The sequence below is a fragment of the Copadichromis virginalis genome, linkage group LG3 (assembly GCF_057382275.1).
Source record: "Copadichromis virginalis isolate Kocher_CV1m ecotype Utaka linkage group LG3, C_Virginalis_male_GT1.1, whole genome shotgun sequence".
In the NCBI taxonomy this organism is placed as follows: domain Eukaryota; kingdom Metazoa; phylum Chordata; class Actinopteri; order Cichliformes; family Cichlidae; genus Copadichromis; species Copadichromis virginalis.
In genome coordinates, this window is record NC_140620.1 from 16,891,113 (window position 1) to 16,963,201 (window position 72,089).

The 72,089-nt window shown below is 41.0% G+C and overlaps 2 protein-coding genes and 1 long non-coding RNA gene across 3 annotated transcripts; 1 reads left to right on the plus strand and 2 right to left on the minus strand.

Moving 5' to 3' along the window:
- Window positions 1-16,727: 16,727 nt before the first annotated feature.
- Window positions 16,728-18,829, minus strand: LOC146713094 (uncharacterized). The gene is made up of 3 exons (XR_014919136.1): window positions 18,667-18,829; window positions 18,447-18,518; window positions 16,728-16,789 (listed from the first exon to the last, which is right to left on the minus strand). It is a non-coding gene; the product is annotated as an uncharacterized LOC146713094 (long non-coding RNA).
- A 16,719-nt stretch (window positions 18,830-35,548) lies between these two features.
- On the minus strand, window positions 35,549-43,654 carry LOC146713095 (roundabout homolog 2-like). Its single transcript, XM_085452444.1, has 7 exons — window positions 43,567-43,654; window positions 41,804-42,166; window positions 41,150-41,503; window positions 38,721-39,086; window positions 37,221-37,586; window positions 36,501-36,860; window positions 35,549-36,290 (listed from the first exon to the last, which is right to left on the minus strand). The coding sequence occupies exons 1-7, from the start codon at window positions 43,634-43,636 to the stop codon at window positions 36,181-36,183; spliced, it is 1,989 nt and encodes a 662-aa protein (XP_085308570.1). The 5' UTR covers window positions 43,637-43,654; the 3' UTR covers window positions 35,549-36,180.
- A 22,421-nt stretch (window positions 43,655-66,075) lies between these two features.
- LOC146713096 (uncharacterized) lies at window positions 66,076-69,574 on the plus strand. The gene has a single exon (XM_085452276.1). The coding sequence runs from the start codon at window positions 67,116-67,118 to the stop codon at window positions 69,321-69,323; it is 2,208 nt and encodes a 735-aa protein (XP_085308402.1). The 5' UTR covers window positions 66,076-67,115; the 3' UTR covers window positions 69,324-69,574.
- The last annotated feature ends 2,515 nt before the right edge of the window (window positions 69,575-72,089 follow it).

Sequence of the window (72,089 nt, forward strand, 5' to 3'; positions counted from 1 at the left end):
GGTGGTATCGCTGTCATCGCCGTCATCCAGGCGTAGCTCCTGGAGCAAGTGGTGAAACTCACCAAACTGCTCACACCTCTGGAGGACCTGATGGACCCAGGTACGGTGAGGGCGTCCTTTACGCCGCTGCTCTGCTCTCCACAGTAGATAGAGAAGGGAGACTCTCTCTTCAAATGCTAGCTCGACAGCTGCCATCTTGCAAAGATACCGTCTGGCACAACTTCCTCCCACATTCCTCTCACATTTCCGGTTCACGCGTGTCAAAATATGCAATTTTGAGGCGCGATGGATTTTTCTTGGACACGCGTTGAGGTGCGAATGTGCATGCATCAAATTAGGGGCGTTTGGTACGCCGCGTCTATCGCGTTCGGTGTGAACACATCGTAACACGATTAACAATTAACCCACCTGGAGTGCAGACACAGTCAAAATCTCAGTCAGGGAGTTTCTGCGAATAACGACGTTAATCATGATACCCGCGTTAACTCCGTATTAAAGTGATTAGCACTGCCCTATTTTTTTTTAGGGGGGGAATAGTTCGTCCATGTTTGGATTTCTGTGTTGTAAATGCATAAATCAGTCTGCGCATGCATGAATATATTGCCCATCGTCGATTATTGGACTGAAGATTGTTGGTTGGAAAATTTTTACATATTGCCCAACCCTAACACAGACTGAAATAAACATACTGAAAACCAGGTCTGTCGTCAAGAATGTCCTCTCTTTATCAACAGTCGGAATTCGTTCAAGTCTCTTTTTGGCAAAATACCAGCAACAGGGAGAGTTAGCCCACCATGCAGAAAGACTTTTTCAGTATATAGAAGCATTATAACCAAGGGCGTTGTCAGGGTTCCTGGGTCGTTGACCCAGTGATTTCAGTTTGTTCATGTTCAGTTTAGTTCGCCACATTAATGTTCTCACTTCCTGTCTTTTCCCCGTGTCAGCTTGTCCCCCGTGTCATTAGTCAGATTATGTTCAGCCCTGTACTCGCCTGTTTCCAATCACTGTCATCATTCAACCTGTGTATTTAGTTCCTCTGTTTCACCAGTTCTTTGTCGTGTCATTGATGTACATGTGATGATGTCGTTCCTGTCGTGTGTTCAGTTCAGTTCAGTCAGCCAGCCATTCAGTCGTCCAGCCAGCCAGCCATTTTCTACCTCTGTTCTGTTCATCCACTCCTTATAATAAACCTTCACCAGTCTTCACCTACCTGCGAGTCCTGCGTTTGGGTTCCTTCCTCCTCGCCTCCACACAACGCCTGACAGGCGTAGATTTGGTTTTGGCATTGGTAGGGACGGATGATTCAACCAACAAACCCTGCCCTGTTTCTTTTTTCCCCCTTTTTGTCTTTGCTTCTTGATAAAAAAGGAGAAATATACTTGCCTACATATGCTATTCTACATGCTTTTAAACCATTTAAAATTACAATTCATAGTTTTATATGTGAACTATATAATGTTAAATTTAACTAAGTATTTTAGACTTTAGTTTAAAACCAGCTCATAACCATAACCAGCTCATGTCTGCCTCTTGGCAGACATGAGCTGAAACACAGGAATCAAACCAGGGACGCTGCTGTTATGGAGCTGAACTGGAACCATTCAGACACTGAGGCCCTCTGAACACATTTTAATTACAGCTGTGCAGAGACACACTGATGACTGACTGGAACACTATGATTCACATTTTACATTAACACCATCCTCACACATGGTTTATATTTGGCCACTAGAGGGAGATGTTTATACATGTGTATTGACAATTTTATGTTTAACTGTACATAAAGATTGACTTAATGAAAAGATTTTGCCAGGATGTTGTTGAAACAGTCTGTGAAAATCTTGAGTTTCAGAAGCTTCTAGATTAGGCTGTAATACTTCTAATATAAACATCCATCGATCCATTTTCTTCCGCTTACCTGGGGCCGGGTCGACGGGTGGAGATATAATCTCTCAAGCGTGTCCTGGGTCTGGCCCGGGGCCTCCTCCCGTGGGACTGGCCCGGAACACCTCACCCAGAAGGCATCCTTGTCAGATGCCCGAACCACCTACACTGGCTCCTTTCGATGTGGAGGAGCAGCGGCTCTGCTCTGAGCCCCTTCCAAATGGCCAAACTTTTCACCCTATCTCTAAGAGAGAGGCCAGTCACCCTTCGGAGGAAGCCCGACCGCAATCTTGTTCTGTCGGTCACTACCCACAGCTCGTGACCATAGGTAAGGGTAGGGACATAGATTGACCGGAAAACTGAGAGCTTTGCTTTCACACTAAGCTCTCTGCGCCAGGTCTGTCCAGCGTTCTCCCCCGCTACCTGATCCAACTCACCACCAGGTGGTGACCAGTTGACAAGTCATCCCCTCTCTTTACCTGAGTGTCCAAAACATATGACCTTAGGTCTGGTGATACGATTACAAAATCGATCATCGACCTGTGGCCTAGAGTGTCCTGGTGCCATGGGCACTTATGGACACTCTTATGTTCGAATATGGTGTTCTTTATAGCCAAACTGTGGTTTGCACAGAGGTCCAATAACAAAACGCTGCTCGGGTTCAGATCTGGGAGGCCGTTCCTCCCAGTCACAGAAACCCCAACATACAGCAGCAATCCGAGGGGATACCAAAATACCCACCCCAGCCCGTTGCCTCTCACCAGGGACAACTCCAGACTGAGACAAAGTCCAGCCCCTCTCCAGGAGGCTGGTTCCAGAGCCCAAGCCATGCATTGAGGTGAGCCCAATTATATCTAGCCAGTACCTCTCAACCTTACTCACTAACTCAGGCTCTTTCCCCACCAGAGAGGTGACATTCCATGTCCCATTTGCCAGTCTTGGTAGCCGGGGATCAGTCCGCCAAGACCTCTGCTCCTGGCTGCCGCCTGGCTCACAATGCACCCGACCCCTACAGTGCCTCCTGCAGGTGGTGGGCCTGCAGAAAGATGGGCTCATGTCCCTTTTTCGGGCTGTGCCCGGCCTGTCCCCATTGACTAAGGCCCGGCCACCAGACGCTCACCCTCAAGCACCCTACCCTGGGCCTGGCTCCAGGGTGGGGCCCGGTAACCCTATCCCGGGAAGGGTAAACTATTCCCTCGATAGTCTTATCATAGGAGTCTTCTGAATTGCTCTTTGTCTGGTTCCTCACCCAGGACTAATTTGCCATTGGAGACCTTACCAGGGGGCAAAGCCCCCAGATAACATAGCCCCTGGGATCCCTGGGACACACAAACCCCTTCCCCACATGAATAATTTTTAATTAAGAAAAATGAAATTAAAAATTAAAAACTAATAATGATAAAATAGCACATATCTTGCTGTTATTTCATGATACCCTTCTATTCATTCCACTTAATCTTTCTTTAGCATGAATGTAAAATGTAACCTAAACCTATACATAGGTTACATTGGTTTTATAGTCTAACTAGTGGATCTCAAAATGTTTAACTTTTGTTATAAAGCAGTAGCTCTGCTGTAACCTGTTTTACCAAAAGGTTGCAGCACACTTCAAAATAGGATTTGTGACCGTTTCAAACTTGTCTGAGCTCCGTGCTGGTTCAGGAGATCCACTCTGGGTCACATGTTCATGAGTTTGTTACTTATCAATAAACACTAAGCTCTCTCTGTCTATATTTTATTATGCTCAAGCACAACTCAAAATAGTTTATAAACGTCCAACCTAACATGTAAAGATTACTTTAGTTTATATCAATTACAATCAATATATTTAAAAAATGTGGAGATGCAAGGATTCATATCTTTGAAGCTGCTACCAGAGTTCTGTTTTGTTTCTCTCATCTGCCTAAAATTAAGAGAAAAAAATACAATTAACAATACACAGTACAATGAGAGTTTATCAGCTAATTTCTTAGTGACACAGAAAAATTATGACATTTATTTCCTCAGTCACATACTCTTAGTACTAACTAGTGATGGTTACCGGTATCAGGTTGCCATAAACAGTAGTAACCAGACCGAAAAGCAGTGCACATTTCGGTGCTTTATTTCTGTGCTTTTTTTTTCCTGAGATGCCATACACTTTGGATTCTAGCCAATCATTTTACCTTTGCAAGGATAGTAGGCGGGCCGAGGTATGTACATTCTTTTAGAGTAGATCTACAGATTAAAAATGCCCAAGGCAAAGTGTTCAAAAGTCTGGCTGTACTTCACAGCAAAAGATGCAAACTCAGCAGCCTGCAACAAGTGCTTTAAGCTAATACTGCGATACTGTGCAAAGGAGGTAACACCTCGAATCTGATGACAAACCTGGCGACACATAGCATTTTTTAAAAGCTGACAAATGCATCGTATTTGATAGCTTGCTGCGAGACCTCACATTAATCCTACAACTGTTCATAACTTGCATAGTTCACATTTCTGTATAACTGTATATCTCATATTTCTGTATAGTTTTTATTTGATATTCTGTATAGTTTTTCATATTTATATCCTGTTCATAGCCTGTACATACTTGTAGTTATAGCATATTCATAACATACTTCATACCGTGTACATTATAACATACCATAATAGACCCATTTCTGTAATATACTTACACATCTATATTATTGCTAATATATATTGTAATATATCTATATCACTAAAGCACTTCTGGATGGATGCACACTGCATTTCGTTGCCCTGTACCTGTGACATGTGCAATGACAATAAAGTTGAATTCTATTCTATTCTATTCTTTAAGCACCGGTTCGAGCACTGTTTAAGCACCGGCACTATTTCAAAAGTACCGTTTTGGCAATGATATTGGATATAACCTAAACGATACCCATCCCTCGTACTAACCTCATCTTTTTAGGTTACATTCACAGAATTTTGCTGCCATTCCAGTTACATGCTTATGCTTTCTTTTCTCCAGTGAAAGGCGTGTATTTGTTAGCCACAACTACATTGGGAGAAGCCCAATTTTCCATATGACACTTTGGTGAAACCCACAGAATCACATGGAGAAAACAAAATGGAAAAAAAGTTTTATTAATCTCACAGAGAAACTAGGTTTAAAACTCTGCTAAAAATACATCTTATTTGAAGTGGCTAAATAATTGGAAAAAGAAGATATAGAATGCATAATACATATAATTCTTTGTAACATGTGGATCTCCTTTGGTCTGATGTGCTGGGGGGACCAGTTAAAGACCAGCAGCTGGACGTCAGTGGTTGGACTGTTAGACTACTACTGCTGGACTGGTAGTACAGAGTAGACGACGTCTGGCTCTAGTTCAATGTCTGAACACAAACACACACACAGTTCAAACAACAGAAAACATGATTACACACTTTGTAGTTCAGTCAAGATCTCCAATCGCCACCTCACTGCATCATCCACAGTCCCAGTTCAGACTTTACAGGGAACCAGCTGCTTTATAAAAGATTAAAATGTGCAAAGAACAAACCTGAAACGAACAGATCTGTAGCAATTAGCTTATGAAAAGCATTAAATGACATTAAAAAGCCATATAGTCACTGTTTCCACATTTTCAATCATTTTCATTGATTGTCCAAAATACTGTGTTGTCATCTATTGATTCAAAAATCAAGAAAATGGCAAATTAGGTCAGATAGAGGGCCGTTATTGTCTCAGGAAGTGCAGGGGATTAGTAACAAGGATGTGAGGGCAACTATGAAGGATCAAGTTTATATAAAGAGCTGGTAACTATGTGAAAGTACATCTTATCACCATGTTACAGAGAAATGCTACAGTAATAGAAGCATTGTACAGTAACTAGTGTAACAAATTCATTTCTTTGGGAGTCATTACTTAACTCAAAACAATTAATGTTAATGTTTAATTTGAGCATTCACCAGAAGAACAGGTATTGACTTTAACAACAAAAAAATAAATTAAAAAAATAATGGATTGCATTTATATAGCGCTTTTCAAGGCACCCAAAGCGCATTACAATACCACTATTCATTCACTCTCACATTTACACACTGGTGGAGGAAGGCTACAGTTGTAGCCACAGCTGCCCTGTGGCGACCTTCCGGTTATAGATGCGCTTCCCAACCCACTGAGCCACAGTCGCCCCTAAGAACTTTACTTATTTATTTATTTTTTACCTCAACAAATTCGTATTTATTAAAAAATTATTATTACTTTTTAGCTACATTTTAATAAAAACCTGAGAGCTTTCAGTTTCACTTGCATAGTGCAAGATATTTCTTAACGCATATTTATAATGCTTACTTCTGTGATTGAAAAACTTTAAAGGAATTGTTTGAAATAGCAGGAAAAAAGACTGAAAATAGTCTGGAAACAAGCAGCTCACTCGGCTGTGTTAAAAATAAGGAGGCGCTGTACCTCTGGTCCTCTTTGGTGTGGCTTTTGTCCTCACTGATGAGTAGATTACAGTTGAATCACTCACTGCACAAACAAACAAAAATGATTGCATGTACAATGATGACAGTATTGTTTTATTATTACACTATAGCTGTAACAGTACGGTTTTATTTTGGGTTATGCAGAAATTAAAATTATACACAGATGTGGGTTTTCACAGTTGTTGTTTTTTTCCACTTCTTACCACCTCTGCTGAAAAACATCTTACCAGACAGAAGTGGTGAGAATAGGAGGCAGATGACCACAAAGCTGCCGTTTTCTTTTAATACAGACTGAGATGCTTCACCACAGAGCACAAAGCAAACGTGTTCTCACAACATGAACACGTCTGTTAGCCAAACCAGGACACACTGTGGTGAGATGTCTGATCAGTCTCAGACTACAGTTAACTGGTGTCAACAAAAAGAAGTTGCTTCAGTGGTTTCACAGAAAGAAGTCAAAAGTAAATATTATATATACACACACACACACACACACACACATATATCAGGGTGTCTGTTTCCAGTAAGGTTCCCTATGATAGTTCCCCCCATGCTAACCGAACCTACCTGAGGTATGAACAAGAGACAGATAACAGAAGCCATACCAGCTTGGGCGTCACCCGCATTACCAAGAGCTGTGTCAGGTGTTGAGAAACCAGGACACACTGATGAGAGGTTGGCTACTGTAATAGGAAGGCACAGGACAAGGGATGAGAAGAGGCCTCTGTTCAATGCTACAACATAAGTAACTCGAGTGGAAGGTGTAACATAAAGAGCATGTGGGAAATGTGGACTCTTGGATACCCAACATCTACACTAATGGTAAAACAGCTAGCGTCTCACAGTATTACTGTGGTACTGTTTTAAATCGGCTGTTTTTCACTATTTGATGTGTTGTTGCTCTACATGATGTTGTCTGTGACATTATTCTCTGAATCTTTGTTTTAATCTTTTAGATTAAATTTAAATTTTTAGAAAAAAATGTAATGTGAGAAAAATTTCCCATATTTATATATTCTAACCATTGTGTATTTAAGACATGTAGTGATAATAAATGCTTCGGTTAAAGCACATATTTAATATCTCACCTTCGGGTTTCTTGTGAACATATCGTCTCACCAGCAGAACCAGTAACACCAGTAGAACCAGAACACAGACTGATCGAACAGATGACAACACAGAGAGAACAGTAGGAGAGGTGGTGTGTTCCCCTAAAATAAAGCAAACACAGTCATTAAGTTGTCGTCACATTGTGAATGTTGAAAGCTGCAGAAACACAGACAGGTGAGTGTGTCACCTGTGACAGTGATCCAGCTGGATGGAGACTCTCCATGACCGCTGATGTCACACTTGTAGAGGCCTTCATCAGACCTGGAAACATGCTGGATGGTCATGTGACCTGTAGGCTGCTTCCTGATGAGGGAGCCATCTTTATAGAAAGCAGCTGTGAGGTTGGAGGGAGTGGTCTTTGTTTTACAGAGCAGAGTGACGTCATCTCCCTCCATCACAGGGAGGACAGGACTCTGCAGGATCACTGATCCACCTCAACACAGAGACAAACTACAGCATTTCATCCATTTACACACAGCTTCATCAACACTAACTCCACACACTCAGCTTACCAGTGACTGTCAGGTTAACCATGTTACTGATGGGACCCTCTCTGGACTCACACCAGTAAACTCCACTGTCATATGGGAATACAACAATGTTACAGGTAGGAGCAGCTGATGTTCCCCACCCATCTCCACACTGAGTCCTCTGTTGTTTGCTTGTGTTTCTCCTCAGAGTCCATCCAGCAGAGCTGTCGTCCTCCTCACAGGTCAGATACACAGATCGATCTTCAAAGAACTGAGAGCTGCTGGGACTCACAGTCAGACGAGCTATGAGGGTTAAATTTAAAAACTGATGATTACTTATACTTTTGTGAGAACAATGGCATAATTATTCCCTCACTGCACTGTGCAATAACCCAAACTGTGTATACAAAACACTTTTTATTTGTACATTTAGTTTTTGTTTACACCAGATTGCATATTTGTACAATTTATATAATTTCTTCAGTTGATACTGTTCATCTGTATACAGTGATGCAGAACTGTGCATCCCCCTCCCCCTACATGTTTACACTGAATAGGAGATGCTCAATATCTGATTGTACATAGTGACAATAAAGGCATTCTGTTCTATTCTATTTCATCAGTTTCAGATGTGAGCTCCACTGTGAATATATGAACCCAATCAGGTCATATCAGTGAGCATTTCTCAGGTTTAAACTGTGACAGAAGAAGGTTACGGACCTTGGTTTGTTGTGCAGCTCAGCAGTGAGATCAGAACTAAAGAGAAATGACACTCAGGTTGATTTGAGGTGAACATAAAGAACAACAAACAAACTCGTCTCTCTGTGATATATCTGCTCATTTTTAAATTAACGCTCGTAAAAAGAGAAAGGACAATGTTTAAAGTTGAACAAACAAAAAAAGGAACATCTGGTAGGAGAACATCCATCTTCTCTACTAAATTTGGATCTTTGGGTCTACAGAGCCCAACTGTCGCTCGCTTACCATGACATTGGACCAGTAACATCTGAAATGTTACTGGTCCAATGCAGGGTTAACACATAAAACAAATCCATGATTACCCTGAAATGTTAAGTGAACATGTTTTAACATTTTACATCAAATTTAAAATCTGACACAGAGATTCTACTTACAGAGCAGACACAGCACAGATGTTTCCTTCATCGTCCTTCTCACTCATTTGAGCTTTTTTTCATTTCTCTCACTGACACCAAGTAAAGCCCGCCCTCTTCCTCTGAGCACCAGGTTTTCTATTGGTTCAAGACATAGTGAGTGGTCAGTGTGTGTGTGTGTGTGTGTAGCCAGCACAGTCCCAAACTGCTGTACAATAAATACATTAAGAACTATAGCATAAAAGGAACCATTAAAAAATAAAACAAATAATACATACAAATTAAAACAGCCCTGTATTTAAAAAAAAACAAGATATTACAACACAGAATCAGCAAAAATTACAAAAATAAAAATAAACTAAAACCAACATCTCATACGTTGTCAAAGGCCAAGGTAAAGAGATTGGTTTTCAGAAGTGATTTAAAAACAGGCAGAGAAGAGGCCTGTCTAATCTCTAAAGGGAAATCATTCCACAGCTTTGGAGCAGCTACAGCAAAAGCACAATCGCCTCTAAGTTTACGCTCAGTCTTGGGTACATTCAGGAAAAGCTGATCAGCTGACCTGAGATACCCGGTGTATAAGGCTGCAAATAAAATAATTTTAAAATGAATCCTAAAAGAAATGGGTAGCCAGTGAAGTGAAGCTAAAACACGGAAAATGTGTTCAAACTTTCGAGTTCCATTTAAAAGACGAGCTGCAGCATTTTGCACCCTCTGTAGATGAGTACCTGTTACGGCCCTAGCAGGGCCTCCTCCTGAAGGTGCCTGTGTGGGCGTGTCCCACCACCTCTTCTACCTGAGGTGCCACCTTTCCCTTTTGTGCAGCTGACTCTCATCAGTAATTAAAAGTATTTAAGCCCAGGGAAAGGTGAGCTCTGGGCCAGATTGCCATTAGTGTGTTTGCAGCTAGTGAGCTGTGTGTTTGTAGCTAGTGAGCTGCTCTCTTTTTGACTTACTTTTTACTTTATTGACCAATGCTTGAGTTTTGTTTGTTTTCCTTAAATGGTGATAGCGGCTTGTCCGTCTCTTTTAGTTGAGCTACTTTAATAAAAGTCTTTAATTTAACCCTTTTGCCTCCTTGACTCCTTTTTCTGACCCGGACACTTTTTGTTACTTCCCTCTCACTGCCTGGACCCTTTTAGGGGAACGTAACAGTACCGTATTTTTTGGATCATAAGGTCACCAGCGTGTAAAGCGCAAAAAACAAAAAAGTGAGATAAGTCAAATTTTACTCAACTAATTCTTCTTGCTTCCTCCACTTCTGTACCATTGATCCATTAATGTTGAATTCTCTCGCAGCTGCTCTCTTCCCATGTTGCTGCAGTATATTAATGACTAACCTTTTATTGTGGATGGATTATCTCAGTTGTTCTCCTGACTGAAGTTTGGTCCGTTTACAGCATCCTGTAATTACCGATGCGCTTCCCAAGTTCACCCTGCCATTTAAGACCTGAACCACTCCAGTCCTGTTCCCCTAATGCCCACCCAATTTTCCAAATGAGAGAGTAAAATGGCATGATCCATTGTATCAAACGCAGCTGAAACACAGGAATCAAACCAGGGACGCTGCTGTTATGGAGCTGAACTGGAACCATTCAGACACTGAGGCCCTCTGAACACATTTTAATTACAGCTGTGCAGAGACACACTGATGACTGACTGGAACACTATGATTCACATTTTACATTAACACCATCCTCACACATGTTTATATATGGCCACTAGAGGGAGATGTTGGACTTTAAACACTAACATGCTCAGCATGTTCTGCTCCTAATATAATGGTAGAGTTTTAAATAATTTTGAATAAAGATGAATAAGACCGTGCCTGTTCTTCCTGATCATGCTTTAATTCCTTGAATGTAAAATGAAGAACAGTAATTCCAGAACACAGTGAACAATGCATCTATTATATATTGTACATATATTTATTAGTTTCAGATTTAGCCATTCTTGTATTTTGCTTGTTTACGTTATTGTACTTTGCACAACTCTGTTGCTTGTGAAGCTCGAACACAAGAATTTCACTCACATGTACTGTACCAATGTACCTGCACATGTGATGTGACAATAAAAGTGATTTGATTTGATTTTGATTTGACATCCTTTGCTTAAAACCCTGAAACATCACTTGACTATCGGAGTTAGACAAAGCTAGTTAAACTTCATCAATGTCAGTCTGCTCAATAGGAAAGTATTGTTTGTCATTTTCACCTGTTTTGGAACAAAAGAAAGTGCTGCAATCACAAGACAACCTCCAAGGGCCAATGGTTTATTACCATACTTTAAGAATGTAGTGTAGTTTTTCTTCTTATAAGTCCTCTTGTCATCAGATATCTTCATGAGATGAGTACCTGCAGTCCACCAAGGTTTTTCAGGTAGTCCAACTGTAACGGAGGCGGAAGGCTGGTTTTACTTCCACAGTGATTTTGTGCGAAGGAAGGAAACCTTCCTCCAAACGGATTGAGCAGTGGAGCCGCCAAGGGAAAGCACACATTAAAAACTGTATGATTAAAATATAATTTATTATATTTAAATAGTTAAAAATGCAAAATGAATTAACACAACCTTGGCCAAGGGGTAGCACAATAAAAGTCAATAAAACACAATATTAAAAGTCCAGTGGCCTGCGCCACAACCTAAAAGTCCCAGGGAGCTAAGAAATCCAGCAAGTGGTATAACCAAAGGAACCAGCGGAGTCCTCGCCTCCCTCTCGCACTCACGTCCTGGTATGCTGAAGAAGGAGAGGAAGCGGCAGTCACTATTCTTTCCAGACAGGTTTACTTCATAAAAAAGGGATAAGTCAGAGACTTACCCCGGGTGGGCAGAGCTCTCAACTCCGCCCGCCGCTTCTTTAAAACTGGAAATCGGCACAGCCGTCTAGTAGCCTCCGCTGGTGCTGTCTCCGCTCTCTGCGCTGGTACTGTCGCTCTCTGCGTGCTGGTGCCTCTGCGCGCTGGTCCTCCTGCTGGTGCTCTCCGCGCTGGTCGTGCATCGTCCTTCCCTAACGCCCAGCTCCACCAGCCCCTTCGGCTTGCGGGTGCCGCCGCCTGGCACCACTTACGCCTGCCCGTCTCTCAAGCCTCTCGGTCAAGCTCCAGCCTTTGGTCTGCCAGGCCCTCTTATTGGCCTCTCTGGGATCTCTCGCAGGTGTGATCAGTTTATTATCAGGTAGGGGCGGAGTCTTTCCAGGACAAGTCACCAAATAAATACCATTAAAACATGCAGTAAAACTCATAAAAATAAACCAGTGTACAATATTAAAATGTTAAAAAGATAAAACGCAGCAAAACATGCATAGTAGAAAAACTTAGATAACTTGTCCCTTTCCACCCCGTGACACAACTTCTCCAGAAAGGCACATCCACATGTGCTATCATCCTTTTGCTGTATTTGCTAGTACAGCCTCAGGAATGTGGAGGAGATACACCTTGCTGGTGACCTCATCAACATCTTGAATGTTGTTTTTCCAGGTTTGCTAGTAGTTTCTGTTTCTGTCTCTTTTCTACTGGAGGACACAGCTGTGTTCCCTGTAATCTTTAGAAATCATAGGCTGCATTTAAAGCAGCTGAAAAAGCATCTCATAAATAGTCTATGACCTTGTTTAAATGACCTGTGAGTGTTCTGCTTCTGTTCTTGGAGGTCAAATCAACATGTACAGTGTTAAATATACATGGACCTATTAAAATCTAAAATGTATATACTCTTTCATTTCTAACATGCTGCCAGATTTGAACTATCAAAGATGTACACATAATTCAACATTCACTTGAAGTGCTGCTTTTTATAAAAGCTTCAAACAGGTGCAGATTTCTCAGAAGAAGTGTGTTCAGGTTGTGGTGCAAGCATGGGGCTCAGCCTCCTCATGCCTTCTCCTTTTGAGTTAGACACCAGGACCTGCTTAGTTTTCTGTGCTGGAGACATGAGCTGAAAAACTGCACAATAACACAGTGGAAATAAATACTGAGGACTGTTGATCTTGGACTGCTGTGTGCATCAGGTCCATTGTCACAAAGGTGTGTTCACCATCTCCAGACCTACAAGTCAAGCTAAGTATCGGCAGAGGTCTCTGTACTAGGGTTCAGATCTGCACATCTGAAGATAAATGTGCCATTCTGACACTGACAACATGAAAAAGCATGCTTTCAGTATGGAGATAAAGATGTGTCAAAAAGGTTGATGATGATCAACAAGCAAAGATTGTTCCACTGTTTTTCACACTATGACTTGAATGCAGCTGAAATTTGTGGATCTGTGTGAAAGTGCAACGTTAAATTTGTCTCAAAACATCACGTGGGCCTGCAACGTGATCTCTGTGTATCAGGCAATTTACCACATGTATTTATGGTTTTGTGACCTTTATATTATTACAAATTTGTAATATATATTTGTATATATTTTCCACCCTGAGCTGTTTGCTGAGTACATACAGTTTTCCTGATTATTGTTTTTATTTTAAAATTATTGGGCCACTGCTATGTTTGATTTATTTGAAAATGGGCTGTTTTATTATTTGATTAATTTTCCACAAGCTCTAAACTCAAATAGACAAAATGATTTTCATTTCAAAGTCGGCCTGCACATGCCAGTGTAGTTTTTTTCTCCTCTTCAAAGCATTCATAAAAAGTACAGACAGGTTTTCTTCTTATTAAGACATCTTATTATTCTTGTATTAAACATATGTATAGGAGCCGATTAAGCTCACTGGGACGAGCAGGTTACTGTATGAGAGCACCTGGCCCGGGTTTGAATACGACTTGTGGCCTTTTGCCATGTCTTTCCCTCTCTCTCTCTCTCTCTCTCTCTCTCTCTCTCTCTCTCTCTCTCTCTCTCTCTCTCTCTCTCTCTCTCTTTTTCTCTCTCCCTCCACTTTCCACTTTCCTCACAACAAGAAGGTCCTTGGTTAAATCCATTCATCTCTGGCAACAGATTAAAAGCGTTCTATGTGGTCTGAAAGGACCATGATAATCCAAATGTTTGTAAGAATCTTAAGTGGTTTCTTTTGAGGTTATCAGTAAAAGTCAGAGTTCAGAGATGAATGATGGAACTACAACCCATCTGTCTGGAGAGCTTGTGGATGCATCTTCATTAGAAGAGAAAGAATAGTATGCAGGTCAAACTGGATAACTGCATTTAAAGTCTGACTGGAACAAACCTGTCAGATTTGGCCACTAGAGGGAGGTGTTTTAGTTTAGAAGCAGATAAGCAGGTCATCACTGATGCTTCCACAGTTTATTCCAGAGCACAAGGAACACATCTAACATGTGCAGTGAACAGTAGGACCACAACATTTTTTTCAAAACAACATTGTAAAAATGACTTTTACTTTGAAACCATCCATCCATTCGCTTCCGCTTCTGCTTTTCAGGGTCGCGGGAGGCGCTGGAGCCTATCCCAGCTGTCATAGGGCGAGAGGCAGGGTACACCCCGGACAGGTCGCCAGTCTGTCGCAGGGCCAACACACAGGAACAGACAACCATTCACACTCACATTCACTTGCACATTCACACCTAGTGAATTTGGATTATCCAATTAACCTATCCCCACAAGCTGCATGTCTTTGGACGGTGGGAGGAAGCCGGAGTACCCGGAGGGAACCCACGCAGACACGGGGAGAACATGCAAACTCCACACAGAAAGACCCCGGCCTGATGGTGGAATTGAACTCAGGACCTTCTTGCTGTGCGGCAGCAGTGCTAACCACCGTGCCACCGTGCTACTTTGAAACCCTACTTTGAAAAAGGCCTAGGCACATACGGACCAGAGCTGTGATGAAATTCCCTGAGAGGAAATTCCCAGACTGTTGTTATGAATTGGGATTATATAAGAAGTGACTGAAGCACGCGTGGTTAGCTGGAAATCTATCCATCCATCCCCTTCGGCTTATCAAGGTCATGCATGAACTGGAGGCTATCGTAGCTCCCACAGTGCGAGAGAGGTGGGGTACACTCAGGATATGTTCCCACTCTGCCAACACAGCAATAAAGATAACCGTTTACACTTAAATTCACACCTATTGAATCATCAATTATGGTAATCGCACTAACTGCATGTCTTTGGACTGTTGGAGGAAGTCGGAGTACCCGGACAGAACCCACACAGAAATGGTTAGAACACACAAACTCTACACACAGAGACCCTGGCAAGATGGTGGCTTTAAGCTGGGACTGTTTGTTTTGGGGTTTTATTACTAATTCTTTGTTTTATGCATTAAAAAAAAAAAGATTGGTGTATCAATTCTGGAAAACCAAACCACTACATATTTTTCCCATCTGATACTTTGTTACTGTGATACTTTCACCAAAGTCAGACTAAAAGTGCATTTATTAATGATGCAAACAAACTAAACCACTACCAGCATTACAAAAGTGACCTTATTGTAAGCATAAAACATATTAGCATACTTTTATTATCATTGCTGAATTTAGATACCTATATCAATTAAGATTATCTGATTTTTGAAGTATGTGAGTCTAAATAAGCCAAAGAAACACATAAAATACACAGAAAGTCTTTTGAACATGTGGATGTCCTTTGGTCTGAGGTGCTGGGGGACCAGTTAGAGACCAGCAGCTGGATGTCAGTGGTTGGACTGGTGGACTACTTCAGTGAAGAGTAGACGACGTCTGGCTCTGGTTTAAAGTCTGAACACAAACACACACAGTTCAAACAACAGGAAACATGATTACAAACTTTGTAGTTCAATAAAGACCTCGAATCTCCACCTCTCTGCATCACACACAGTCCCAGTTCAGACTTTACTGGGAACCAGTTCAGACACAAATCAGAGCACTGTGAAATTAGCAAGTCAAACAGGAACCCGAAGAGCTGAAATTAACTCATACATGTATACCTAGGGTCAGTTTGAAATCACAAACAAAAATAAACCCGTCATGTACTGGACTGTGGGAGAGAACCTGCACATCCACAGGGAGAACATGTAAACTGCAGACATTAAGGCCTGAGCCTGGATTTGAACTCAGGACGTTTTTGCTGTTAGGAAACAGTGCTAACCATCACAAAACTGTGCAACCCTGAGCACAATCATTGTTAGCTTATAGTAGAAACGGGACCTGGCGGCCCTCAGAATCTCCTCTTTCTGCTGTGCAAAATGCCCCTTAAAAGCTGATGAGGCATTGTCATCACCCCAGCTGGCATGCTGACGGACAGCATGGACACCTGCATTGATGAATATGACAACTTGAGATCTAGGGGGCAGAGTTTCAAAATGATACCAAGCTCATCTACTAAAAATCTCCGACAAGTTCAAATCTCAGTATCATTGACCTCAAGGTCAGAAGTCAAGTTTTCTGAAAATCTGTAAATGCAATAAATTGAGCTCAATGTGACAAAGGATAATGAAAGTGATACCACAGGTGTGTCTATCAGGAGGCTGATTTTTGTTTGTAGTCATCCATTTAGAATTACAGAATCACTTGAATTACATGTTATGTGACATAAAACTCTTAAGTATTGTTCCAAGAGAAGGGGGGAGGCTCTTTTATCACTGATCTAATGTTTAGCTGTCCATGTCTTATTTAACAGGAACAGGTTTGTGTGCTTGTTCAGAGATAAGAAGTGTGAGTGTGATATCCTTCACAAATCTGAGATCTGAAATTGAGTCATGATGTGGTTGTGTTAGCTTAGGTTAGGAGGATGTCTGGAAACAGAGTAGCCTTTATTCAAAGTTAAAAGTCAAGAGCAGTTGTACCTGGGCCTTCTTTGTTCAGATGGTTTCTGGTTGGTAAGTTTTCACTGCTGAATGGACTGCAGCTGGATGTAAAATAAAACACATTTAAATGACTGCAGGTACAACAGCTACAGCATTGTGATATTATCACACTAGAGCAAAAAGTTTACTATTACTTGTAGTATTATCATATTTTTTGTAAAGTTGCATCATGAAAAGTTTAACTGACAACTCTTTATAAAGATTAAAACCTTTGTAAAGTTTCCATTTTTTTAACAGCTCTGCTGAGAAACACAGACCACCACAAAGAACTGGGGAGTGTTTCTGAGAATAACAAGGTAGACAACCACAAACACACCTTCTTCTTCCATTGCAGACCGACGCTCTTTACCACAGAGCAAAGAGCAAAAATCTGCTCACAGCACGACCACTTTAAGTGCATTGAGGCAACTGTTTTTCTGATTTGGTGCTACATAAATAAATCTGAAATGAACTGAATTATGATTGGCCAAATAACAATGCACTGCAGTGAGAAGCAGCTTAAGACTATATTTAACTAGAATCAATATCAATATGAATGGATCTGTTTTACATATTAGTGTGTCAAAGACACTAGCAAAATATTAATGTTGTTAAGGTGACACTCAGAATGCAAATATATATACTGATGTAGATATGATTTAAAATGCTATTGTCATTCCTTTCTGTGTTTAAAATGAGCAGCTCTGTGTTGAAACAGCTGCAGCTGAAGTGTTTCTTTCTATCAGAAACAGGATGCTGGACGACTGCAGAGCTGTTAGCCTCAGTTAACCACAGACCACAAACACACAGTCCAGCTCACAGTGAGCAACTCAGTAAGTACAGTGTGAAACACACATGGTAACATTCGTCTAAGTTAGCCAATGTTTAATCAAAGGACACCGATTATAATAAAGGTGTGAACTTAATTGTTATGATTTCAGGCTTTTGATCAAAAATAGTTTTACTGTTACAATAATCTGCATTTCTACACTTCTGATCATCCCTCACTGCTTCATAATGTCCTCAAAATTCATCATATCACCAAAGTCATAAACAACCTTCATGGACTAAATCTAATTCTACCTCCAGTCAAACACTCAGCAGCAGTCTTATATTGACTCTGAGCAGAAATGTGAAGTTATTTTATAACCTCTGCCTAAATGAAAGTGAAACAACAAGGGCAGATGCAGAATCACCAGACACCATCTGATAAAACTTGATTCAATGGTTTGATGACTTTGTCATTGAAAATAAATAAGTAAACCACACAAGTTATACTTCTACTCTTTATGTGTGAGCTGGTCTTCTAGTAAGGATTTTCTAATAAGTCTTAGATTAGAACAATAAACAGACTGAGCAGAAACTTGCAGAGGTGAAAAGAACAAGTGCAAAAAGCTGCTGTTCCTCTAATATTCACTTTCCTAAAATAATTTATTACCCACACAGTAATCCAGGAAGTTACCATAAGTATATTGAACTCCATCCTTACTATGAAAAAAAGAAGCTGAAACTTTCTGATGTTCATATACTTTGTGTTTAAGCTGCTGATGTGCTCTTTCGGAGCGTTGCAACCATCATGTTTGTTACTACAACTTTCAAGCAAAGTATGCCTTAAATATTTATGAATGTCCTCACATTATAAAACACACCACACATCTACTCCCAAAACACACACAGACACAAAACACTAAAAACCGAGTGAAGGAAACACAGTGATACCTCTACTTTGTATTTTGACAGCACGGTACATGACACGTGTGATGATGTCATCTTCTCCAGCTTGTTGATCTGCTGAAATTTTCCAAAATGAAAAATATTTCAAATTAAATATCTAAACAGAGATTACATTTAATCAAGTTGTTACTGTGATCATAATGAATGTGAACTTTATTCTACTAAACAAACTCAGACATGAAAGATCAGGAAGTCTGAGTCTCACCTTCAGGTTTCCTGTGAACACATCGTCTCACCAGCAGAACCAGTAACACCAGTAGAACCACAACACAGACTGATACAACAAATGAAAACACAGAGAGAACAGGAGGAGAGAGTGATGGAGGAAAAATGATGGAGGTGGAACCAGGAGGACAGGTGGATGTAGGTGGAGGTGTGGATGTAAGTGGAGGTGTGGTGGTGTGTTCCCCTAAAATAAAGCAAACACAGTCACTAAGTTGTCGTCACATTGTGAATGTTGAAAGCTGCAGAAACACAGACAGGTGAGTGTGTCACCTGTGACAGTGATCCAGCTGGATGGAGACTCTCCATGACCGCTGATGTCACACTTGTAGAGGCCTTCATCAGACCTGGAAACATGCTGGATGGTCATGTGACCTGTAGGCTGCTTCCTGATGAGGGAGCCATCTTTATAGAAAGCAGCTGGGAGGTTGGAGGGAGTGGTCTTTGTTTCACAGAGCAGAGTGACGTCATCTCCCTCCATCACAGGGAGGACAGGACTCTGCAGGATCACTGATCCACCTCAACACAGAGACAAACTACAGCATTTCATCCATTTACACACAGCTTCATCAACACTAACTCCACACACTCAGCTTACCAGTGACTGTCAGGTTAACCATGTTACTGATGGGGCCCTCTCTGGACTCACACCAGTAAACTCCACTGTCCATTTGATATGTGTTACTGATCTTACAGGAAGAACCAGCAGGTTTTCCCCACCCATCTCCACACTGAGTCCTCTGTTCTTTGCTTGTGTTTCTCCTCAGAGTCCATCCAGCAGAGCTGTCGTCCTCCTCACAGCTCAGAGACAAAAAGTCTCCTTTAAAGAACTGAGAGCTGCTGGGACTCACAGTCAGACGAGCTGTGAGGGTTAAAATGAAAAACTGATGATCTGTTAGACTTTACATTGTGAAACATGAACCCAATCAGGTCATATCAGTGAGCATTTCTCAGGTTTAAACTGTGACAGAAGAAGGTTACTGACCTTGGTTTGTTGTGCAGCTCAGCAGTGAGATCAGAACTAAAGAGAAATGACACTCAGGTTGATTTGAGGTGAACATAAAGAACAACTCCACACAAACAGCAAAGCTATATGTGGAAGGAAATGACTCCTCCAGTTTCATATTCAAAAAAAAATTACTGCGCTAGCTTACGTTGTTGCAGTTCTACAGGGATTTAAAAATAGTTACGCAAAATGGAGTGTGCTTCCTCCCACTGGTTTTAAAGGGTCAAACACAATTTATAAATCATTTCATTTTATTTTTATTAACATATCTCACCACATCCAAACTTTTCTGGCACACGCCATACCACATTTGCATCGGAATATCATGCGGTGGACAGCAGGAAAAAAGCATTTCAAGAGCTACTTTGCAAAGTGCAAGCTAATCAGCAGCAACTCCATGTTTGGACCCAACAAGGTGACTGGAATTTGCCTAGCTTTGCTAGTGCTTAATATAAAGCCATTCACAGATGGGGGTATGCCAAAACATTCTTGAACTTGAACCGCTTTGTGCTCAGATGCGTGGCGTGCAGCTTGGTGAGCTGGTCACTCGGGTGGTATAGCTTTTATTTATTTATAGTATTTCATGAACATGACTGAACATCTGAAACAGCTCAGTGTGAGGACTTATCAAAGTGTCTGAAATGTAACATTCCAACTTCCCCCTTAGTGTGTTTGTTGGGCAGCTTAGATAATGTCACTTCAGATAAGAATATAGCCCATATGGTTTTCACTGCCCTATGCATAGCCAAGAAAACAGTCCTCATGAACCGGAAAAATAAAAATAATCTTAATTCTAACCAATATAGAAATTATCTATTAGATTACATTAGTCTTGATACAGCCTCTGCCACATCAGATCTTTGATCAGCTCCATCACCTAGTGGGGGGGGGGGGGGGGGGGGGGGTTCATAGTTTGGTCCCACCTTCGCTGTTGTGATTGGTGTGGGGGTAGGGTCAGGCTTGGGGCGTCGGGGGATTCCCCAGGAGCATCTTCCTTGTGGGGCTCAACCTGGGTAGCGGTCAAGGCCTATTAGTGGCTCTGCTGGCTCTTAGGTGACGGTGCAGGGTGCAGTGCATTGAACCACCTGCATTGAACCACCTGGGGGGCTCTTCAACTGGTGGGGAGGTTGTCACATCTTGCAGGAGCTTTCCTGTCTTCAGGAACTCACTCTGCAGGAGGGGGAGATACAGGAGAGGCGGAGGAAGATCTCAGCCTGGGCATCTATTGTCTTGTGTAGTCTGGAAGATGAGTGGATGATGGAGTGGGTGCAGTTTTCTCTGTGGTGGGGTCGGGTGGACTGTCCCGGGCTCTTTGGGGCCGGGCGGCGCTGCTGTTCTGGGCCCCGGTCCGGATGGGCCTGGGCCCCCTTTCCCTGGCGGGTTGCGGAGTATGGGGGTGCCTACTGGGGTCAGCGGGGGAGCTGGCCCCAGGGAGAGGTCACTTGCCCCTCCCTTCCTTCACTCCCCATCTCCAGCTGCCTCCCTCTTCCCGCTCCACCACAATCACCCACACATGCAGGGCCTTGGGGTAAAGGTGTGTCACCAGGGTGCAGAGGAGGCTACCCCCCCCTCTGTCCCCTTTTGGCTGCCTGTGCCTCAGTATTATCTCACAACTTAGACATTCACATTACTCACACTCTCATAACCAGTGTTGGTCAAGTTACTTGAAAAAAGTAATCAGTAACTAATTACTGATTACTTCCCCAAAAAAAGTAATCCCGTTACTTTACTGATTACTTATTTTCAAAAGTAATTAATTACTTAGTTACTTAGTTACTTTTTAAAAACACGATTTACAACCTGAAGAGGTGATAAAGCGATAGATCTCTCAGCCCAATTCTACTTTTTCTACATAATCCATCATACAAAATGTAATCAAATGGAAAAGTCTCTTTTTTTTAACTTGTTTTATCAGTTTTAATCTTTTAACTTTATACATCAAGCAAAAATTTAATTATATGCAACATTCTCTGACTGGAAGAAATTTGTTTAATATTTAAACCTATTTTCTGCACATTCCAGCACATAAAATAAAATATTTTTTGTGTTTACACTCACTCTTTCAAATAGATGCAAGTGAAACACAGCAGAAAATAAATAAAGTCAAAGACTCAGCGGTCCTTTTGCTCTATTTTCACCTGTAAAGCAGGAGCAGGGTAGGCGGAGGTTTACCCTGGTGCAGGTGTGCCGCAGCAGTCAGTGGAAGGATACGGCAGTTTCTCTGTGAATTTCCCATTACGTCGTTGGGCACTCGGAGCTTGTTTGGAAATTTAGGGGTTTTTTTCGGTGTAAAAAGAAGTTTTCTTCCCACGCACAACGGACACTTATGTTTTTGTCACTTTTTATGGAATCAAACTCAAAGTAAGGTCAGTACTTCCAAGCTTTAAACGCTGCACGCTCATACTCTCTCCAGTACTCGATATATGATCCACTGTTGATCTGCACACATCTGTTGTCACAAACGTCGCACGTTCTCGCAAAAAATGTGATTGTGTGTACATATAACATAAACAGATTTTTAGACAGGAAACTGTTGTTGAAGTACAGAGAGAGAGAGCTGTGCATGAAGTGTGATTTTATTGTGGTGGAAGCAAAACCGTAAAAGGGTTTTACGGTTTTGCTTCCACCACAATAAAATCACAGAGGGAATTCATGACGATGTTTATGTGCGAAGTTTGGATCTTCTTTTGCTGCTGGTTAGGTCAATATTGTTTGGAGAGAGATAAAACTAACAGCTTTAACTCTAACAATAACAGTCACAAGCAATGTTCCCTCTAATTTTTTATGTGTCTGAGCAAACACACAAACTCCCTGAGCGATCCCTTGGACCACTGTGAGCAACATTAGACGTGTGCACTGTGGTCACGCCAGCATTGAATCCATCCAAGTTACATGGTTTATTAAAATGACAACATTTACATGTATGTTAGACTACTTTTAATTAACTGCTTTAGCTCACTTACAATGAAAAATTTAAAAAAATCTTGTTCATGACCTGTGTTGTATGTTAACACTATTGGAAGTAAAAATATTGATGCCACACAAATTATTTGTGCCACTCCAAAAAATAATTTCTGTCCACTATGAGATGAAGGAGAACAACAGCCTGATACCTGCAGGCCTGACAACAGGAGATGTATCACTCCTGTAACACCTGTAACATTCAGCAGTCGCCTCATTGTTCTGACACACACAACAAAACTATTGACTACACTACACACTAACTACACAAGATTTGCGCTAAACGTCTCAAATCTCTCACATCTCAAAACATCGCCGTCACTCCTAAAACTTCCTTCCATTTCTTAACAACTAAATGACACGTTGCTATATAATTTTTGATTGGTCGACATGGTACATTTTTTGACCAATAGGAAAGGGTGGAGTTTTTTTTGTTTTTGTTTTTGCTTAAAGGCGGAGAGTGTTTTGAGCATTTTGGTCATATTTGGCAATGCTTCATCTCTAAAGGTCACAAATCTTTCACATCTCAAAACACCGCCCTCACTCCTAAAACTTTCCTCCTCCCTAAACAACTGTTGATTGGTCGACATGGTACATTTTTGGTACGTTTTGGTTTTGTTTTTGCTCACAGGCTTTCGAGCGTTTTCCTTATAAAATGCCTTTTTTACCGTTTCTTCCCGCAGTAAATATAAACAACGACAGTATTCAGGAAGAAAACCAAACATTGCATATTTTTATCATAACTCTGGTTTTACGTGGCCTATCAACACAATTTAAAAACTGGTATAAAGTCCACACTTTTTCCGTCATTTGTTCCGTCTGTCCTGCTCAGATCTCCAATGGTTGTACACGTTGGCTTCACTCCACATCAGCCACGTCGCTTTGCTAGCTAAAACACTGGTGTCGGCACATAAGGACGCTGTCATAGCCTGTCAACGATGTTGATTAGCTGCGTATATACGAATGTGAATCGATCATTGGCTGGACTATGGGATAAGGTGGCATCGTTCTAATCCCATACGGGAGCAGCCAGTCACTTCCTGACTAACACTGCAAAACAGAATTGTTAAAGTTTTCATTTTATTTTCAATTCAGGTTAGAACTTTTTTTGCCAGCACGTGCAGCTTAGAGCTTAGAGAAAACTGCTCAAAGAAGTCCTGCCATTAATTAATTCTTCAATCTTAAATATGATCAACCTATCTCTAATAATCGGATATGTACCACAGGCCTTCAAGCTGGCTGTAGTAAAACCTTTACTCAGACCCAGCAGTCTTAGCTAATTATAGGCCAATCTCCAACCTTCCTTTCATATCAAAAATCCTTGAAAGAGTAGTTGTCAAACAGCTAACAGATCATCTGCAGAGGAATGGTTTATTTGAAGAGTTTCAGTCAGGTTTCAGAGCTCATCACAGCACAGAAACAGCTTTAGTGAAGGTTACAAATGATCTTCTTATGGCCTCTGACAGTGGACTCATCTCTGTGCTTGTCCTGCTAGACCTTAGTGCAGCATTCGATACTGTTGACCATAATATCCTATTAGAGCGATTAGAACATGCTGTAGGTATTACAGGTACTGCGCTGCAGTGGTTTGTATCATATCTATCTAATAGACTCCAATTTGTACATGTAAATGGAGAGTCCTCTTCACACACTAAGGTCAGTTATGGAGTTCCACAGGGTTCGGTGCTAGGACCAATTCTGTTTACACTATACATGCTTCCCTCAGGCAGCATCATTAGAAGACTAACTTTCTGCTTCTTAATTCAGATAAAACTGAGGTTATTGTACTCGGCCCTGAAAATCTTAGAAATATGGTATCTAACCAGATTCTTACTCTGGATGGCATTACCTTGGCCTCCAGTAACGCTGTGAGGAACCTTGGAGTCATTTTTGACCAGGACATGTCCTTCAGCGCACATATTAAACAAATATGTAAGACTGCTTTCTTCCATTTGTGAAACATCTCTAAAATTAGAAATATCCTGTCTCAGAGTGACGCTGAAAAACTAGTTCATGCATTTATTACTCCGAAGCTGGACTACTGCAATTCATTATTATCAGGATGTCCAAAAAACTCACTGAAAAGCCTTCAGCTAATCCAAAACGCTGCAGCAAGAGTACTGACAGGGACTAGAAAGGGAGAGCATATTTCTCCTGTTTTGGCTTCCCTTCATTGGCTTCCTGTTAAATCCAGAATTGAATTCAAAATCCTGCTCCTCACATACAAGGTCTTAAATAATCAGGCCCCATCTTATCTTAATGACCTTGTAGTACCATATCACCCTATTAGAGCACTTCGCTCTCGCTCTGCAGGCCTACTTGTTGTTCCTAGAGTATTTAAAAGTAGAATGGGAGGCAGAGCCTTCAGTTTTCAGGCCCCTCTTCTGTGGAACCAGCTGCCAGTTTGGATTCAGGAGACAGACACTATCTCTACTTTCAAGATTAGGCTTAAAACTTTCCTTTTTGCTAAAGCATATAGTTAGGGCTGGACCAGGTGTGTCATGATCCTTCATGCTTAGGTTTGTCACTTAGTTTTTCCAGTCTAGGTTTTTTCAGTCATTCGTCTTTTCTCACTGCCTGTTCGGTCGCTCCACTTCTGTAAATAAAACATCACTCTCATCACCAGTCCACTGCCTGCATTTTGGGTCCTTTTTCTCCTACACCACACGGCTCACCCCACCAGCCGTGACAAGGTGACCCTGAATCCTCCCTTAGTTATGCTGCAATAGACGTAGGCTGCCAGGGATTCCCATGATGCATTGAGTTTTTCCTTTCCAGTCACCTTTCTCATTCGTTCTCATTCATATGTGTTAATAGGCATCTCTGCATTGAATCATATCTGTTATTAATCTCTGTCTCTCTTCCACAGCATGTCTTTATCATGTTTTCAGGGCGCTCTGTAGTTTTATTAGATTGAACTTCTGCTTTTAATACGGTTGACCATAACATTCTCCTTACAAGGGTAGAACATGTTGTTATGCTTAACCCTTGTGTGTTGTTCGTATTTTTGTTACTCAGCCAGTGTTCATGGGTCTGGTGGACCCGCTAGAGTTTTGGCTTTCCAAATGAACACTATCAAACAATTTTATGTTAAATTATTCAACAGGTGTTTACTTCATCCCAATTACAAGCCATATGAACAGCAAACATGGTTAATTTTTTCCCTTTACCTTTGTTAGATCACATTTATGAATTAATGTGCTTCTCGTTTTTTTTTTTTTTATAAAATGTTATATAAAAAAATAAATCAGTTATAATCAAGTGGAGTGAGTGGAAAGACACAACACATTTACACGTGAAGCAATATGTTTCACAACTAAACGGGATCAGCTGCTCATCAATAGTGACATTAGGCCCAAGGTTATAAAACAGGTGGAGGTGGTGCACACACTTATCCCACACTGTCCTGATGGCAGCTAACTTGTCTCAGTGCCGTTGAGCTGGTCTGTCGTCTCGGTTATCAAAACGGATAATCCTGGAAATTTTGTGGAAGTTTTCCAGAGACATTGATGCACGGAAAGGTTCTTGCCGGTTTCTGCATCCCACAGGGATTCTGTGGATTCCCCTTTGGACCTGAAAACTCCTGCAAGATGAATTTGGTCCATCTCCTTCCACCTCTCTCCAAAAACACACCATTCTTCTAGATTACTGCAATCCAGAATAATTTTCTGGATGGAATCTGGGATGAAAAACTCAAATGAAGACTTGATATCCTGCACATGAGTAACTGTCAGCCATGTTGGCCCTGGCTTATCACAGTAACAGCTCTGCAGGGTAGCTCATTTCTTGGGCAAGAAGACCATTCAATTTCACCAGTTATTGACATCCATATTTCTTCACTTGCTGTCTGGTGGGCTTGTTCTGGTCCTGGAACTGGCTGCAGATGGGGTACTCGTCTTCGTTTTGTTACTAAATGGTGCTCAACCTCATCCTCTTCTTCAAAGTCACTGTCAGACTCTGAATTTTCAGAAATGTGAAATATTCTGAAACCTCTTTGTCAACATCATCATCCGAAGCCCCTCCCTCTTACAAAATCAATTGGATGGCCCTCGCAGCAGATAATCTTTTGCCATCTTTGCCAGTGTGGTTCTGATCAAGTCTTATTTATAGTATTATGCCCCTAATTTGCAAGTGGGACAGGGTATCAGAAAATAAAATTTGGATCCCTCAAAAAAGAGGGTAAAATGTGTGGGAATGTAAGTAATGTAAGTTAGCAAGGACAGGGATTGTCCCTGTCCTTGCTAACTTACACTGGCTTCCCATCAAATATCATATTGATTTTAAAATCCTCTTGCTCACTGTTAAACATTTAAATAACTTAAAACTTCAAATAACCCTAGCTACTTGATCTCCTTGACCTGTATAACCCAAAGTTCCTCCAGCCAACTGCTCTTAATGCAACCAAGGTCTGGTTTAAAAGCCTTTGCTATTGCCGCTCCTAGACTCTGGAATAATCTCCTAGTTGATATCCGTACATCGGAATCTGTTTGAATTTGTTTCCCATTCTGCCCGCATTGCTGTACTATTGTGAAGCATTTTGATGTATGCTAGTCTTTTAAAATATGCTATAGAAATAAACTTTGATTGATTGACATGTACTTTATCTTTAAACCTACTGTATGGCTCTCATGGAATTACATTTTTAAAATATGGCGTTCACGGCTCTCTCAGCCAAAAAAGGTACCCGACCCCTGTCTTAGAGTGATCATAATGATTACAGTCATATGCACTGAATACACTGTGATTATATCGAAAATATCCACTACTTATAATGACACAGCAAGGTCATGTGTCCACTGTTCAGCTGTGTTGATATAATGAGTGAATGATTTGATCTTTTCACTGCCTGCTGTGTTTCCTCGACTCCTGAGCAAAGATAAAGAGTCAGTTCAGACCTGCAGTTGGTCCTCGTGGTGTTTGAACTTGAATTCAGCCTGATTTGTTTTTCATGTCTTCTCCTCCATCATCAGTTATCAGGAGAGCAGACAGTCAAAGTACAAGAATTCAAACAAACACAGAGATTCTACTTACAGAGCAGACACAGCACAGATGTTTCCTTCATCGTCCTTCTCACTCATTTGAGCTTTTTTTCATTTCTGTCACTGACACCAAGTAAAGCCCGCCCTCTTCCTCTGAGCACCAGCTTTCTATTGGTTCAAAGACAAAGGTGGGATACTACTTTTCATCGTGTAAATATTATTATTTTATGTATGTTATTAACAGATTAATTTTAAGATGTAACTTGTCTGTGAAGGTTCAGGGGGTCCTTTTGTCCCTCTGTGGGGGGGCACTCCCACTAGGTTTAAATCTGGGACTCCAGGTTCTCCATTCTCGTATTCTCAAAATGAGGAGAATGAGCAGTCTTTTTAGCCCAACGAATCAGCAGCCTTGGAATAAACGATTTTAGATTTGATGTTCTTAATAGGTTTTGAAGAGTGTTTACGTTTTTGGTATTAACCATCTCAGGAGGAACATGAAAAAAGAAATCATTTTCACTCCCCACCAGGAGTTGCTCGGTGAAGGAAGAGTGTCGGTGGCATGAGTGCTGCATTCTCTGGGAGAGGGAATTGAGCTGTGCCTCCAGTGTGCAGAACAACAGCACCGAAGCTGAGGTGTGAATGCCTGCAGACACCTTGAACAAGGTTTTGATACCGAAAAAGCTTTATTTATTTATTCAAAATAATTATTATTATTTGTTAACTGACGAGTTTCAGGTGTTTTTTTTTTTTACCACAGAATGCAGGTTATGTTACAGCAAATTTATGACTCTTACTTTCCATTGTTTTTCGAAGTGCATTATTTGAATTATTTAAAATGACAGAAAAACCTTCCCTTTCTGAGAGATGTCCAGTTTGATATCCTGAACTTTTCTAAGCAGCTTACCACCTCTGCTGAAAAACATCTGATTAGAAAGGACCAGTGGGTGTTTCTGAGAAAATAGAAGTCAGACGACCACAAAGGTGCCATCTTCTTTTAATACAGACTGAGACGCTTCACCACAGAGCACAAAGCAAACTTTTTCTCACAACATGAACACTTCTGTTAGCCAAACCAGGACACACTGTGGTGAGAGGTCTCATCACAGTAAAACTACAGTTAACTAGTGTCAACAACAGGAAGTTGTTTTTGTGGTTTCAGAAGTGAAAGTAATGCATTGTATCATAGTAGATTAAGCCTGGTCAGTTTTTCTCCTTAGACACCTTGTACTGACAATGAAGTCTTCATGTGAACAACTTGTTTACATTTTAAATCCTAATCAACTCTGTTGAGAGATTTAATGCTCAGTTATGGCACTGCCAAATGTCACAACACAAGGTCCAAAGTGCTCCAGAGGCGGAAACTACACCATTAGTTATGGCCAAATGTGTTAAAAAACCACATTTGAAATAAAACAAACAATTTGGGATATTTTATTCTTTCTAAAACACATATGTGTTTCTCAACATCATTCTGGCACAGTAGTCAATATAAAATGAATACATTTAAAAAATAAATAAATAACTAAATAAATAAGTAATGACTTGAGTATTTTAAATAACGGTGTCACGGTACTGGGTCATGAACCCAGTGCCTTTGGTTTCTTATTGAACTAATAGTTCCAACTATTGTCTTGTAATCAGAAGGTTGCCGGTTCGAGCTTCGGCTTGGACAGTCTCGGTCGTTGTGTCCTTGGGCAAGACACTTCACCCGTTGCCTACTGGTGGTGGTCAGAGGGCCTGGTGGCGCCAGTGTCCGGCAGCCTCGCCTCTGTCAGTGCGCCCCAGGGTGGCTGTGGCTACAATGTAGCTGCCATCACCAGTGTGTGGATGGGTGGATGACTGGATGTGTAAAGTGCTTTGAGGTCCATAGGGACCAAGTAAAGCGCTATACAAATACGGTAAATGGCCATTTACCATATTTTATCATATGATTACCATATGATTCTTTTGCTTATATTACATTCTTAGTCCTTGGATTATGGTTTCTGTGTCATATAATCTCTGCTTCATGTTCCCATGTTCCACGTTTTAGTGCCTATAGTCGGGGGTCATGGTGTTTGTCTCAGTTTCCTGTTTTACGTTGGTAATTCCAATTCCCATGTTTCCGTTGTCAGTGTTGTTTCCCCGTGTGCCATCATGCCTGAATTGTCCCTGCTGTGTTTCCCTCCTGTCTTGCATTCTCTAATTACGACAGTATGTATTTAAGCCCTGTGTTTTTGCCCTTTGTTGCGTCCTTCATGTTAGCTGTTTGTTCATCCCTCATCCTTTGTCGTCCTTAGTTATGACATGGCACGCCATGTATTCCTAGTTTAGGTCCCTCCTAGTTTGAGTTTTGGTGTTGTTTATAGTACTCATGTGTTGTGTTTTACATTTTACATTAACACCATCCTTCCTCATGGTTTATTTGTATGGCCACTAGAGGGAGATGTTGGACGTGAAATACTAACAGTGATACAAGCAGATCATCAGTGATGCTTCCACAGCTTGTCATAAATAAAATTATCATGCTAAGCACGTTCTGTAGGAATCATTATGGCTGCAATTTACTCAAGTCTGAATTAAGATAACTGAGATCCTAAAATAATTCAGAGAAAACCCCCCAAATTAAATGACCCCTAGCAAGCACAATAGAAAGAACACTCGAGCAGAACCAGCTTGATGCTTTCTGGTGGGGGTAGCTGTAGCTCAGAAGGAAGAGCAGGCCATCCAGTAACTTAAAGATTGTTGGTTTCATTTCTTTCCTCTCCAGTCTGCAAATCAAAGTATCCTTGGGCAAGATATTGAACCCTGAGTTGCTCCCAAAGTCTTCATTGGAGTCTGAATGTTATGTAGAAAGCTCTTAGATCAAGAAGAAAGTGTTTGGGTTGTGAAACATGTTGTATAGAGTGCTATAAGTAGAAAAGCAATGAAGTAAAATAGTTAAACTCCCCTTTTGAAAGTGTACTTATGGAGTCATGAACCTGCAGTCCATTCAGGCTGCAGATTCTCCAGGATGGCACATCTCCAAGTAAAGTGGGACCTTTGAACGTGGACCTTTCGAAAAGTGTGAAGTATCCTGTTATTTCAGCTGACAACTTAAAACTCAGTCTGACAGATGTTTTGCTGTCAGATTTTTGATCAAAGACTTGCACACAACCATAACAGTCACTTAAATTGCTGCTTTTTTAAAAACCTGCAAACTGTTGTTGAGGTGCTTGATGCCAGTTACCTTTCACTATATTCATGAAAATAAGTAATAAATAAATATAAATAAATTATTTATTATAAATAATAAATAATAATGAAAATAAATAATTAACCATCGTTTTTCTAACATTTATTAATATGAGATTTCAATGTTAATTCAGCGTTCATAACTCTCTCAATCAGAACTCCATCAATGGACAGTTACTTCATCCTCCTTTACATGATTTTTCAAAAATCATAAATTTAGTTTTTTGTCAAGTTGAAAGATAATTTGTTTACATCTTCAAAGATAATTTGTTTACATCCGTCATATGCATCATGCAAGGAAATCTAAACCAGATACAGGGGATTCTGCATACTTCTCATCCTTCACCAGACTTTTGACTTTTTGATATATAGATGACTTCTATGTTCAAAAAGTGGCATGCAGGAGAGGAAAACTAAGTCATTTCCAAGGGCTTCAAACGCACTACGCTATTTATTTAGTCTTCTGTACTTTCTTGTCATTAAGTTGGAAGCTTATTAAGATTATGGTTTTCTGACCAATGTTATTTTCTAAAAGCAGGCGTGTTTACTAGAAACTACTAGCATTAAAAATAATATTGGTTCCTTATCGTGGTTATTTACTAGCAGAATGAGATTCTGGATTCTGATCAACTTCTTTATCTATTTCCTTGGCTGTTTATAATTGTTTTACAACAACTTACACTTGATGAGTTCTGAGAGATTTCAGTCTGCAGGAGGTTCGTTTGAAATCTTACCTGATTAATCTTTATGTTTTCCCTAGATCACAAAACCAACAAAATAGCATTAAAAGCAACAAGATTACCAAAAACCGATGCACTTGTTAGCAATCCAGCACATCTTCTACTTATTCTATCCTCCTTCCTTCCACCTTCATCTTTGTTGTCTCCTCCTGTCTGACCTGCAGGTGAGAAACAGGTGTGAGGTGTCAGCTGTCAGGTAGGTGATGAGTGAAGAACAGAACAGAATCCGTTTCCTCTTCAAACTGCTGTCAGACATTATCTACTGCACTCTGATCACATCACTCAGACCAGCTGCTTTCTACAAAGTCTCATCAACAACATCTTTAGAAACAAACATCAACAACCAGGAAGCAGCTTCACCTCTGATCACACACTCAACTCTACTCACTCACCTGGAGGACCAACAATCAAACTCTTCTCTGTAGTACTTTGTTTTCAACCAAACACGAGTTTTTGTGTTTGGTTGAAAATGTGAGTTTTCATTCTTTCCAACAGATTTTTTCCTCAGTAAACATTCAAACAAGTGAAAACTGGGAAATGTGAGGTAAAGAATGATCACTCCATTTCACATAGAGGCAGTGAGCCTCATCTTGCTCCCAACTTCTAACATATGGATGTTCGATCGCTTTGCATCACATCAGTTTAATGTTGTAATCTTATTTTTAACCCAACCCGTCATCTTTTAACAAACCTAACCAAGAACTTTTGGTGCGCCAATCAAATCAAATGGGGAGAGAACAGACTGGTGACTTTTCCAGGATGTACCTGCATTTTGCCCAATAGTAGCTGGGATAGATTCCAGCCTCCTCATGACGCTGAACTGGATAAGCGGAAGAAGATGGATAAATTGATAATCATTGAGTCACAAGCAGCATGTAATGTGGTCAACATGACCAAACCAAATATCTGGTGTCAGACAGACTGGGCCGAGTGTTTCAGAAACTGCTGATCTACTGGGATTTACCCACACAATCAGAGAATCATCTGAAAAAAGAGAAAATATCCAGCGAGCGGCAGTTCTGGGGTGAAAATGCCTTGTTGATAGCAGATGACAAAGGAGAATAGCCAGACTGCTTTGAGCTGATAGAAAGGCAAAAGTAGCTCAAACAGCCATTCGTTATAACCGAAGTATGCAGAAGAGCATCCCTGAACGCTGAATATTTAAACAGATGGGCTACAGGTGCCGCTCCCGTAACAAGAAACTGGGGCTCACTAAAATGTGTTAATAGAAAGTTGCCTTGTATCAACAGTTCAGTTGGTGGTGACGTTGTGGAGGGTATTTCCTTGGCACATTTTGGTCCCTCTTGTGCCAACTGAGCATCATTTAAAGCCAAAGTCCATCCTCTGAAGACTGCTTCCAGCAGGACAACATACTTCACTGTATTCCACAGGCACCAGATCTCAATCTACCTTTAGGATTTGTTGGAATGGAAGATTCACATTATGGATGTGCACCAACTGTTTGTTGCTATATGTCAATATGGACCAATATGGATCTCTCAGGAAGGTTTCCAGCTCCTTGTTGAATCTATGCCTTGGAGGATTAAGGCAGTTCTGAAGGTAAAACCAAAAGTGGTTTTGATGTGAGTCAAACTATCACAGTCGTATGTTCCATTATCATTAATCGTCACATTGTTCAGAATCAAAGACACGTCTCCATCCTTCATCTGTCCTGCAGATCTACCCAGTTCTTAAAAGATGGATGCTTTTTGGCTGGAACACATTGAATGTCCCAGTACAAAAGAACATAATCTGACTCCAGATCAGCTCTGCTCCTCTCCACAGCTATGATGATCTCATTTGGAGCTCAATATGTCAGAGTGATGTTGTGCCCAGACGCAGCTGTTTGTATTATTATTATTATTGCAGCCCATTGCAAACATAGTACAATATATTCAGGGAAAAAATAAAAAAAAATAAAAAGCAGGACCAGTAAAAATTGACTGGTGCTCAGAAAGCAGAAACAGGCCTCAGTAAGCAGGACACTTAAATCTGTACTCAAGTAAAGGACTGTGTGACATCAAGCCACATCATGATCAGTAATATTCAAGGTTTTCTCTTTCTTTTTTGTTTACCTGTGTCTATGTGACTTTGGTGAGCAGTTTTTATAACCAAAAAATATATATTTACATATTTCAATATCACAGGGTCCAGGGTAATGCGTTAGCAGAATTAAAAGCACATAGAGTTTAAACTATGCTGCTTGTAACATTCTCTTCAATAAATATGTGACCTGATCTGAGTCTCATTCTTTTTCACTCTTATGCTGCTCAAGCTTTGTAATGGCTGGATTACTGTTTGCTGTGGATGTGGACACGGTCTGCTGGAAACCTGTCAAGTGAGCAGTCATTCCTGTTATACTTCTTTGAAATCTGCCACCTAAGGCGGATGCAAAGTTTTAGTCAGGCTTTCAAAACTGTCATGGTCTGGGTGAGTCACAGTATTTTCCACAGCCCCTGCTCCCCTTCTCCCGGCAGAGTCTTTATCACCCCTCCCAGGATCACCACGTGAGATCAGATCAGCGTTCATAAGCCGGCCTTGCCAGATTGTCTGCTAACCTATGTTAGTGCATGGCTCCCTGTTTACTCATGTTTTTCACAGTCCATGTATTTACCTCTGCTCTCTTGTGTCTTCAGTGGTTCCTTGGAAAACTCTGTCATTGTCACAGTAATATCACTCATCTGGATGCTGGCCTCTCCTCACGTTTCTGAGACTACCCAAGGGAAAGCCACTTGGCTACGCCTAGAAATTAGTGGTGGACAGATTGATCCAAATATCGATTGTATCGATACCAAGTCGACATCAATATCAGATCAATACTAGCCTGGGCAAAGGACTTGCCGCTCCCGTGTCAGCGCAAAGCAGGCACACTTTGCTCCCCCTCCCCCGTCTAATGCTTAGATGTTGCACTGTCACATGACGCGACTTAGATGCTTTGGGGAGTTTTAAGTTGTTTATACATTATTTATATTTCCATCAGTTGTTCATGTTGTTGAGAATTTTAATTGTAATTTATGTATTATAGTTTCTCAACAGTACTTGCTTTAATTTGTTCACTGGTTTGCGCTCACTGTAGGTTCAGTGAATGAAATTTAATTTGAATTAAATTGCACTGATTAGAATATACTGGACATTCAAAAGGTAAGATTCAGCGCACTGTGGTAGAGGCTGGGATTTGATGAATTCATCATATGTACAACCTTTGATCATCATTTATGTCCAGTTGAGAATGAATCTGTGCACTCACATATTAAATGAACTGAAACCAGTAGTGTGATCTCCAGTCTTGATATAAGGAATGAGAGAACTCACAGCTGTTATTTTAATCAGCCTGTCTCAGTTGTTTTAACTCTTAAGTATCACAAAGTAATGTGGTAACATTTGGACTGACGAGTTTACTGTCAGCATTTTAATCCCTAATTCAAAGGCTGTAGGCTGCAGCTGTTGCTCTATCACTGTATAAATGTAACAGGTCTCAGTGCTGGTTCTAATAGTCTGAGCTGCTTCTAGCTTTATTTGTGAAGAGCACAGCAGCTTACAAAACACGTAGCTAGCTCGTACAGCTGCGACGCAAAACTTTCACAAGCTAAAATGACCTTAAAATAATGGGGCTACCTGCGGTGATGCTAGCGTTAGCATTTGTTAGCACGTTACCTTCAAATGTTGGTCAGACTGCATAAACTCCGTTTCACTGCAGGGTCCCTTCATTCTTCACATATCCGTGTCGAGATGAGTGTAAATCTTGAGGCTAAACAGTTTATTAAATTGGAATTTGAAAATGAATTTATGAATGCAGAATTTATTCTAAAATGTATTATTTAAGCACAGAATTCTTTATTTCAATGCACATGACTCTTGTGGTCCATAGTTCCATAGTCCACTCCATAGTTCTTATAACTGGTTTATTCTATTATTATTCTACAACTTTAAATAAATCAGTTTAAATAAATAAACACTTGACACGAATAGAGTATCACTGTTTATTATTAGTAAGCAAAAATGACAAAGAAGCTTGCACATGAACATTATGTAACCATTGAGATAAGAAAACACCCAAAAAGAGCAGAAGCTGAACATGATGAAAGACATGATAAATTTAACCTTCCCTTCTTTCATTTAAATAATTCTGTTCTGGCACTAAACAGCTAAACCTTCATGGGAAATAAACAATAAACCTGATAAGGAAATGACATGGAAAAGCCTTCACAAAGACCCATACTTTCCCTGCATTAAAAACATGTTTTAGGTCCTTCACAGAGGTTTCAGTCTTCCCCCAAAGGAAAATAATGATGATTGTAATCAAAACTTTTTAATATATTCTTATATTGCTTGATTTTTAGTTTCCAGACTAAATATGCCCACCCCCACACATTTCCAATCAAAACCAGAAAACCCCCAAAGACGTTAAAAAACAAACAAGGGCTGTGTGAGACATTTGCAGCTGACTACCTCCTGCTGGATTCACATCACTGTGAACTCAAGTCTGTCCTCAGAGCATCTGGCTTTTTGCCACGAAAGGTGGGATGAGTGGGATGAAGAGAAGGTTCTACCTTGGTGCTTGGCTGTATTTGTGTTGTGCTGTTTTTTTCTCCTTCTGTCTATTGTATCATTTTTATGTAGTAGATTATACTTGCAAAAGAAACCAATAAAAGCACAATAACAGCTCTCAGTCCAACAGCCCCATCCTCTCCGTGCCCTCCTGGCTGACCTGCAGGTGAGAAACAGCTGTGAGGTATCAGCTGATCACATTGCAAAGATCAGCTGCTACACACAAAGTCTCATCATCAACATTTTTAAAAATAAACAAGCTTCAGCTCTGATGACATCTTTTTATGTATCTTGAGTTTTCGACTCCCAACCGGACACCTCGGAAAATAACTGAATGTGTCCAAAGCCAAAATGAATTTGACTGACTTACCTTTTGGAATAACTTTTAGGTGGATGATGCTGATGGGATCAGTCTTTAAAATGTCTATCTTTCTACCGTCTCTCACTTCCTGGATGATGCAACACTCGTATGTTCCACTATCAGCAGTCGTCACATCCTTCAGAATCAAAGACATGACTCCATCCTTCATCTGTCTGTCCTGCAGAGCCACCCGCTTCTTAAAAGATGGATGCTGATAATATGAAACAAACTCTTTTTCCCAGTACCAAAGTACATATTGTGCCTTCAAGTCACGTCTGCTCCACTCTACACCTGGTATGATATTGTTGTTTGGAGCTCGACATGTCAGAGTGACGTTCTGTCCGGACTCAGCTGTGATGTTTTTCTGGCCTGAAAGAGGAAACAACAAAGAGCAGAGAGGTTAAAGAACTAACTGATAACTACAACAGCCAATCACAGACAAAAAAAATACAAACCAAGAAAAAGGCCCAATGCTATATATGTATATGTCTCGTGTTTCAACTAGTTCTTCAACGTGCAGCCCTTTACCTACTTTGTCTAAGTTACTATAAACATTTAGGAAGAACAGAAGTTAATCACCTCTTTTCTGCAGGCTGTAGCCAGTTTTAAAGTATAAAGTACAACTACAAAGATCCAAGCTTTTGACTTTTATTCTCCTCAGAAACATCAGACATCAAGAACCAGGAAGCAACTTCATCTATACTAACAAACTGAACTCTACCAACTCACTTTGAGGAACAACACTCAGGTAGGTGGTGCTGATGGGGTAACTATCCAGACTGGCTCTCTTTCTGCGGTTCACTCCTCTCTGCGTCACATAACACTCATATGTTCCAGTGTCATTAATTGTCACATTCTTCAGAATCAAAGACATGTCTTTATCCTTCATCTTTCTGTCCTTCAGATGCACCCGGTTCTTAAAAGATGGATGCTGGTGGTAATCTGGAAAAAGCTTGTAGTCCTGATAATAAAGGACATATTTTGGCTCCAAGTCAACTCTGCTCCACTCTGCAGCTATTATGGGGTTGTTGCTGTTTAGAGCTCGACATGGCAGAGTGACCGTCTGTCCCATCACAGCTATGATGATTTTTTTGTCTGAGTGAGAAAAGAACAGACTGGTTAAAGAAAAGAAGGGATCGCCAATCATGGAAACAAGAAACACAAGTATCATATTCATATTTAGGAAAAGATAAATAAATATATATATATTAGGGGTGCAACGATACACAAAATTCACGGTTCGGTTCAGTTCTATACTTTGCTGTGAGGTTCGATATTTATTCGATACAAAAAATGTTCATGCCTTTTTAATTTGTCATTTATTAAAATTATAAATATATATTTTAACTCAAAAGTACAGTTTTTAAATGTAATGTTGCTGAAACCACAAAGTAATAAAAAAAATATATATCTGATTGAGGAATCACTTATCTTTGGAAAAGAGAGTTTATTACAGAGAAATGTCTCTTTCCAAAATAAAAGCTATACTATACGCTTCTTCTGGGCTATATTCTCAGCAGCACATTAAACATATCAGGTCCCCATAAGGAGAATCATGTGCTAACAAATGACTCGGGTAAAGTTTGTAGCATGTGTGCTTGTTGTTTTTGTCTACTTTCACTTGTCTTTGCACTACGATGATGTCGGAGTAAATGTGCAGTCATATTCGTTGTGTTCCCACTAGTGCTGTCAGCGTTAATCTGAAATGACGTTAACGCCACAACACGGCAAATCTCCGTTAACGAGCTACCACGGATCGCCCCGTGCGTAGGGCTGGACGGCGTCAACACGTTAACAAGCTAACTGCGCTAACGCACTAGTTCCAACCGGTTGAGCATTGCGTGGCACATTCGACATACTATTTTACTTTTGTCCATGACGCGCTTACCATCAGGGTCATGCTTCACATGAAAACCAAAATAGTTCCAAACGCCACATCTGAATGAGGGTGGGGGAGGTTCAATTTCGGATAGTGGTGAGGCAGTTGCCATGTTGCAGCGAGCTTAGCTTCTGTCTTGCTAGCTTGCACTGCGCTCAGTGGATCTGCACTCGACAGTGCAGCCTACGTGGATTATATATATATATATATATATATATATATATATATACATATATATATATATATATATATATATATATGTGTGTGTGTGTGTGTGTGTGTGTGTGTGTGTGTGTGTGTGTGTGTGTGTGTGTGTTTGTGTGTATATGAACTGAAATCTGTCAACTCACTTGGACGCACAACACTTAAATAGTTGGTGCTGATGTGTTCACTATCAGGACTGGCTGTCTCCCTAATGTACACTGCTCTCTGGACCACATGACACTCGTATGCTCCCGAGTCATCAGTAGTCACATCCTTCAGAATCAAAGACACGTCTCCATCCTTCATCTGTCTGTCTTGCAGATCCACCCGGTTCTTAAAAGACGGATGCTGATTTTCTGGATGAAATCGCTGATTCTGGTAAGAAAGGACATATTCTTCTCCCAGGTCAGCTCTTTTCCACACTACAGCCATGATAAACTTTAAATCCGGGTGTGGAACTCGACATGGTAGAATGATGTTCTGCCCAGGATCAACTGTGATGTTTTTCTGGTCTGAAAGAGGAAACAACACAGAGTAGAGAAGTCAACAAACTAACTTACAACTACAGCAGCCAGTCACAGAAAAAAAAAAAAAGATTGGATCTTTGGATCTTGTACTCAGAGCTTGTTCCTGTGCTGCCATAATTGGTACCACTGTGCTGTCTTTTAGTCCAGCTCTGTTAGCCACTGGTAGGATTTCTGGATGTCAGCCCTTTCTCTATCTGCCAGTGCTATATAATGTGCATGGACCTGTCCTTCCATGATGGCTCCTCCTCTTCCTACTTTTTCTGACACTGACTAGTCCCCTGCCTCTATCCTTCCGCTTAGCACACAGTCTTAGGGTGCTGGACTTGGGGTGAAACCCTCCATGCATGCTAAGGAGCTCGGACAACTGCTCCGTCTATCAATAGCTGGTGTTTTGTGCCTTTGGTATTCTTGCCAATTAAATTCTGTGCCCCATTCATCTATTCAGCCATGTGCTTAATCATTTTAGGCACAGTTGTACCTGGAACAATATCTGAGTTATCAACACCTACACCATGCCTGTGATCAGGTACACTCCTGAAATAATAAGTTGGCCAAAGGAGGAGATGGAAGCCAGTGACATCAAGACATGTAAGCTCCTTCATGGAGGGTTTCATCCCAGGTCCAGCACCCGGAGGCTGAATAGTAAGAAGAAGGAAGGAAGCCAGGGACTGGTGAGTCTTAGTAACACAGTCCAGGATTAGACAACAAACATCCAAGACTAAATCAGGAAGATGGCCCCAACTGACCGTGTGCTCAGTTAATACCTCTAGTATCCAGTGTTGGGAAGGTTACTTTTAAAATGTATTCCACTACAGATGACAGAATACATGCCCCAAAATGTATTCTGTAACGTATTCTGTTACGTTACTCAATGAAAGTAACATATTCTGAATACTTTGGATTACTTAATATATTATCATGCTGTTTACAACTACGTGAATGTACTATTGCTGTGATTTATTACTGTTACTGAAGGTCCGCGACTCCGAACCGTAGTAAAGGGACCTCTGGCTGATACGGTGGGTTCTGTGTCGGGCTCGTAGCTGAAAACTAGCTTTACTTTGTTGTCTGGGTCAACTTTGCTAACGAGAGACAGAGAGAGGCGCTGAAAGGCTGCTCCAACGAAACTTATTGTTTTCGGAGGAAAACACGAACACTGTGTACAGTCGAGTCTTAATAGCTTACTTACAACTGGGCTCGTCAGGCACTCTTCTTGACTGCAGTGGTTATTATTATATTTACATGCTTCCACCTCCCGTCTCTGCTCAGTGACGACTCATACTTTTTGACTATCCTTTTTCTCCCTCCCTTTCTCTCACAGACAAATAACTGGTATGGCAGTCCGTTCTCCCTGCAGCACGGACTACACTGCCCATGAGGCTACATTCTTTTTGTAACACTCTACATATTGTCTTCATATTAAATAATTTTTGGAATAAACATTTTTTAAAACATTTCTTCACGTCCTTTACGTGGGCCACAAGTAGCGGTGAGATGGGCCGCCAGATTGAGACACAGACATTAGAGCCTTTTAATGCGTGTTTTGTTTAGGTTCTACCGGCGTGGAATCACCAAAAATAGAGAGGGCATAGCCTATATATGAAACAGGAAAATACCTATAAATATATATATAATAAAAAGTAACTGTATTCTGAATATCACTCTTTTAAACGGTAACTATAACGGAATACAGTTACTCATATTTTGTATTTTAAATTCGTAACACCGGTACATGTATTGCGTTACTCCCCAATACTGGTGGTACCAGAGAGCCAAAGAAGAAAGGACGGACCATTCTTCCATGATGAACCATCATGGAAGAACAGGCCCCTGCACGGCATGTAGTACTGGCAGATAGAGGAAGTGGCTGGCATCCTGAAATTCTACCAGCAGCTAGACAAAGCTGGACCGGAAGAAAGCACTGAGTCACCAATCATGGCATAGCATGCTATTTTTTCATGGTCAGTGTAAATGTCGGGTACAGAAGATTATATAGGTCCCTCATCCTATTCATGTGAACCCCTCCTTCATGTAAAACTCAAACTTACCTGGAGGAACCACAGTTAGGTAGGTGATGCTGATGGGGTGAATATCCAGACAGGTTCGTTTCGTTTTTCTCTGGTCAACGTAACACACATAGAGTCCTGAGTCATCAGCTGTCACATCCTTCAAAATCAAAGACACGTCTCCACCCTTCATCTGTCTGTCCTTCAGATCCACCCTGTTCTTAAAAAATGGATGCTGATAATCTGTATCAATCTCATCATCCTGGTAAAAAAGGACATATTCTGGCTCCAGGTCAGGTCTTATCCATAATGCAGCTATGATGGGGTCATTGCTGTTTGGAGCTTGACATTCTAGAGTGGCCGTGTCTCCCCCAATAATTATGTTGTTATTGTGGTCTGAAAGAAGAAACAAAATAGAGCACAGAGGTTAAAGAACTAACTGATCACTACAGCAGCAGCCAATCACAGAAAAGAACAAAGCAAAGTAATATCTATACATATATATAGATAGACAGATCTAATAGACCTACATTGTATAGGTTGCTATGGCCATCTGAGTACAACAGAACTCTACAAATGCACCTGTCTTTTACAGGCTGTAGCAAGTTTTAAAGTATAAGGTACAAGTACAAGGATCCAAGCTTTGTTCACCTCAGAAACATCAGACAACAAACAAACTGAACTCTACCAACTCACTTTGAAGAGAAACAGTCAGGTAGGTGGCTCTGATGTAGTAACCATCCAGACTCGTTGTTTTGCTGTGGTTCGCTCCTTTCTGGACCACGTAACACTCGTATGCTCCCGCGTCATCAGTAGTAAGATCCATCAGAATCAAAGACACGTCTCCACCCTTCATCTGTCTGTCCTGCAGATCCACCCGGTTCTTAAAAGACGGATGCTGGTAATCTGGAACAAGCTTATTGTCCCGGTAAAAAAGGACATATTCTGGCTCCAGGTCACGTCTGCTCCACTCCACAGCTACAATGGGGTTGTTGTTGCTTGGAACTTGACATGGCAGAACGATGGTCATTCCAGTCTGACCTAATATAACTTCTTCTACTGAAAGAGGAAACAACAGAGGGGTTCAAGAGATCAACGAACAACCTGAGCTACTGGGAGATCAGGGAGCTTTTTACTGTACATTGCTTCAGACAAACACAAGGGGCACATTCAGTCAATGACTGACTGTCTAGTGAAGGAATATTGTGTGAACTCACTTAATGAAGGGCTACTGTACTTACAGCACCACTGTTTCATAATTACTTATTATTTAGTCTATAAATACATTGTTATGCTTGGTCTTCATTAGCTTTTTTTTAGACCTCTGCTGTGGAAGTGACAGAAGGCATATTCTGAAGTTAGTCAGATTTTTTGTAGACATTTGATATTAACAATATTCAGTCACCTAAATAAACTTTTCTTCAATCAGAATACAAAGTAGCATAATTATCATGCCTATGTTCATCAGCCAATAGGATAGTTTTAAATTTCAACCCAGTGTTTAATGTTGCACCAAAATTCAAATTGCTCTCATGTGCAGCACTGCGTGTTTGGTGTCAGGAGTGTTCAATTGATCGATTTTGTGCGGAAGAAGAGTCAAATGATGAGTCAAACACCTTATTTAAATTTTAGCACTCACTGGGCCTAAAGCAAGAAGCCAGAGTTAACAGAGGAAGTGTACTACCTCCGTCAAGGCACCTTTATCACTAACTGAGGTTTTAGGTTTTTCGACCTAGCTTTACAATGATTATTACATCTCATTACATCTCACTTGAAAGTCTGGCAGTCAAGCTCAGAACAGACATCTGTGCTCCACTCAAATGAGTGATAATGTATTATTAATCTGTAATCTTGCAACAAAGTCTACTAAATTCAACTTCTAAATTTATAAATGTCTGTTCTGCCTTCAAAATGCTGTAAGCAGAGGTGTATCTAAAGCTTTATGCTGACAAATTTTCTATGAATAGTGAAAGTTAAGCTAATGTGCAACAGAGTTAGTTTAAAAGTAAAGATTTTTTTTCCCAATGAGTAGCTTTTAATTGAAGATTTATTTTTTTGCCAACAGTTTACTGTACCAGCCCGCTAATGACTAACCGCTGATTCAACCTCTCTTGTTATCTTTGTAATAACACAAACTTGTGCAGAGTAGGAAAAACCAGATTTGTTTTGATATGAACTTAGGAATGAACTGTGGGTTTGAGGAAATGAAGCAGGTGTAGCAGGAGGAGAGGACAAGCTCAGGTAAACAGAGTGCTCACAAGCTAAATGACGCAGCTCTCCTCCTCCCACATTTCTGGTTTAACAGAAATGTTTGGAAAAGAAACAGACCTCAGATCAGTCCTTCAGCTTTAACTCGGCAGATGTGGCAGGTCATACAGCCCAGTTAAACACACCTTTAAAACAATGAACAGAATCCTTGAAGAGTGTTAATAATTTATAAATCTGAAATCTAATCTCACCTGCAGAAACAAACGAGAGGCAGACAGACAGTAAAGTCCAGCAGATAGATGCAGACGTTACAGCAGACATTGCTCCTTCGTTTAAAGTCTAATAAATGTCAAAAAAATGATGGTATTTTTCAACAATTACAAAATCCCTGAACTTAAAATCTGATGTTTTTAAAGAAAGCTGAAAGTCTCTTAGTGTGATAACAGTTATCAGTTAGCTTGTTCTTGCGATGGTCCAGAGAGGCCAGCGTTTCTTTCTCTTTCTCTTTAGTTGAGTCTACCGTAGCGCAAAGTAGTAGTAGTGATGTGCGTTTTTTTCTCTCTTCATTTCTGTCTCTATCGTCCTCCTGTCCTGCAGGTGAAGAGGAGACGGAGAGTGTCTTCTTCCCTGTCTTGGCTCCGCCCAGAGGCTGAGTCTCTTCTGTTGATCCTGTCACCTGTTTGCTTTAAAGTCTTTATTTCAGCAGATTTAAAGACCAGATATAACCTCGTTGCCACTCTAGTACTGTGACATTGCAATGGATATTTCTCTTCTGTCACATGTTTTTGACATCTAAACTTTACAAAACAAGGAATTGTGACAGGTTTTAGGAACTAGAAATGGATCAGTTCCCCTTTTTGGGAGGGAGAGCCTTCAGTTTTCAGGCCCCTCTTCTGTGAAACCAGCTTCCAGTTTGGATTCAGGAGACAGACACTATCTCTACTTTCAACATTAGACTTAAAACTTTCCTCTTTGCTAAAGCATATAGTTAGGGCTGGACCAGGTGACCCTGAATCCTCCCTTAGTTATGCTGCAATAGACGTAGGCTGCCGGGGGATTTTCAAGATGCATCAAGTATTTCTTCTTCAGTCTCCTGTCTCACTCACTCACTATGTGTTAATAGACCTCTCTGCATTGAATCATACTTGATATTGTATGATTCTTTGTCCTGTCTTTGTCCTGTCTTCCTTCTCTCACCTCTCAACTAGTCACAGTTTTTCTTTCCTACTGTCACCAAAGTGCTTGCTCATAGGAGGTCACATGACTGTTGGGTTATGTGTTATTCTTATTTAACTATTTAACTTTTAGTTGAGATTAAAGTCAGCCATTATTTATCATTGTCTTCTTGGTTTCTGTGTTTGGGTTCTTCTCTACTCTGTCACGTGTTTTAGTTATGCTAAGCTTGTGTTGTCATGTCTTGTCTCCATGTTTCTGTTTCACTTTGAAAGGTCCCGTGTTTCTTGGTTTAGCCTCACTTCCCCTGTTGTGCCATTATGTACATTTGTGTCAGCTGGTTCCTCATTTGTTTCCATTTCCCATGATCACCTTGTTTATTTATTCTGTGTGTTTCCATTCGTTCCTTGTCACGCCATCTCATCCTTATTGTCGCCACAGGTCTTTCATGATGTGGTATGGGACATGTCCATGTTTCTGGATTTCATAGATACTTCATAGCTTCTTTTATGCTCCTGTACCAAATCATATTAATTCATAGTCAGTTCTAGTTCCTCCAGTATAGGTTTAGGTTTAGTTTTGTTTAGTTTTGTTCTCACTTGGTTTTCTGTTCCTGAGTCTCAGCCAAATAAAGGCTCGCTTTTTGTTGTAATTATTCTGTCTCCTCATCTGTGTCCACACTTGGGTCCAAAAAATATAAACATGAACTGTGAAAACATCTTTCAAGTATGGGTTTTATGGTGGATAAAATAAGATAGGTGTAAATCCTAGTTGATGTAATATGTGGTAAAAAAAAACAATATATATATATAATGATTAAAATAATTAAAATATAAAAGATATATATGTGGCTGTATCAAACAAAACAAAACAAAATCTACACCAAAAATGTAAATAACAGTGAAATGGCTGAGGGGGAAAAACAAGACCAAAAAAAAATTTAAACAAAAACCTTGTTAATATGTGGACATCCTCGTATCTGAGGTGCTGGCAGAACCAGTTGGAGACCAGTAGCTGCATGTCAGTAGTCGGAGTGGAGGACTACTTCAGCCTCTGGTTTAACTTTTATAATATCACAGATTGAAAATGTGATGTCATTTTCGGGGTAAAACCGCAAAGGATTCTGGGAACGCATGGCAAGCGGTACTAGCGCATGCAGGCTTTCACATGAAAACAGTCACACAGCGATAAAAAGAAACGCAAAAATGGCAAGAAGCTGTTGTATTATTAACTGCAATAGCTGGTTGCATGACAGCCACGGGAAGCCGACGGGTAAAGAGATGGTTTTTATCGGATTACGTAGTAGAAAAGAAATTGTTCAGCCATGTTTCCGAAATAACAAAGAGCCGACCGATGGTCTGGATTGCAGCCATTCAAAGACCAAATATAACGTCCCAGATCACTCCCGCTCACATGTTAGTCTGCTCCAAGCATTTCCACAAAGGTAAGTGTTTTGTTGTAGTTATTACGTAATTTATCATAACATAATTGTTCATGTAGGTTACAAATAAGTCTTATATTGATTTGAATTGAATTCGTTGCGCTATGCTGCTTTGCTCACTGTGGCTTTGCGGGCTAATGTTTGTTGTGTTTTGTAGGAAAACCAGCCTGCAAAATGCTGGAATGCGATCCAGACTGTGCCCCCTCTATCAACCTGGGTCATACCGAGTTAAAATCAAATCAAATTCAAATCAAATCAAATTCAAATTTTATTTGTCACACACACACAACCATACACAGTATGACATGGGGGTGAAATGCTTGTAGCTGTACAATGCCCGACCATTAAATGACAGAAGAAAAGTTCTACAATATTTACAATTTACTACAAAAATTTACAAATTAACTTAGGAATTTACAGTAAAGAATGTGCAAATAGCAGAGGCGATTATAAAGATAAGGATTATAAATTATAGGAATTATAGGATTATAGGAAATGTGTGGTGGTGCGTGTGGTGACGTGTGTGAGAGTCCAGTCTTATAGTGACGTGTTTGGGAGAGTCCAGTCCTACACCTGGTTCAGGCCCCGAATAGCCTGGGGGAAGAAGCTCCTCTTCATTCTCTCTGTTTTGGCCTTAAGGGAGCGGAAGCGCTTCCCAGACCTCAACAGTGAGAAGAGTCAAAAAGCTGCTACCACAGCGAGATTTGATCGGTTAAGAGAGAGAGCGATATCAAAACAGCCACGAAACGTCCGCATATATATGCCAAAGTGTTGTATTGAAGCAGTCAAGTGATCAACTGAACTGTTTTCCAGTTTTCCATTTCCATTGTTGCTTTGCAATGATTTGGGTTTTTTATTTTCCATTGTTTATTTGTTTTTCACTGAAGCAGCTAATAAAGCACAATGGAATACAATTTTGCCTCGTTCTTGTAAGATTCTATAATACAGTGGTTCCCAAACTTTTTTTGCTGGGCCCCCTTTTGTTTTACAGAAAAATGTTTGCGCCCCCCCCCCCCCCCCACAAACACATCCTCCAACCACACACACCCATATTTTGCTCCATTGCGGTTTATTTCACACCTCAAACATTTAGTAAACAATTAAGCAAATACAAGTAATCTGCAATAAATTACAGGTAGTAAGAAAATAAACTACTAACTCTTTTACGCTATGTCCACACCTACATGGGTATTTTTGAAAACGCAGCTGTTTTGTCCACGTAAACGGCGTTTCGAATCACCGAAAACTGAGATTTTTTTAAAACTCCTTTTTTGCTTTTACATGTGGATGAGGAATACAGAGTTCGTCACGCAACGTCAAAGGTATGTGCCTTTTTTTCACGTCACGCTGTGCGCCACGTTATTATTTACATGGGAGGAATTGCAGATAGAGACAAAATACTGTTAATCTGACTATCTGCAGGTTTTACACGCTTACACGTGTAGTTACTGTCCCTCCATTTAGAAAGGCAGAGGCGTCACGATGTGATTATTTTACGTGTAGTTGTTTTTTTTCCTGTAATAATATTCAACATTGCTATCAATACATTTTTCAAAAATGCCTCTCTGTGCAAAAAACATAAACAGCTGTGGGATACTGTTTGTCTGTGATTTGAACTGAGGGAACAAATCGTGGCAGGATCAGCCCGATGTTATTTGTATCCCACTGTAACTTTACTGTATAAAGAGCTAACATCTCCAAAATGTCAGGAGTAGTTAGTCATTACAACAAGTGTTTGTGAACTAAAACTCAAGAATGTGGGATACTGTTTGTCCGTGATTTGAAGAGCCCAGCGCTGCTCCCAACAAAGGGAAAACCAATTCTGCAGGGGAGACCTACCTCGGCACTTGTGCAGGTGAAGCCAAAGGGAAGATATACTTCACCATATTTTCTAGTCTTTGGCTTAGAATGAAGTTATTACGCCCCTAATCTAGGCGTGTAGGGACGCACATAAGGTTGGAGGAGAGAGAGACAAATCCCCGCCCTGGTTCCCAAGCCAAACATCCAAACCAGTTGTGAGTAAAAAAAAGGTGATTTTATTTAGGGACAAGAAGCATAGCTCCAGGGTGAGCCCAGGCCAAAATAATAAACAAAACCAACTAAGTCCCACCAGAAAAGACTAACTAAACCCTAGGAAAGAAAAAGAACAAACAAATGACAGAGCTATCCCTCGCTCCCTAACCCGGAAAACAGGAGAAAACGGTTCCAAAAGAAAAGGCGGCTCACCCCTTCCGCTTCAGCCCAAGAGTGCCTACGCTCTCAGCTAATGCACTAGGAGCGGCTTTCACAATTCACGCTCACACAAATACACAATAAAAAAAATACAGGCTGGGAAAACCAGGGTCAGGGCCGCGTCGGCTGTCAAGCTACTCGCTCGCTCCACTCTCTCTCTCTCTCTGTGGATCTGTCAGAGCGGCTTTTTGAAGGTAGTCACCTGCTCCATGGTCCAATCAGCCGCTCACTACTCTTCATTAGGGGAGGGACCTGGAAAGAGTCTTAAGCACAGTACAGAAACACAGACAGAAAACAGCCCACACAGTCTTCTCATGGCCACAGCCGTAACAGAAGTCGGTTTGGAAACATATTCAGCAATGCTTCATCTCTTGCTTTGTGTTTCTATAGGCGCCCGTGCTAACAGTGTCCAAGCGTTTTGTTTTTTCCCCCCCTTTTCATACCCCCCCCCCCCCCCCCCCCCCCCCCTGCCATGGCTCTGCGCCCCCCCTAGGGGGCGGGCCCCACACTTTGGGAAGGTCTGCTATAATAGAATGAAACGATAACGCCAGTTATAAATAAAGACAATAAATTGAATGGTCTGTCAATCTCTATATGATAGCCTGTTACTGGGCACCTGTGGCATTTATCTGTCTATCAGTTTCTCATTTATGAGCTCCATAAAGTATTCCTTACATCTTCTCAACAAGCTCTCTTCCCTCTAGGTACTTTTTTCATCTCTATCCTCAATCACTTCAACCTCCTCACAGTTGATTTAATAATTTTTGACCTCAAATTACAAACCAGAGTAAGTAGCTGGTTAGATTACAAATGATTCCAGTGCAATCATTGAGCTGCATTTGTGTTTTGGCTCATCTGAAGAAATCAATAATGCTGGATTAATTTCAGCATGACTTTTGAAACCTGCTGTCGTTCATATTACACCCTTTGAAAAGATCTTCATCAGAAGAGAAAGAATGTTCTTAAGGTATTTAAAAACATTCATATTAAAGTTCCTAAATATGTTAGTCTGTAGTTTTGTTCACTGCAACCATGAGGTCAAACTACATAACTACATTTAGAAACAGGCTGATGACTGACTGGAATAGCAACTTTTATGTATGTCCACTAGATGGAGCTGTTTGAGTTTAATTACCACAGTAAATGTAACTTCATTTACAATGTAATGCTTTTAAAAATGCTTATTTCAATATAACCAAAGCAGATATCTGTATTTTAATACCTCCCCCTATTGTAATATGGCTGTGAGGGGTTGGCTAACCACATCGAGCATCACCAGTAACATTTGTAGAACAAACATAAACCACACTATAAGGAACAATAATATAAGAAAAACAACATCCTACATTCTCATAGCTCCCAATTGTTTTTTAAAAGGTTTCTGAGCTTAATCAGCTAGTATCTAAACTCAGCAGGTAGCAAACAAAAGCATGTAATAAGATTTACCAATACAGTTATTGTCCCAACAGACTTCTTCATTTCAACAGCTTCTTTATTGTCCCATGTACAAGGGAGAATAAGCACAGCACAAAAGCCTTGCAGTCCCTCGATCTGTTACATTTATTTAAGTTCCTCATTCAGCGCCTACTTTTTCTGTTTTTTAGTACTCTGTGTTCCTGTACCCTTCATACACAGTTTTGAACTAAATATCTCCTCCTTCCTTTAATTTTCTTAACCCTCCTTTTATGGTGCTACACTTTGATTTTGTTTCTTTCACTATACTTGTCCTCATCCCTATAAGGTGTGAGTGATTATATACAGAGTCTTGACGTGCAACAAGTCCATCACCTAGTTCTGCTTTTTGTCTATAATTACCAAAATGTGTTATACAGCAGTTAGCGCTGCCTTTTCCTTTAATGCTGCTTCTTACTAATTATTTTCCTCCTGCAGTTACACCTGCCTGCTAGCAGTATAATGCTATCTACAGTTCCACACTTTACCAGTGTTGGTCAAGTTACTTGAAAAAAAATAATCAGTGACTAATTACTGGTTACTTCCAAAAAAGTAATCCTGTTACTTTACTGATTACTTATTTTCAAAAGTAATTAGTTACTTTTTAAAAACACGATTTACAACCTGAGTAGGTGATAAAGCGATAGATCTTTCAGCCCAATTCTACTTTCTGCAGAATCCATCATATAAAATGTAATCAAATGAAAAGGTCTCTTTTTAAAATTTGTTTTATTAGTTTTAATCTTTTAATTTTATGCATCAAGCAAAAATGTAATTATATGCAACATTCTCTGGCTGGAAGAAATTTTGTTAGCATTTAAACCTATTTTGTGCACATTGCAGCACATAAAATAAAATAGTTTTTTTTTGTGTGTTTACACTCACTCTTTCAAATAGATGCAAGTAAAACACAGCAGAAAATAAATAAAATCAAAGACTCAGTGGTCCTGTTGCTGTTTTCACCTGTTTAGCTTGCTAGTGCTTGTTCAGAAGTTTAAGGGTTTTTTCTGCTGTAAAAAGAAGTTTTCTTCCCACGCAGTGAAAAGGGGACGCTAATGTTTTTGTCACTTTTAATGGAATCAAACTTAAAGGTCAGTACTTCCACGCTTTAAACGCTGCATACTCTCTCCAGCACTCGTTATATTATCCATTATTGATCTGCACACAGCTGTTGCCACGAACGTCACACTCGCTTACGTCACTGTCATGAGACATTCTCGCAAAAAAATCATGATTTTAGTAACGCAGTAACGCAGCGTTCCTACAGGAAAGAAACAGTAATCTAATTACCTTTTTGCAATAGTAATCTCGTACTTTACTCATTACTTGAAAAAAGTAAGCGGATTATTTCCTTTCAGGTCAGAGTTTAAGGCCTAATAAAAGAGTAGCTTTTACATTGACATGTAAAAACAAACCAAGATATTTCCTTGCTGCGCTTTGACACACACTTGTCAGCCATTAGAGAGAAGGTCTCACAGGAAGAGATACAGTGGGGCAAAAAAGTATTTAGTCAGCCACCGATTGTGCAAGTTCCCCCACTTAAAATGATGACAGAGGTCAGTAATTTGCACCAGAGGTACACTTCAACTGTGAGAGACAGAATGGGAAAACAAAATCCATGAATTCACATGGTAGGATTTGTAAAGAATTTATTCGTAAATCAGGGTGGAAAATAAGTATTTGGTCACCTCAAACATGGAAAATCTCTGGCTCTCACAGACCTGTAACGTCTTCTGTAAGAAGCTTTTCTGTCCCCCACTCGTTACCTGTATGAATGGCACCTGTTTGAACTCATCATCTGTATAAAAGACACCTGTCCACAGCCTCAAACAGTCAGACTCCAAACTCCGCCATGGCCAAGACCAAAGAGCTTTCGAAGGACACCAGGAAAAGGATTGTAGACCTGCACCAGACTGGGAAGAGTGAATCTACAATAGGCAAGCAGCTTGGTGTGAAAAAATCAACTGTGGGAGCAATCATCAGAAAATGGAAGACATACAAGACCACTGATAATCTCCCTCGATCTGGGGCTCCACGCAAGATCTCATCCCGTGGGGTCAAAATGATCATGAGAACGGTGAGCAAAGATCCCAGAACCACACGGGGGGACCTGGTGAATGACCTGCAGAGAGCTGGGACCAAAGTAACAAAGGTCACCATCAGTAACACACTACAACGGCAGGGAATCAAATCCCGCAGTGCCAGACGTGTTCCGCTGCTGAAGCCAGTGCATGTCCAGGCCCGTCTGAAGTTTGCCAGAGAGCACATGGATGATACAGCAGAGGATTGGGAGAATGTCATGTGGTCAGATGAAACCAAAGTAGAACTTTTTGGTATAAACTCAACTCGTCGTGTTTGGAGGAAGAAGAATACTGAGTTACATCCCAAGAACACCATACCTACTGTGAAGCATGGGGGTGGAAACATCATGCTATGGGGCTGTTTTTCTGCCAAGGGGACAGGACGACTGATCCGTGTTAAGGACAGAATGAATGGGGCCATGTATCGTGAGATTTTGAGCCAAAACCTCCTTCCATCAGTGAGAACTTTGAAGATGAAACGAGGCTGGGTCTTCCAACATGACAATGATCCAAAACACACCGCCCGGGCAACAAAGGAGTGGCTCCGTAAGAAGCATTTGAAAGTCCTGGAGTGGCCTAGCCAGTCTCCAGACCTCAACCCCATAGAAAATCTGTGGCGGGAGTTGAAAGTCCGTGTTGCTCGGCGACAGCCCCAAAACATCACTGCTCTCGAGAAGATCTGCATGGAGGAATGGGCCAAAATACCAGCTACTGTGTGTGCAAACCTGGTAAAGACCTATAGTAAACGTTTGACCTCTGTTATTGCCAACAAAGGTTATGTTACAAAGTATTGAGTTGTATTTTTGTTATTGAGCAAATACTTATTTTCCACCCTGATTTACGAATAAATTCTTTACAAATCCTACCATGTGAATTCATGGATTTTTTTTTTCACATTCTGTCTCTCACAGTTGAAGTGTACCTCTGGTGCAAATTACTGACCTCTGTCATCATTTTAAGTGGGGGAACTTGCACAATCGGTGGCTGACTAAATACTTTTTTGCCCCACTGTATACACTTTGTGGTTTAAGTGTGTAAAAAGACACCAACTCCATGATAAAGTAAAACAACATTATCATAACTACTGCTTTTGTGTTATCAGTCTTAGGGTATAAAAACCGAGTGCTGCCAGGAATTAACTTTTTATTCACATGTATACTGTTATATAACATAAGTTTATGTTGAAATAATAATAATAATAAAAAACAATCTAGGATATTTTTATTTTATTCTTCCTAAACAATACTGATGGCTTCAGTATTTCATGGTGTTTGTTTCAGTTTCCTGCTTTACGTTGGTAATTCTTGTCCCATGTTTCTGCTTTCAGAGTTGTTTCCCCATGTGTAATCATGCCTGCATTGACCCTATGTTCCCTTCCTGTCTTGCATTCCCTAATTATGCCAGCCCTGTGTTTTTCCCTGCCTGTTGTTGCATCCTCCGTGTCAGCGCTGTTTATCCCTCGTCCTTGATTATGACATGACACGCAATGTATTCCCAATTTAGGTCATCCCTTCTAGTTTGAGTTTTGGTGTTGTTTATAGTACTCATGTCTTGTGTTTTACATTTTACATTAACGCATTAAAGCATTAATTTGGCATGTCAGCCAAGAACCTCAGCAGGTTCTACAGCTGCATTGTTAGAGAACACACTGACCAGCTGCATCACAGTACAGCAGCACTACTGCTATGGACTGCAAACGCCTGCAGAGAGTGATAACAACTGCGGAGAAGATCATCAGAACTCTGCTGCCCTCTCTGCAGAGCATCTACCATCGCAGAGTCCAGAGGAGAGCTGCCTCCATCCTCAAAGACCCCACAAACACCCCCTTTGAATATTGAATCTTGAACAATCTAATGACCCCCTTTCAGCAAACACAAGAGAAAAAACACTCCAGCAGAACCAGGGCAATGCTTTCTGTTGGGGGTAGCTGTAGCTCAGAAGGAAGAGCAGGCCATCCATTAGTTTAAAGATTGTTGGTTTCATTTCTTTCCTCTCCAGTCTGCAAAACAAAGTATCCTTGGGCAAGATACTGAACCCTGAGTTACTCCCAAAATGTTCATTGGAGTCTGAATGTTATGTAGAAAGCTCTTAGATCAAGAAGAAGGTGTTTGGGTTGTGAAACATGTTGTATAGAGTGCTATAAGTAGAAAAGCAATGAAGTAAAATAGTTAAACTCCCTTTTTGCAAGTGTACTTAAGGAGTCATGAACCTGCAGTCCATTCAGGCTGCAGATTCTCCAGGATGGCACATCTCCAAGTAAAGTTGGACATGGACGTGGACCTTTCGAAATGTGGGAAGTATCCTGTTATTTCAGCTGACAACTTAAGACTCAGTCTGACAGATGTTTTGCTGCCTGTTTTGATCAAAGACTTGCACACAACCATAACAGTCACCTAAATTGTGTGCTTTTTATAAAAGCTGCAAATAGGGCTGGGCCATATTATACTGTTCACTGCAATATCGGTATAATGTTAGGCAACGATAAGAAAATAAAATATTGCATAGAATTTGGGTAAAATGCGCATGCGCAGTGCTTTCAGGTCCCAAAGTCAAACGAACACTGTGGCACACAGAGAGTTAAAAACTGTCTAAATTATTTAATCTTTAATTAAATAATCAGTATTACTGCTTTACCAGGTGTAACAATTACAGACTTAGAAGTTAGAAGTTAGCGGAAGTTACCGCGCTATTTTCGTTAGTTACCTAAACATAATATACCATGTTCTGCCATCATATTACTCGCATATGTATTCCCCCACACCTCTGCACAATAACTGAGAATATTAGTAAGAAATCTAAAATAAGCATTGCCTTATAATCTAATATATCTCTGACAATACCCAAAATATTAACATTTTTAACCATCTTTTTTCTAACATTTATTAATATGAGATTTCTGTCATGGTCCTTGGTCATGTGACCCAGTACTCTGAGTTTCTTGATGTTATTGTTATTCCTTTCAGTCTAGTTTCATTTCAGTTTATCTAGTTACATTCTGTCATGCCCAGGTTACAGTTTTAATTCATGATTTATCCCCCATTTGTCTCCCTGTGTGAAGTTTTCTGTGTTAAGTCTTTGTGTGTTTATCTGTCATGTCCAAGTTTTCTTTGTTTGTCTAGTTCGAGTCATGTCTGGGTCTCGTTATGTTTCCCGTTTTATTTTGAAGGATCCTTGTGTTTTTTGTTTATTGTATTTAGCTTCACGTCCCCTGTCCTGCCATTATGTTAATTGTTGTCAGCTGTTTTCCCCATGTGATTCTGCTTCCCCTGATCATTCCTTATGTGTACTTAATCCGTGTGTTTCTGCTCAGTCGGTGTCAGATCGTCTGTTATCCTCACCTCATCTTTTCATAGTTTCCATTATTGTGTCACTGTTTCATAGCCTGCCTGGTTACTCTGTGTTCATAGTTTTTTCATAGTTCTTTCACAGAGTGTCATAGTCTTTTTAGTTTACACAGTGTTCTTAGTCTCCTTAGTTTTTCCAGTTTCAGTGTTCTCTAGTGTTTTTGTCATGCCATCAGCCACAATAAAGGCTCGCTTTATTTTTGGAAACCTAGTTCTGTCTCCACCGTGTCTGCATCTGGGTCTACCTCTTCTTCACACCGGCGCACCCCGCCGTGACAATTTCAATGTTAATTCAGAGTTCAGTAACTCTCTCAATCAGAACTCCATCAATGGACAGTTACTTCATCCTCATTTACACAATTTCTAAATATCATACATTTTGTTTTTGTCAAGTTCAAAGATAATTTGTTTACATCCATCATATGCATTATGCAAGGAAATCTAAACCAGATACCGTGGGTTCTGCATACTTGTCATCCTTCACCAGACTTTTTGACTTTTTGATATATAGATGACTTCTATGTTCAAAAAGTGGCATGCAGGAGAGGAAAATTATCCAAAATTTCATATTATCATTTCTTTTTATTTTCCTCCTGAGAGATCCTGAGATCAGATATTGAATCCTTTCACTATGATTCACATTTAGAAGATTAGTATTCAGACTGGAAACCAAAACCCAGAGAGCAGGGGTGTCGTTTTCATAAAGCACTGCTTGGTGACCCTCCTAAAATTTAACTGGACATTCATCTATTTTTTAGGAAGAGCTGAAAAAGATGAAAAATTAAAATAAAGATAACTTGCAGAGGGTGCAACACAGTGATGAATATAATCTTTTTATAGGCAAAGAAAACACATTAATTAAGACTAAATTAAGAAAATATAAAAAAGAAAATAAATAAACAACATGTAACGAGTCCTTGAAATATTTTAACTGCAGTAACAAACAGATTAAAGGGTTTGCTTCATTGAAGGAAATGTTCAACGAAACAACAAATATCAGAGAGAGGAAAAATTCTGACTCAGCATGAAAGTTATTATTCTTTAAATCTCTTTTCTTCTCATATTATTATCTATCTGAACATTCAGGCATTTAGTTATTGACAGTTAATGGTTTCTTCCAGCATCAGACACATTAAAGATTAACAGTCAATCTACACTCAGCTACTGTGACAGCTGATCGCAGTTTGGGAGGTTTAAACCTCACAGAACAAGTTTTATCTCACAAACAGCCAAATCTGAAGATGAAACAAACACAAGTTGATTCGGATTCTGTAACATACAGAAAACACTGAAGTAAAGAGTTCATGGTAAAAGTTTTTCTTTGCACACTGTTGTTCACTGTTGTTCAGAGAGGCACTGACAGGAAGTTTAGGAAAATATTAACAAATAGATGCAGAATAAAACCAGATTAATAATGTGTGTTTGTATTTAATATTTAATATTGTATTACTGTATTTAATATGTTGATGACATATTAGAAATTGATAATAATTATAGTCGATTATAATGCAGAGCTTTTATCAGAGCGCTTCAAACGCACACTACATGATATGAAACCTCGTGACTTATTCTGTCTTCCGTTCTTTCTTGTCATTAAGTTGGAAGATTATTAAGATTATGGTTTTCTGACCAATGTTATTTTCTAAAAGCAGGCGTTTTTACTAGAAACTACTAGCATTAAAAATAATACTGCTTCCATATTGTGGTCATTTGCTAACATTGGCAGGATGAGATTCTGGACTCTGACTAACTTCTTTATCTATTTCCTTCGCTGTTTATAATTGTTTTACACATCAACAACTCACACTTGATGAGTTCTGAGAGTTTTCAGTCTGCAGGAGGTTCGTTTGAAATCTTACCTGATTAATCTTTATGTTTTCCCTAGATCACAAAACCAACAAAATAGCATTAAAAGCAACAAGATTACCAAAAACGGTTGCACTTGTTAACAATCCAGTACATCCTCTACTTATTCCATCCTCTTTCCTTCCACCTTCATCTTTGTTGTCTCCTCCTGGCTGACCTGCAGGTGAGAAACAGGTGTGAGGTGTCAGCTGTCAGGTAGGTGATGAGTGAAGAACAGAACAGAATCCATTTCCTCTTCAAACTGCTTTCAGACATTATCTACTGCACTCTGATCACATCACTCAGACCAGCTGCTTTCTACAAAGTCTCATCAACAACATCTTTAGAAACAAACATCAACAACCAGGAAGCAGCTTCACCTCTGATCACACACACACACTCAACTCTACTCACTCACCTGGAGGATCAACACTCGCGTCTATGGTGGTGATGAGGCTCATAGGTTCTCCTGATTTCTGGGCAACACGACCCTTATATGTTCCAGGGTCGTGTTATATGTTATATGTTCCATCTGCAGTTGTTACATCCTTCAGAATCAAAGACACGTCTCCGTCCTTCATCTGTCTGTCCTGCAGATCCACTCGTGCCGACTGTCTGATCACACACACACTCAACTCTACTCACTCACCTGGAGGATCAGCAATCAGGTAACATGGTGTTGATGTGAGTCAAACTATCACTCCCACTCTTGTCAACACTGCAGTCGTATCTTCCATTATCATTAATCGTAAAGTTGGACATGGACGTGGACCTTTTCGAAAGTATTGAGTTGTATTTTTGTTATTGACCAAATACTTATTTTCCACCCTAATTTACGGATAAATTCTTTACAAATCCTACCATGTGGATTCATGGATTTTTTTTTCACATTCTGTCTCTCACAGTTGAAGTGTACCTCTGGCGCAAATTACTGACCTCTGTCATCATTTTAGGTGGGGGAACTTGCACAATCGGTGGCTGACTAAATACTTTTTTGCCCCACTGTATATGTCGCGATAAATGCACTGCCCAAATGTCCCCGCTCCCCACTGCCTTTTAGCAGCAGGCAGCAGTAAACAGGTCATCGGAGGAGGCCGAGATGATCATTAAGTTTAACATCACCTACAATATTGCAAAAGAAGAAGTTACGTTTACTAAGTTCAAGTCAGAAATAATTCTTCACAAGAAAAATGGCTTGGACATAAACCCCACATACAGCAACGATGTTGCGTGCGCCTTGTTTACAGGCGTCATCGCTGACACACTGAAAAAAAAAGACGTCAGTGGGAACTGCGAACAGTGGATACATGGCATTCCTGATTGATGGAGACACAGACATCGCCACAAAAGAATGCGTCATTGTGTACACTCGTCTCTTGCAAAAAGGAAGACCATCGAATATACTGATTGGACACATTGAGGTCGAGCATGCCCATGCCCAAGGTAAGCCAAGTCATGTCATATAGCCTATGTAAATAATATGATTAATAATATTATGTCTTGTTACTGCATTAACCATATGTAGCATATTCTTATCATTGAAAATTAAACATAGCAATAATACATGAATATAGAAACTGAAAAAGACTGCATTGTAAACTCTTGATCTGATAAGTAATTGTTTTGTTGTTGTTGTTTTTTTGTTTAGGAGTTTATGCTGCCTCAAAGAAAGCATTTGCTGCTCTTGGGGACCAGTGCAGTAAGATAAGATAAGATAAGATAAGATAGAACTTTATTAATCCCTCGGGTGGGTTCCTCTGGGAAATTCGATTTCCAAAACTGGCTGGAGAAAATCATTGCTATGGGGGCTGATGGTGTTGCTGTTAATTTGGGCAGCAAAGGGGGTGTCATAGCCCTTCTGCAGGAGGAGGCAGGTGACCACATTGTGCCATTCCATTGTATGTCTCACAGGTAAGACTAGAAGACAAGAAATGACTGATACGCTAAAGTCACTGTGGGTTAATTTCTTTTATAGAGAAGATATAACTACATTTTAAAGTTTACTATCTTTTCAGATTGGAATTGGCAATGTTGTCAGTTCAGAGGGACATTCCAATGATGAGGCAGTTGTATGACCTTCTCCATTTAATTTCAGCCCAAAATCAACAAGAGAACTCAGGGTCATTGGGGGTCACTTGGGAGTAAATGTGTGGTGCCCAATGGGGTGAAGGGAACAAGGGTGGCTCCCACATGTTTCAAGGGCCCTGGAGACCTTTCTGAAACCAGGGCAGTTCACTACTGTGTACCGCCACATGGACTATTTGGCAGGTTCCTCTGCCAATGCAGACATTGCAGACCTAGCTACAAAGATCAGTGCATTATTTCTGAATATTCGTTTTGTTTCAGCAAATTACGCAATTGTTATTGACTTTATATTTTTTAAGAATGTAGTTCATCAGTGCTCTAGGTGACTAATTTTTATTTTTGTATCATACAGGTTAAGAAATCAATGGAAAATGCCACTTTTGTGGCCTTTTGCCATTTTATTAACCTTTTAAGACCTATCATAGAACCAAGTCCACCAGAGCTTATATTATATTTTTACATGTTGTACTGCCATTTTTGGGAGCATTTCAAGATGATATACATCAATACAACCATTATAGCCCACATTTTAATAATATGTATGTATTAAGTGCATAGTAATTACATAAATTGCAAAAAAGTGCAATAAACTACAAAAATATTGAAAATCATTTTTGTTTTTTTAACATATATTTCTAGCTAGAGAAATTTAAGAGGCTTATCCCTCAAAACTCTAAATACAAAATGTCTGCACAAAATAGTTTCCTACTGCAGGAAATTTATTATGTGTGTCTTCATAGTTTTATTTTTGAAATACACCAATTTTTATATACTGCAGGAAAAATGAAAATAAATATTATAGTGCAAATTTGCAAAAAAACAGCATATGCATCAAAATAAACTATTTCCAGCAGTGCAATATGAGTCCTAAGCATCCCAGAAACGACACAGAAAGTCATAAAGTCAAACATAACTTTTAAAAACACCAGTATAGGCTCATGAGGCCCTGATGGTTAAAAAACTACATTTCCACTAAAATGTAGTTTTTTAAAGCAGTAAAATGACTTCCGGTTTCGTGCAGGTAATGGCAGACATGGGAAAGTTCACGCTGACGTCTATTCCAACGTAGGATGTTCACGCTGATGGACGTAGGAAGTGTTATGAACTGCTGATCGGATCGGCAAAGCGAGTTTCTGGAATATTATGTTTTTGTTGCTGCAAGCGCTTTTTATGCAGTTTAAGCTATATGTGGAAGGAAACTGTGACCGAGGACAAGCTGATGGCATAAGATGTAAGTACAACTCCTCCGGTTTCATATGCAAAAAAAATTATTGCGCTAGCTTACGTGGTTGCAGTGCTACCGGGATTTAAATGTAGTTGCGCAAAACGGAGCGTGCCCGCTCTGACCGGTTTTAAAGGGTTAATAAGTGTTATAAAGTTATAAAGTTGTATAGTATTAAGTATATATATATATTAAGTATTAAGTGGACACAGCCCTGAAAATAAAGACATGAGACTATGAGACATGTGTCCTTGGGGAGTAGAAAGCTGCAGACTCTTGCTCATGCTTGCCTGGGAAAAAATATAGATGAGAGGAAACCATTTCCTGTGGAAAGTTACTGGAATGCTGTTGTTTAGACTAGAATCAGAGAGCTTCTGAAATAAAACTGTCAAGGAATGACATTGAGGAAACATCAACGTAATCGGAAGGTTGCCGGCTTGGACAGTCTTGGTCGTTGTGTCCTTGGGCAAGACACTTCACCCCGCTGCCTACTGGTGGTGGTCAGAGGGCCCAGTGGCACCAGTGTCCGGCAGCCTTGCCTCTGTCAGTGCGCCCCAAGGCAGCTGTGGCTACATGTAGTTGCCATCACCAGTGTGTGAATGTGTGTGTGAATGGGTGGATGACTTGTTGTGTAAAGCGCTTTGGGGTCCTTAGGGACTAGAAAAGCGCTATGTAAATACAGGTCATTTACCATCAACAAATGACTGCAGATTGAAATCAGAAACTGCGCTACTGGTATATCCAGATCTTGAGGAAACTTGCTATGGTGAATTAGAGCACACAATCTGCCTTAGCTCAGTGGCAGACGTTTTGGCTCTCACCAAAGGAATACAACTTTCAGGAGGAGAAAGGAGTAACATATCTATACAGACTCAGCGGACAAATGACAAATTAATGCTCTAACAGAGGAGTCATTACCATAATTTTACAAAAGATGAGATTTGTCACGGCGGGGTGTGCCGGTGTGAAGAATGAGGTAGACGCACATGCAGACACAGTGGAGACAAAACATAGTTTCAAAAATAAAGTGAGCCTTTATTGTGGCTGATTGCAGAAGAAAAACAGGAAACTAGGGAAACTAAGGAGTCTATGAACACTGTGTTAACAGAAGCCTGTGACACTCAGTGAAAGAACTATGATAAAACTATGAACACTGAGTAAACTAGGAAACACAGTGAAACAATGAGGTAAACCTATGAAAACTGTGGTGAGGTTAACAGACGATCTGACACTGACTGAGCAGAAACACACAGACTAAATACACATAAGGAATGATCAAGGGAAGAAGAATCACATGGGGAAAACAGCTGACAACAATTAACATAATGACAGGATATGTGAAACTAAATACAATAAACACAAAACACAAAAGCTCTTTCAAAAAAAAACAGGAAACATAAGGAGACACAGACATGACTTGAACTTGACAAACAAAGAAAACTTGGACATGAAACATGGCAGAATGTAACTAGATAAACTGAAATGAAACTAGATTAAAAAGAATAACAAACACACCAAGAAACTCAGAATACTGGGTCACATGACCCAGGACCATGACAAGATTAAAACAAAGAGGCAGCAGCCTACAAGATCAGTGAGAGGATGGAGAAACAAACAACACCGAATAGTGGACGTTTGCTAAAACAACAACATGGTGCTTCGCATGAGAGCAGAAACAGATTCAGAGGAATATGAATGGCCAGCGGGTGACACCCACACATGGAGGAGATGGTGGAGGACTGTGTACTGGTGTCCGGAAAGGGAAGTTTACAACAGGTGACAAAAGGACAACAAAAACATGGAAACGGAAACACTGAAGTCTTCCTGTGATATAGGACAGACACCAGATAGAAGGAAGCGACACCCTGCAGAGATAAGATGCAAACCCAGTCATAAAATGGCTGTGAAATGAACTGATACCGGAACATGAAGTACCGAGAAACGTTAAAAATCACACAAGAGATTCCACTGTAACAACGAACATCTGAAAGAAGTGGAGAACAAGTTCTGACATGATTGGAACATCTTATCATTCAGCATTGAAGGCCATTGTAAAAGGCCAATGAAATATTCCATAGGAAAATCGCCACAATCAAAACAATAACAGAGAGTATGGTTCAAAATAGCGTTGTGTGATGATAAACCCTGGTCCACGTGACTGAGGTTTTTCTTTTAAAATAGTCAATTATTAAAATAGAATACAACCGACAGGGGCATAAATGGTAAATGGCCTGTATTTGTATAGCGCTTTACTTGGTCCCTAAGGACCCCCAAAGCTCTTTACACGTTCAGTCATCCACCCATTCACACACACATTCACACACTGGTGATGGCAAGCTACATTGTAGCCACAGCCACCCTGGGGCGCACTGACAGAGGGCATATGCTAGGATGTGGTACTGCAAAAAGAACAAAAGCAAAATTACGAAATCCCATTGGGTCATTGTGTTGAACATTGTTAAATTCAAATTAAAATGTGTCATTACACTCAGAGGACCAATATGAGTCAAAATATATGCAAATTTTGCATGAGGTACATGACTGTTAAATTGTCTGTCCTGAGCTTTTGTTTCCTATAGCACCCACTTGGCCACACCACCACTTTTCCGTCACCAAAAGAGGGCAATTGCAAATGTTCGTGAGAAGAATATCACGAATATGGGAAAGGTAAGCCCCGATGGGGGTGATAACCCTATGAATGGTCAAATTCTTAAACTGTGATACCTAGCATAAAATTCTCCAAAATTTAGAGACAATAGAAACAGAATGGAGTTCTAGATAAACATAATTTAGCAAACCCCATAGGGATGGAGGTTTTGAATCTATAATATTTTGAAGTAACACTCAATATAATTTTGACCATGTTGATTATGTTTATTCCAGTGTGCAGAGATTGGCTAATCTGACCAGGGAATGCAATAAACAGGACGGTAAGAACAGTCGGCGTTAAAGTCACCTTTGACAGTCCAGACTAGGATGGTGTTCGACATCCTCAGGGTGAAAAAGGGTTGGTGTAAACAAGGTGTGGTTTGGCTTGATGTATCTACATTTCAAAATGATACAGCTCCGGATAGGCCAGTTACCAGGGCATGGAAGAATGACGGGCATTATTAAATGAAGAGAAGGAATTATCTGGGATTGAAGATCCTCTGGGTGAGTGGTTGACTGAAACATTCAGAAAATAAAAGACACTCAGTCTTCTGAAGGTCATAAGCTTCGTTTGGCGTGACTGTCCGGACTGATATATTGTAGGAAATGACTTTGAGTGCAGAGGGCTAACTGCAAACACACTTACACACATTATTATGATTATAATTCGACTAATTCTCTAGGTCAGTGAGTCCCAAACATGATATTCTAAACCAACTTTGAATCACTAGAGGAACAATGGATAATAACATTAGATTATCAAGTCTAGGCAGAGAGGTGTTTGGTTTTCTGTCTCGTACAGAGAAAGGCGCAGACACCAGACGAGGTCACTGAGATATGAGGATCCTTCGCAGCAGAGACAGACAGAGAGACTGCCAAGACAGCAATTGGGGTCAATGGTCATGCCGTTTGGGCTCCTGCTAGTCACGAAAGGATGGATCAGAGAACCACAGAAATAACTGCAAAGGGGTTAGCGGAAATCCAGAAGCACTAGACCAAAGAGGGTCTGGCTAAGAAAGGGGGACTCAGCTGAGACCCCCCAAAAAACATAGATCCCTTGATCAATGCAAGAACTGAAGGGTAGTCTAAAGAAGAGGAGAAGAGCGCAGAGAATCGTCCATTATTTGTTTAACTGTAAAGAAGGTCAAAAGCCCCTCAGACAGAGGTTCTAGTCTGAGCACAAAGGTGGAGGCAGGAAACAACCAGAACGGGGATCGGGGAAGCTGAAAGTAATGGGAGATCTGAGAATTAGCTTTGGTGATAGTCTGTGACTTTTATGTTATGACAATTGCCCAAACACAGCAGTCATCCCATATATGGTCCACTCGTCAAAGGGAGATAGAGGGCCAAAGAGAGAAAGAAGCATAGAGAACTGACACCTAGTGGGTAAAAAGGGTGTGTGTGTAATATCTGGAGAGATGTGCTGCACTTTCATTCCCAGCAACAAGACCCCATGTGGCTCTGTAACCAGAGCCCTGGCAAGATTCAGAACATAATTTAATGAAAGGGGTGTATTATGTCCTTATTTCCTTATTTGTTTTTACAGCTAGTTGGGTACAAAACACAACACGCGCAGTGTTGAGCTTTTGTTACCTAGTGGCTACACAAGCCAAGAAGTACCAACGTCTGGATTTGGTGTGTGGTAGTAACAGGTAAATGAACTTTTTTTAAATTACTTGAATATATATGAGTGCTTGTGTATAAATACACAAACAATACTCATGGGCTTTCAATTGTGTAATTTAAGTGATCTTGGTGATCTCTGTTTTGGAAGTTCAGTTAACGTTAGAAATGTGTTTTTGAGTTTTTACGTGCTTTGGAGTTTGTATGTCAGGGGTCTCAAACTCGCGGCCCGCTGGTCATTTGCGGCCCACTGCACCTCTACTTGCATATTGATGTGAAAAAATATTTTTTTTAATTATTATACGAAAAATTATCTAATACGATGGCAGAGTGTTACAGGCATGGCCCTTTATGACTGTAGCCTCATGTGCAGTGTAGTACTTGCTGCAGGGATAACGTGTGGGTCCGCCCCTCCCGCTGTGTATGTGTGAACGTGAGGGAGGGAGAAAAAGTAAAGTCGAAAAGTTCGAGGTGCTACCAAGCAGAAACAGGAGATGGAAGCATGTAAATATAAAAATAACCACCGCAGCCAAAAAGAGTGACTAACGAGCCCAGTTGTAAGTAAGCTATTAAGCATCGACTGTACATTGTGTGTGTTTTCGTACGAAAAAATAAAGTTCTGCTGGAGCAGCCTTTCAACGCCTCTCTCTGGCTCTCGCTAGCAAAGTTGACCCAGACAGTAAAGCTCGTTCCCGACACGGAACCCAAAGTATTAGCTCGAGGTCTCCTTACCACGGTTCGGGGCTGCGGGCCTGGCCGAGGTAACAAGAGAGAGCAAACATGTTGAGGGCTGTGTTAGTTCAGTGAGAGACTTATTTGGAAAGAAAACAATTTTCACTTTCAGTCGAAAACTAATGTGCACGCTTATACCTGCAATTGTTTGTTGTTAAATACAAACATAAATGTAACAAAAGTGCTTCCACGTGTCTGGCAAGAAAGAGCTGTTTATTTGGTAGTTCAATGAAACTACTGTACTACACTGCTGAGTGACTGTCTTCTGCTCGTCAAATACATTTCATTGCAATGTTGACCCTGCGCTAACTTGCGTATGACAAATTAAACTGTGAAGAAAATATAATCTGATCAAACATTATTCAGCTTTAAATATTGTTCAGCTTTAAAGTTACTGTGCAACTGTGTAATAAAAATGTGCTCACGACTTTGGCCTTGAGAGCGATAAGAAGCGATCGCCTCATCCTGCAGGTGCAAGATATCTGCAAGCGAAGAGACTAGAACACCCAAGGCCGCTTTCCTTTTATGGAGTTGTTTTTCTGCTAATGCAGCACTTTCCTCACAACCCCCTCCTGTAAGTTTTAGAGAATATATACCTATCCTCACAGCAAATCTTGGGAATCTCCTGATGTGAGCTGTGTTGAGAGGTTGTCTCTGTCTCAATAAAAGTTCACTGATTCCCCATCTGCAGCAGGTGTCCGGTTGTCTTCATTCTCCGCCAGCCTGGTTAAGTCAATTCCTCCTTAACATCTAAAAGAACCTATTTAATGAAGGAAGACGGGTTCACTTTGTGTTTAATATTATTCTATTGCTGTTGTTGTTTTTTTTATATCCTTCAATTGGCGTCACGAACAGGATCCGCTCCAGGTTAACTGGGACGGATGGGAGGACATCGGCTGTGGTCTGAGTGAACGGAGTTTGGACAAAAGCTGTGTGCACACAAAAACAAGGTAAGCAGACCTTTTATTTCTGCTATATTGAACATTATAAAAATACTTAGTGTCCAAACTCCTAGTAATTCATAACCAAAATTGTCTGGCTTACTTAAGGCTTGTTGAGAATCAGACAAGTGAATAAGAGATAAGTGAATAAGAAATAAGTGAATAAGTGAATAAAGATAAGAGTGAACTGAGGTCTGACCACGGTTGCAGCCGACGGGTTGCTCTCCGGTGTCGGATAAATACCTCAGTGCAGGTCTGGGACCTTGAAAGGGTTTATTAGTAACGCCTTTCTAAACAAATTAAAAGGTTAAAGGCCTTGAGAATATTTTTTAGTAATATTCTCTAAACTACAGAAGGGTTAGGAAGGCCCAGAGGACTTTATTAGAAAAGATCCTCTAAAACTTAAAAAGGAGAAGTACTGGTTGGAGTCCAAAGGAGGGGTCCCTTTGATCAATAGGAGAAAACGGATCTCTTCTTAAAACCCCGATGATTTTAGTGTTTTAAATGTTTTGATGTTCTGTTTGATATTGGACACACATAAATACACGCTGAATGCTTGCTGTGGAACACTGGGCAGGACAGTTTGGTTCTCCGTTGTTCACAGATTACACAATTAAAGGAACTAGGTTCCTCTTTTGGTTAAAATAATACACCACACATAGAATTTTTTTTTTTTTTTTTTTTACACATTTATTACATACATAAGGAGGGTAATGAGTGACTGCAGGTAATGTATGAAGTGTGAATGAGACGTGTGAACAAGGTGACAACCAACTAGCACCCCTATCAGGAAGCTCTAGGCAAGGTTACCCGCCAGACTCCGGTTTGGTAGAAGCTTGGTAACACCTGAAGGGATATTTCAGTGCTGACTCACCTTTAAAGCAGCGCCCCAGCTGTTAGTGCCTAACAGAGGCAGAAACCCAGCTGGCCCAAATTCTCCTTTAAAATCAATAAAAGAACACTCCTCCATTGACAGTAAAATGGATGGAGAATTAGATCGAGAAACTAATGATGATGGTTGGGGTCCCGGTGTTATTCTTAGCACATTGGGAGAACAATTAACATGTGTTGAGACAGTCATCAACTCCACACACCAGCCCAAAGAAGCAAAAAAGCAGAAAGAGTCATTGAGGAAAACAGCTGAAAGGTTAATGAAAGAAAAGGGAAAGGACGAGGGGAGTAGTGGTAATTGGGGAATAATTTGGCAGAATAAGGCTATGCAGGCAAAAGAGAAAGAGGAAGAAGCCAACTCAGCAGCAGCAGGTGCAGGTGTGATGAGCGGGGTGAGACACAGAAAGGAAGCAGATAAGCACGCAGGCCGCAAAGTTAAATTTAATCACTGGGTGTGTTTATGGGAAACTGCAAAACCACACATGAAGAAAAATAGGTCTCAGCCACCTCCCTATTCTGCCTCAACTCCTCCCTCAGCAGGCATATATCCGGTACTTAATATCTCTGGTGGAATAATGACTATTGGAGAAGAACCGCCCGTAGCTCCAACTCCCATAGATACCAAGCATTTTTGCCCAGGAAGCTCCTCTCTGTCGGCGACATCCTCAGCTAGTAGTAGAGCCCCCTCTTCTATGTCCCATTGTTTTGGAACCGGATCTGAGGGCCTAACTGACCCATTTGCGAGCGCACCATTTGCGGTTCGAATGAACAGACAGGAACCCACTGAACAACAATTAACTGATCTAGAAGCAGCATTACGCAGCTGCTTAAATGAACATAGGTCAGTGGTCCAGGTGAATAATCGTGTTGCGTCAGCCCCTCTTTCCCGGTCCAACCCCTTTGCCAGCACTCCTGTCGCTGTTAAAGGAGATCTGACCGCTACTGCAAAAACTGAGCCTGGCACTTCACCAAATGTCACAGTTACCATGTCTTTGGTGGGCCGTCAGGATCCGGAAACACAGATGAGTTTAGCCCACGTTTTTGCTGACACTGCTAACCCACCAGGCGGGGAAAAAACTGAGGATGCTGATGATGAACTCAGTAACCTTAACAATACACCCCCCTCTACCCCTCCCAGTTTAGGATATCAGACTAGATCTAAGGGCCCTGTGCCTCAGCCTCCAGGCATATTTCCCCTGGTCCAGACTAAAGCGCAACGTACACCAGTGTATCAACCTTATTCATTCGGAGATGTCCAGGCCCTAGTGGACAAACTCCCTGACATAACGGAGGGAGGGAATGCCTGGTTGGCTGGTTTGGATAAATACACAGCTGGACAGGACCTCGCACTGGGAGATTTTAGAGCTATTATAACTAGGTGCACATCCCGATCTCAGGCAGCGGACCTGGAACAAAATGCGGGTACTACCATGCATGAGAACGAGGTGCCACTAATGCAGGCCTTGAGGTTTATTGGACCGGCCCTGCGCAAACAATTCCCACCCAAAAATCAAGGCACCTTACAGAAATTTAAATGGGAGGGAAAGCAAAATCCCACCCATTATCTAAATCAGGCTGTTGAAGACTGGGTGAACCATACAGGTCATCACCCCAGTAGGACTTGTTCACAGAGCATGTGGTTTAGAAGGGCGGTGCTGAGGGGCATTCCGGAGTCAGTAAGCCAGAAAATGGAGGATAATCCTGATTTGCAGGACTGTGACTTTGCAATCTGGAAGAAACATTTGATTTTTAATCTTAACAAAGTGCAGATTAAGTCTGATGATAAAGCGGAGAGCGTCGAAGATTTACAGTTGCAACTGTTGAAGGTTCAGCTGCAGAAAGCTAAAAACGACCTGGGTGGAAAAGGTGACAAGCCTAAAAAGCAGCTTGTGGCCGCTGCGGCTCCCCCTCCTGGTCCAGTTGCCCCTGATTTGTATCCGAACCCATGGCCAACTGATCCACAGCCCCCCCAGTATGGTGCTTATCACTCCCCGGCCCCTTATGGGCAGAGAGGTTCCCCATTTGGAGGAAACAGAGGTGGTTTCAGGGGAAGGGGTCAGATGGGAGGTGGTAGGGGAGGCCAGATGTATGTTTGTTTCCGGTGTGGACAACCTGGACACTGGGCTAAAGCGTGCCCTTTGAACCCGGCTGCTGAAAGAGGCAGGGGAGCCCGTGGTGGGCCCTATCAGCATCCTGGCCACAGAGGTGGACCTCGTGGTGCTTTAGTTGAAGTGCCCCCGGCCCCACAGATGCCTGTGATGGGGTGGGAGTACTACGAGGGTGGTCCCCAGCTATAGGACACCCCACAGACTGCCCAGGACGGTGAAGGGACAACGGCGGACCCTATGCTGTCCATAACTGTAGATAGAAGAAGAAGCAGCTTTTTAGTGGACACTGGAGCTACGTACTCCACCATTAAGGATGTTGCTCGTGAAAGACTTACTGACAGAGTGATTACAGTGGTGGGCATATCTGGGGAACCTAAAACTCTGCCTTACACCGTGCCCCTCCCCACAACGGTTGGAGATCAGACCTTGTTACACAGCTATGTTTGTTCAAAACAGGCGCCTGTGAATTTACTGGGAAGAGACTTGTTGATTAAATTAGGAGCCACAATACTCTGCTCTTCACAAGGCCTAACTGTGACTCTCCCTACTGGGGTTGTACTTCCCTGTTCTAATGGGCCAGAGGGAGGTGGTCAGTTTCTGCTGCAACCCTCCTCCTGTTTGGCGGACTCTGCTGACATCTACTGGGCATTATTGGAAGTTGAAACACCTGCTGAACCAGGAGTTTGGACTGCTTTTCAGCAATGGCGGCCGTGGCTCTCACTCCTACATCCTTATGTCCCTCCCCCTGACCCACCTCATGTTACACTGTTTTATGACAGGCATGACACCACCTGGTACCAGCACATGTTCCAAAAGCAGTGTGAGGGGCGGGCTTGGTCTCTGAACATGTCGTGCATTTTTGCGGCACCGGAGGGAGTGGCAGCAGCGGTTACTTTTACAACAGATCAATTACAGTGGTACATGATGTCTGATGAGGCAGCTCCCCATGTGTCACTGGCCTTACATCCTGGACACCAGGCTAAGGAGCTGGGTGGAATGGTTAAACGTTCCCTTGCGGCCACTGACTGGACACCTACAAAACTCCCACAGGTTTTGTTTTCTCCATCTACCAAGACATACCAAATTTTAAATGATTGCTTTAATTCCTCAACACTGCAACATAGAGTGGTCAGCGGGTCACATGGCAGAGAACACACAGACCACTGTGATGCTGCGCCTTTACTCGACTCTCTTCCAGATTGTTTGTGGTCCCATGGACCCACAGATGTAGGTTTAGTTGATGTGGAGCCAGTCTCTTTTCAACTGTCATCTGCTACCCCTTTGTGGCAGCCTCAGTACCCACACAGACCGGAGGCTGAGGCTGGGATTGCAGAAACAATTTCTGGTTTGGTCACTGCCGGTGTCTTGGAGCCCTCCTGCTCTAAGTGGAACACGCCCATCCTACCCGTTGAGAAAAAAGGCACGGGGAAGTTCAGAATGGCACATGATTTGAGAAGGATTAATGCCTTACTTGGCACTCCTACTTTGCCTGTGCCTAATCCTTATGTTGCCTTGACCAACCTCCCACCATCTCATGCCTGGTTCACCTGCATTGACTTGGCTAATGCCTTTTTCTGCCTCCCACTTCGTGAGTCACTGCGTGACATTTTCTCATTTACATTTAGAGGCCGACAATGGCGTTACACTCGCTTACCACAGGGATTTGCCCTCTCCCCAGGACTGTTTAATCAGTGTTTGAAAGAACTTTTACAAACCAGCCCACTACCATCTGACTGTATGTTAATACAATATGTGGATGACCTTTTGCTGTCTGCCCCCACGGCTGACATCTGTTTGGAGGCCACCAGAGTGGTACTTCACCACCTGGCCAACACAGGTTTTAAAGTGAGCAAAAACAAACTACAGATTGCAAGAAAACAGGTTTCTTTTCTAGGCCGCATGGTCTCACAGTCCGGTATTTCCTTGTCCCCAGAACACAGGAACTCCATTTTGCACCATCCAAAACCTCTAACTGTAAAAGACATGTTGTCATTTTTGGGCCTGACTGGTTACAGCAGGACCTATGTCCCAGACTATGTTGGCCTTACTTCCCCTTTGCGCGCTTTGGTAAATGAACAAGGCATGAGAAACCTCTCTGCTCCCCTCTCATGGACTACAGAAACAGAACAGGCGTTTATAAAGTTAAAACAACAGCTTTCTGTCGCCTCTGACCTTGCTGTGCCAGATTATGCTTTGCCTTTTCATCTTGATGTTTCTGGAACTGGAACCCATATCAATGGTATCCTGTTCCAGAAAAAAGGGGGAGAGAGAAAAGTGTTGACGTATGTAAGCGTAATGCTTGACAACACTGAAAAACGCCACCCACCGTGCACACAACACGTTTCTGGACTTGCAAAAATCATTCAGAAAACAGCACACATAGTGATGAACCACCCACTAAAAATTTTGACATCACACAGCGTGGTGGCCTACGTCTCCTCACAGGCCTTCACACTCACTTCACTCAGGCAGAGACGCCTCAGTACCATTTTGGAAGCACCACACATCACCTACTCACATGAAGGCATAAACATGGCTGATCACATGGGATCGGGGGAACCACATATGTGTGAAGAGGTTGTGCAGGTACAGGAGAAAATCAGGCCAGATTTGCAGGCAGAACCTCTAATGGATGCAGAAAAAGATTGGTTCACAGATGGATGTTGTTTCAGAACTGAAAGTGGAATGTTGAAGGCTGCATGGGCAATAGTGGAACAGACAGACATGAGATGGAAAACAGTGAAAGCAGAGCAGTTGACAGGACAACAGTCTGCACAGAGAGCTGAACTGAGAGCGGTGATTGAAGCCTTAAGGATGGGAAAGGGACAGAAAGTGAATATATACAGTGATTCAGCTTATGCTGTGGGAGCAGTGCATGTGGAGCTCAAGCAGTGGCTAAGAGCTGGTTTTTTGACAGCCAGCGGAAAGCCTATTAAACATGAGATAGAAATGAGG

Coding starts and splice junctions, on each gene's coding strand:
- LOC146713096 (XM_085452276.1), top strand. CDS start 67,116: ATGGATGGAGAATTAGATCGAGAAACTAATGATGATGGTTGGGGTCCC.
- LOC146713095 (XM_085452444.1), bottom strand. CDS start 43,636: ATGTCTGCTGTAACGTCTGCATCTATCTGCTGGACTTTACTGTCTGTC. Junction 42,167..43,566: donor CCTCTCGTTTGTTTCTGCAG/GTGAGATTAGAT, acceptor TTCCTCTTTCAG/TAGAAGAAGTTATATTAGGT. Junction 41,504..41,803: donor CCTGACTGTTTCTCTTCAAA/GTGAGTTGGTAG, acceptor TTCTTCTTTCAG/ACCACAATAACAACATAATT.